Source organism: Boleophthalmus pectinirostris, unplaced genomic scaffold (genome assembly GCF_026225935.1).
Source record: "Boleophthalmus pectinirostris isolate CB_2022bp ecotype Guang Dong unplaced genomic scaffold, ASM2622593v1 HiC_scaffold_3, whole genome shotgun sequence".
Lineage (NCBI taxonomy): Eukaryota > Metazoa > Chordata > Actinopteri > Gobiiformes > Gobiidae > Boleophthalmus > Boleophthalmus pectinirostris.
Window position 1 is genome coordinate 22,754,694 of NW_026571299.1, and position 62,987 is coordinate 22,817,680.

Below are 62,987 nucleotides of genomic sequence, written 5' to 3' on the forward strand. Positions count from 1 at the left end.
AATACAGTTTAGTTTAGTTTAATTTAGTTTAGTTTACTGTATTTATTTAGTGTCATGCACCATTTAACTGGTGCCCAGCTCACATGGGTTTATAAGACACATAAAACAATAAGCAAACCACACATCAAACATAAAGTGTCCTTTTTCGGAGGTCCCAGGCTTTTAACACAAACTGAGGCAACTTAAAAACATTTAAACAGATACTTGAGTCTCTCCTCATCAGACACAGCAAACCAACAATAAGACACATTAAACATAAACTTACAGCGCAGGTCATGACACAAAGGACAATAAAACAGAAAATGCATTTCATTTTCAACGTCCTTTAAGTCGCACAGACACATGTGCTCCTCCTCTGGGACTGAGTGGAAGTGTCCCGTCTCCAAGGCCAGAGGCAGAGTCACACCTCAACTGGACACATACTGACCTCTGACCTCTGCTCAGGTTCAGGGTGACATACGGCTCAGGTCCAAAACAGTTTTTAATTAAGATATATGTTCTTAATTTTGGTTTACATAAGATTTCATTGCGCCACCTTTGTTTATGCTTATCAAAGTAAATGTTCCTCATTTGTCTGACACTACAGATTAATTTATTTCTGTAAATAAATTGGAGATCTGCAATCTCATAAATGTTCTCAATCTCTCTACTCCAGGACGATTTATGTAACAGACTCCCATAAAATACATGTTTGATTAATCTTGTGTGTTGCATATTAACCAACCTCCATAACCGCACCATATCCCAAAAGTGTCTCACTTCCCATGGTTCCCTGCCCATATCTCCATACAGAGCAAGTTTAGGTGCCTTTTTGTGCACGCCCAAAAAGTAGCTCAGATTGAATAATACTCATCTTTAAACAATGAAACCAGTCAAATAAAATAAGAGCTAAACCATAGGAACATGTTTCCCTCTCACACACTCAGACTCTGGCTCAGACGTTTCCTCTGCTGCTCTGAGGCTCACAGTCAGAGTGATTGACATGAAGCCAAATGTGCACTTCCCCTCATGAGGTCACAGGGTGGAGCTGAGCTGTGCACACGTAGAGGAGAGTCTGTCAAACTGCAGTACACCTCTGAATATACTCAAGGTGGATTCTCTGCTGCTGATGTCAACATTAGTCTGAGCTGTATTTTAACACAATTTGTCCACAAACAGCTGACTCATCTGAACTACAACACATGAGCTGATTTGTGCTGTAAAACAAGTCCCTCTCAAATAACATTACACTCACAGTCTGGCATTAACCAACAGTTTTTCAGTTGTCACTCTCACCTTTTGTTGAAAATCAAACTCCGTGAACGCTCATATTGATCACAAGCTTCTGAAAATGTGCTCTTTAAATCCATTCTGTCCTTTTTTCTTTTATTTTCTGAACACTTATCAGGCTGTGTTTGCTGATGTGTGCATTGTGTCACCTTGGGAACTGCTGGACATTCTGACATAGAAACACATGTAGTACTCCCCCCCATGTCACTGCAAAGAACCAATACTGATTTTTGTACAGTTTAATTGTATTCATGTTTTGGAAAGAGGAAATTACAAACATGTCTATTTTGTTCAAATGGATCAAAACACTCAAAACAAGAAAAATGAACAAAACAAAACATAAAACACAGTAACACTTGTGCTGAAAATATTTGGTTTGGTTCAGTTCAGTTCGGTCACAGGTACACACATTTCTCCAAAAACAGTGACAGCACAGACAAAAAAAAAAAAAAATCACAAAGAAATGTTCTGTTTGCTTTGCTGTGATTTGTACATCTATTTTTCACATGTACATCCTGTATATATCGAATATTCTAATAGAAATAAATGTTGTGTCCAAGTGTCCAAGACTAGAAACACCTGCATAACATTCTCCTCGCCTCTCTGCAGATCTGACCTGTAACTTGGCCTGTGTTGGCATGTTTGTTGTTTTGTTTCATTCACATGTTTGAGTAATCCATCCATCCATCTATCCATTTTCTTCCTCTTATCCGGGGGCGGGTTGCAGGGACAGCAGTCTAAGCAGGGACTCCCAGACTTTCTTCACCCTGGACACTTCCTCCAGCTCCTCCGGGGGGGACCCAGGCGAGCCCATCCTCCCGTGTGACTGAGCTCCTCACCCTATCTCTAAGGGAGCGCCCAGACACCTTGCGGAGGAAACTCATTTCGGCCGCTTGTATCTGTGATCTCGTCCTTTCGGTCATTACCCAGAGCTCATGACCAGAGGTGAGGGCAGGAACGGAGATTGACAATAAATCGAGTACTACTTCAAGTACTCCATTGTGTTTTTAAACTCAAAATTTCCTGCCCTGGATTTGCCAATTTCTGTTGAACTAACAGGTAAAAGGAGCTGTTTAAAATTAAAACTACCACTTCATGACATCACAAGGTGGAACAGAGCATTTTGAGTTTTGGAGATGTAGACAGACATGTGTGAATGAAACTGTCAGCTTCTCCTGGAGGCAGTCTGAACAGAGAATCTTAAAAAAGAGTCTTGGAGAGTTAAAACAGTTCTCAGACATCTCTTTATTAGTTCAGGCAGGTACAGGTCTCTCCAGTTCAAGTTGATTTTACATGAGTCAGCCTATGGCGTCTCTTTGCGTTGTCGTCCCTGGACAACGCCTCAGACGACGTCCCCCATTCTCTTACACAGAAAAACCAGTTGCATTTATACTAGCATCACTTGTTGAGTTAGCATCTTCAGCAGAAACATACACAGCAGTTTTGACCCAACATGTGTTTATCATAGATTGGCATACGCTAAAGGTTGGAGACCCACCCCTTTGCTGTCCCATATACACTCATAGTCCATATGACATCATATCCCAACCCCACTGACACTCCAAAGTGCAGAAACATACACATCATGTCAAGGAACTCTGTGACTTCAATCACATAGTGAATTAACATGAATGAAACATTAAAAACACAGGGAATAAGCTCACAAAACAAAAACAATTCCAGGTCTGCTTGTGATGAGGAACGACATCGTGACATGGCTCAGAGAGAACACTGTGTGTGATATTAAACATTTGCCCTTCATTAAACCAAGGAGAATAGACACACAAAATTAAGTAAAACCTAACCCAGAACCTTCTCGTTGTGAGGCAGGAGGACTAAGCACTAAGCTCTACTGTCCTTGAAATGAAATAAATCAAAGAGTGAAGTGTGGGCAGATAAAGAGAGGAGAGGAGAGGAGGACATGCTGCACATCTCCTTGTGCTCTATTTTAAAGGTGATGGAGAGATCTGTGCATCTGTGCTCCGAATCACAATGAGCCTGTGTCCGGGACTGAACCAGGACAGAACCAGGACTGAACCAGGACTGGACTAAGACTGAACAAGGACTGAACAAGGACTGAACCGGGACTGGACCCGGACTGAACCAGGACTGAACCGGGACTGAACCAGGACTGAACCAGGACTGAACAAGGATTGAAACAGGACTGAACCAGGACTGAAACAAGACTGAATCAGGACTGAACCAGGACTGAAACAGGACTGGACCAGGACTGAACCAGGACTGAGGAAGGACTAAACTGGGACTAAACCGGAATTGAACCGGGACTAAACTGGGACTGAACCGGGACTAAACCTGGACTATGAGCCAGGACTGAACCAGTATTGAACTGGGACTACAACAGGACTGCACTGGTCTAATCCAGGATTAAACCAGGTGTAAATCGTAACTAATCCAGGACTAAAGCAGGTCTAAATCAGGACTAAACCAGGATTAGACCCAGACTAAACCAAAGCACCTGACCATTGTAGAATGGAAATACACCACAAGAGCTGCTCAAAACCAGGACTAAACCAGGAGTAAACTTAAACCAGGACTAAACTAGATCCTGTCTTACTGTGCAGCCTTTTCTCTGTTTCTCAGATAAACTAGAGAAAGTGTGACAACTATTGATTTTTGTTTCTGTCTGATGAAAGTTTCATGTTTTCATTGAAAAAAAGAGAGACAGAGGAAAGGAGGGAGAGACAGAGAAAAGGAAAGAAAGAGGGAGAGAAAGACAGATAGAGAAAAAGGTAGAGAGAGGGAGTGAGGGAAACAGAGAGAGGGGGTAGACAGAAACATAGAGAGAGTGAGGGGGAAGCGAGTGAGCAAAAAAGAAAGAGATGAGGGAGGGAAGGAGGGAGAGACACACAGAGAAAGAGAGAAAGATAGAAGAGGAGGAAGGGAGAGAAGGAGAACAAGAGACAGAAAGAGAGGAAGAGAGAGCAGAGCAGGGCCTAATGTGACTGAGTCCAAATGTTTGTTTAAGTCAGATTTATATTTTGGCCTCATTCATGACACCTGCATGTGTCAGTGCAGTGACTCATCGTCATGGTAACAGATGCTTCATTGAGGAGGAGAGATGGAGCTGTGAAAACAACACAGCAGGAACAGGTTTGAGCCTAATTCACAACTAAATGAATCTGTGGCTGTTAGTGCAGTTTTGGAAAAACTAAAGTTCCTTTTTCATTGTAAACAGTTTGCAGTGATCCAAAGTTCTTCCTCACTTTACCTTTGCATCAAGAACATCCTCATTATTCACCAGGATGAGTTTAGAAAAGCTTTTCACAACTTTCAGAGACCAGAGCGGAGTTTAAAGCTAGAGACTAGCACTAGCATGATAACAATGCACTTCCTGGTTCTCTGACAGTAAATATCTATATACAATGAGTGTGTATACATGCACATCAGTATCCCGGTTATGATCGGGCTTTTTGAGTATCTCGGTTTTGTCATGGTGCATGTATACGATTTCAGTATCCCGGTTATGAGAAACCGGGATACTGTAGCTGGTATTTTCCCATAGTAACTGGGATACTGTGGCATGTAAATGCAGTATCCCAGTTACTGCTACATAAATTTGAGTGTGCATGCATCTAGAAGACAAATACTTTTCAGTCTTTTCACCACTACAATAGCAACATAAATAAAGTGGATCAACATAAATAAAGTGATCAACATAAATAAAATGACCAGCATAAATAAAGTGACCATACATGAGTGAAATGACGCTAAAATGTTCTGCGCTAAACCTGCACACGAATCTGCACTCTTACGACCTGCACACGTATGATCGCTGAAAAGTTAAACATGAAACATCTCCTATACAATATACACACAGAACACACTTATGAATGCTGCTGAATGCATCAGCAGCACAAGGAGCAAGTTGTTTTTATCACCGTTAACAGTTTATGCTAATGAACCATGTGGTCTTAAGTTTCAGTAAAATGTAAACAAATGTGACAAAGCTGAATTATATTATCAAACGGGTGGTTGTGTTTATGGTTCATATGTTATAAAGTTGAGTTTATTTATGCAGAATATTTTAATAAAACATCTACATGTTGGGTGTGATCTGTGCAGTGGATTGTGGGATACCTCATAGCTCCGTACCACTGGTTAGAACCCATGGATCTATTAAAATAACCTCCCGAGCTTCCTGTTTGGGATATGGCTAATAACCGGGATACTGATGTGCATGTATACACACTCAATATATGTGTACTGTACTGGACCAGTAAAGTATCAGACATTTAAATGTGCACTATGTAACTTTTGTGGTTGAGGGTCTGTTCACAACAAGAACACAGACTATATACAGTAATGGCCGAAATATTGAGCCACATATAAGCCACATCAACTACATCTGAAAAGAAAAAAAAAAGTGTAAATGATGTAAAGTTGTTATTGTTTAAATCATATTGTACACCGTTGTACACAGCTCACCTCTGGACTAATGATAAAAAAGCCAGTTTGTAAAGACTGCAGGTGCTTACAGTGACGCTTTACAGAGCTTTTGAGGAGGCCACGATGGACAAGTGTGACTGAAATGTTTGTTACTGCACGAGTGAACACTTTGCAAGCTGCACTAAGAATTTTAATGTACAGTTTTATCTGCAGACTGAACAAATCAGACAATGAAATAATAATGTCACTCACAAATATAAGATTCAGTGCAATAAGATCAGTCCAATATGTGGAGACACTGGTGTGGTTGTCTTTTAAAAACATAAATGTTTATTGTTTTGTATTGTCACTGTCCTTGTCTGTTTTTAAAATTGATGATGATGATGATGACGATGATGATGATATATAGGCTGCGTCTGTCTATAAGCCGTAGGTGTCTACATCTTCAAGAACGTTTTCAAGTTGGGGCCGTCTGCTTTTATTAGTCAGGCTGGCACCACCTAGTGCCACCACTCAATTTAATTTCTCTCCAGCGACTAGATCAGGAATCAGAATACACTAGGCGGTTTGCAAGAAGCCTGGAAGTGCGAGTTCAGGCATCAGCCAATCAGCAAAGAGTCATATATTCTGTGTTGGCAACGATTCCAGAGATCGAGGATTTAAAGCCGGAACAAAGAGAATGTTTGGTGAATTTGATTTATTTATTTATTTGGTTTATTTAACAGGGACAGGTACATTAATCAACAGTTCTGTAAATGTACCAGATTTTTTTTTCATCTGTAGTCCCTGGACAGATGTAAACATGGTCACCCTAAAAACACAACAACAAGAATGTAATTGTGCAAAACAGTTCAATTAAAAGACAGTGAGATAACAAGGCAAGGCAAGGCAAGTTTATTTGTATAGCACAATTCGTACACAAAGTAATTCAAAGTGCTTTACAGAATAACAAATACATTAAAATCTAAATAAAAACAAATCAAAACATAAATAATCATGAAGAATAAAATAAAATAAAAAAAATTAAAAAAGAGAAACATAAATTGGAGAGAAGAGTGTGGAATGAAAACCTTTCAGTTATATGCACAGTCAAACAGAAATATTTTGAGCCTGGATTTAAACAGCGTCACAGAAGAGTCTGTCTCACATGTTCAGACTGTTCCAGGTTTTAGCTGCATGAACCTGAAACTCTGACTCCCCTTGTTTAGTCGTGACTCTGGGCACCAGCAGGAGGCCGGTCCCTGAGCTCCTCAGAGTGCGAGATGGTTCATATGACACTAACATGTCACAGATGTACTTTGGTGCTCGGCCATGGAGAGACTTGTACAAGCAGAGCTGCTTTAAAGTCTATTCTCTGAGCCACAGGAGCCAGTGCAGAGACCTGAGCACAGGACTTATGTGCTCGTACTTCCTAGTTCGAGTAAGGACCCGAGCTGCAGCGTTCTGGATGTTCTGCAGCGTCTCACAGCTCGTTTGGAGAGACCAGTGAGCAGACCATTACAGTAGTCTAATCTACTGGAGACAAACGCATGGATAAGTTTCTCCAAGTCTGCTTTAGACAGTAAACCTTTGATTTTTGCTATGTTTTTTAGATGGTAAAAGGCTGCAGATGTTATTGATTTGATGTGGCTGTTAAAGTTCAAGTCTGAGTCCATTATTACCCCTAGATTTCTTGCCTGATTTGAAGGTTTTAGAGAGAGAGACTGGAGGTGACTGCTGACACTGTCCCTTTGTTTCTGTGGACCAAACACTATGACTTCAGTCTTGTCAGAGTTTAGCTGGAGAAAGTTGTTTTGCATCCACACACTGATCTGTTGGATGCAGTGACAAAGTGAGTCCACTGGTCCATAGTCTCCTGCTGCCAGAGAGACGTAGATCTGAGTGTCATCTGCATAATTGTGGTAGGACACGTTATTGCTGCTTATTAACTGGCCTAATGGCAGCATGTAGAGATTGAACAACAGGGGGCCCAGGATTGACCCCGAGGCACCCCACAGGTCAGGGCCATGTGATCTGAGACACAGTTTCCAATTTCAACAAAATACTTCAAACAAACAAACACTAACAACCATAATCACAATGTACACAATGAGAAATAACACACACACACACACACACACACACACACACACTGGAGCACACAGACACACACACACTTGAGTAAATAACACACACACTAGACCACACAGACACACACACACACACACACTCGGGTAAATAACACACACACTAGAGCACACAGACACACACACACACACACTCGAGTAAATAACACACACACTAGAGCACACAGACACACAGGCACACACACACTCGAGTAAATAACACACACACTAGAGCACACAGACACATACACACTCGGGTAAATAACACACACACTAGAGCACACAGACACATACACACTCGGGTAGGGAGCAGGGCAAACAAATGATTGCAGGTTTGATGAGTTATTGTCCAGTTCTTAGTGTGCTTTTTGAATAGAATGTATGAGGTTAGGTCTCTAAAGCTGGCGGGGAGTGAGTTCCTCCTGAGAGGCTGTGATGGAAAAGGCTCTGGCTGAATGCACTTTTCCTCAGGGGAACGACACAGATCCACAGGCCGCCCCTCGAGTCAGTCACTGTGTGGTGGTTCTGATTCTGATGAACTGGGAGAGTGGAGGAGATGATTGTCCATGGATGATTTTGTAATTGAGACAGAGGTTTGATACTTGATGAGGTTTTCCAGTTTAACGGGTTGTGCTTTTGTAAAATATCGCAGTGGTGGTATCTCATGGGCTTTTTGTCCAATATTTTTATTATCTGTTTGTATAGTGAGTCTGTGGGTTTTAGGCTGGTTTTGTTTGTCTGAAACCAATTTGTTAAACAGTAAGTGACCAAGGGGAAAGACGTTATTGTTCTTCTTCCTACGAGATTTGGGAAAAGCTTAATATACCAGTTAGCCCTGAGAGCGGCGCATTACATACGTCAAACAACCAAATAGCAGCGAATGGTTAAATAAGAAAAGTACTCGCCTACTGTCAAGCAAACGAATCCTAATACTGTGAGGTCAGATGGTTTCCACGAAGTAAAACCAGCTGATGAATCAGGCTATTGTTGCAGATCTTCAAGCACAGAAATGATTCAGGTTGTCTTTTCCACAGGAGATATTTATTATGAAGCCAAAAAAAAAAAAAAAAAAAAAAATTAAAATGGCTCCAACAGCCCCCCGCTCTCATCCCGTGCCGAGCTACAGAAGCCGAGAGGGGTCACAACAAACGCAAATGCCGCAACAAATACAAACGTGACAACACAACAAAAAGCCACAACATACTAAAAAAAGCCACAACAGAAATGACCGCGGAACTCTAATTTAATGCAAACGCCACAACAAATACAAATGCCACAACACAAACCCAAATGCCGCAACACATTAAAAAGCCACAACACATTAAAAAGCCACGAAACATTAAAATTCCACGACACATTAAAAAGCCACAACACATTAAAAAGCCACAACACAATTAAAAGACACAACACATAAAAAGCCACAACGAAAGTGACCGCGGGACTTTCTGACGGACCGATCAAGCGGCAAGTGAAGAAGAAGAACTATAACGTGAAAAGTAAAGGAATGGAGAAGTTGGAAACATAAGTAAAAGTAATTTATAGTTTTATTCTTTTTATTATTATGATTTATTATTATTATTATTATTATTATTATTATTATTATTATTATTATTATTATTATTATTATTTATTTATTGTTTTATTCTTTTTATTATTATTTTATTTATTGTTTTATTTGTTTCACGTTGTAGTTCTTTGTCACTTGCCACTTGATCGGTCCGTCGGAAAACAGAGTCCCGCGGTCACTTCCGTTGTGGCTTTTTAATGTGTTGTGACATTTGCGTTTGAGTTGTGGCATTTGTATTTGTTGCAGCGTTTGCATTAAAATAAAGTCCCACGGTCATTTCCGTTGTGGCTTTTTTTGGTGTGTTGTGGCTTTTTGTTGTGTTGTTGCATTTGTATGTTGTTGCGGCGTTTGCGTTTGTTGTGACCCCTCTTGGCTTCTGTACCTAAATGCGGTAAAAACACACTCCAGTCTAGTTCAAGGCACACGTACAAAAAACAGTGCAGGGTGTTCAAATGCACCTCGTAAAAACAACAATGTTCAGAATTTAAAACAATAACATCATAAAAACAATAGGGGGTGTTTACATTAATTCACAATAATCATGTAGAACAGTTTTTTCCTAAAATAATCATGTATAACTCTAAATTAATGAATTACATCTCTCACACTATGCTTTTATTTTCTCTGAAAGCTTTTGTCGTTTTTTTGCTTTGATTCAGTTCGTCACGCTGCCGTCGCCAAAGTCTCACCATCGACTCACTGACGCCGAGCTCACGTGCAGCAGATCTGTTTCCTTCTTCTGCAGCAACATCAACTGTGTTTAATTTAAAATCTGCATCATATGAGGAGGGTGTGTGCATGAAGTGAAAAATAACTGTTCAAAACACAATCAAACAGCATCTTCCTCAGCGCATCACCCTCTCAGCCTCTGTTCTGTCTGTATCATGTCAGTGTCTTGTAGGATTTCAGCAGATTTCAGACTCTCTCGGGGGCGGGGATAGGTGTATGGATCAGGTATGAGTGGATGTCCGACTACTGAAGTTTGAGATGTTTCGCAGGGTTTAAAGTGTGAGAAAAAAGTAGCGGCTTATCGTCCAGAAATGACACTATGCAGGGTTTGTGTGTTAAACATGTGAATGAAACAAAACACAACTCCAGGTCTGTTTGTGAAGAGGAAACGACATTATCACATATAGATCAGAACATATCGTAAAACGGCCCTTTAACAAATACAAAGGAATAAAGTTGCTTGTGTAGTGTGCAGACGTTGGTTTGATACAGCTTTAATTAGTTTACATTGATTTGTTCCTGATGTCGATTTTTGAGTCAAAACTGGTGAGAAGTTGATAAATGACAAATGTCATGTGGGCTTTAATGAGCAGAGGAAATGTCACTACAAATCTGCATCACAAACACTGAAAGTTTAGGTTTGGTCTAAATGAGGACGACGTCACACAAATCTGGAGTTTATGGTGAACTCTCTCCAAAGATCATAACAATGTTCCCAAACTATTTCAGGTTATTGGTAGAGAAAATGGTTTGAATTTTGAGATTCTTTGTACACATGTGCTGTGTTTATTTCACTGACTTTCTCTTATAACAGCACCGTCTGACTTCTTCAGAACTGTGTCCCAGGAGTGAGAGAGCTGGTACTCCCTCTTGTCCCAGTTCACAGTGTGGTAGTGATCTTGATGTCCTTCCTTATTCTGATGGGACATGTGTCCCTCTGTGACCCAAGTCCCAGTCCATGAGATGGTTCTGTCTCTCATGGAGCTCTGATATTACCTGGTGTAGTGCTGCAATGAAGACCGCACTAAATGAGACCAAGACCAGTCCAAGACCACAGGGTCCTGAGACCGAGACAAGACCAAGACTTTTAAAGACTGAGACAAGAGCAAGACCACAGCCCTTTGAGACCAAATCGAGACCATTTTTGTAATTTTCATTATTTATTTGTATTTTACAATTATTTTGGCACAAATATATCTAAATCTATCTCCATTGTATCACTCATCAAGTATCAGACATCTAGACTAAGACAAGACCCAGTCTAAACATGGACGAGTCTGAGACTAAACAGCAGTCTGGAGTATTACGACACTAACCTGGTGCATGTTTTGGTTGTTTCTTTTTCACACGTTGCAGCAGCATCAGTGACATTTGTGAAGAAGCAGAGCGCAGCCCAAACTCCAGCTGGGAAACAAACAGAACTCTGTGCACAAGAATGTAAAATATCAGAACAGAAAACCTGATGAACCAAATCACACTAAACGACTTGAGTGTTTACTGCGGCATGAAGTGAACAGAACTAAACCTGGACTAAACCAGTTCTAAACCAGGACTCATCAAGACCAAAGTAGGTCTAAACCAGGATTAAACCAGGACAAGCATGAGTGTACAAATTTAAATTTAAAGCTCCTCTGTGTAACTTTTGGTACAAACCAAAGTATGCTGTTTTTTGTTTTTTTGTTTTTTGTTGTTGTTCTTTTTTTATGTTTTTATTAGGGCCGGGCACGTTAACGCGTTAACTTTGCGTTAACTTTGCGTTAACTAATTAAGTCATTAACGCCGACAATTATTTTACCATCGTTAACGCAGTCTTTTATTATTTATTTATTTATTTTATTGTAAACTTCTGTTTCTCACTGGCTTTTACTTTGAAAAAGTCCACCGTGAGCGTTTCTTTAAGTTTGACGTCTTTTCTTTACACTTTTTTCACTTTTTTCTGACCACGTGAGATGCAACGTGCCCGAGCCTCCGCGAGCCGCAGACTCAGCCGCGGGCTCCGGACTCTGAGCTGAGCTTATTTCTTTAGTTCAGTGCTGGAGTAACTGATTTGCCCAGATACCATTGGAAGAAAAAATGTGATTGGTCCATTTCCATTCCATTATATTAACCCTTTGTTTCCTAAGAAATATCAGTCCAAGTTTATAACACTGATCTAGAAATGAATACTAGTGCAGTGTTCATTACTCACAGCATAAAAAATATTCAATAAATATATCAGTAGTACAAACGTCCATTCAGTATTTTTTCTTGAGCCTTCACTGAAGACCTTGGAGGCTCTGAGGTTCCCCTGTGAAAGAAATGCTGTTTACACAACAAACGTGTGGCTCTTTCATTTACATTTCCAATAAAAGACCCTAACCCTATACTCTACTTTTTAATTCATTAATTGGTTTTGCGTTTAACATGCGATTAATTGCGATTAATCGCTCGAACTCATGCGATTAATCGCGATAAAATTTTTGCCCAGCCCTAGTTTTTATATGTGTCCTTACTCTGAGTTGGCTTGCATCTCCACAGACCTGACTCTCATTTGTCCTGGAAGAAGTAGAGCTTAAAGCAGTGTTCCCCCAACCCGATGATCAGAGGACTGATTCTCACTCTGACCATGTTCTGTTGTTGTTTCCTTAGGCAAGACACTTCACCCACATTGTTTTGTATGTGAGTGTGTGAGAGGCTGATGGTGCAGATTATCAGCCTCATGTTCATCAGTCTGCCCCAGGGCATCTGTGGCTTCAACAGTCTCCTACATTGCAAAAAGTGCAGTGTTAAAATGGACTTTCACAAAATCAATTTGAACATTTTCTCAGAGTTTATATGAGTCTAATCTGTTTCTAGAGTTAATTTAACAATTTTGTAAATGTTAATGAAGTAACACTGGACCAAAGTTTCTGTTTAACCCTGAAATTAGTTATATTAACATTTAGTAGGGTTATCCTGATTTAGCTAGACAAATTAGCTAAACAGAGGTGTTTTATTTTTACACTTTATTTTAGTTAATTTAAAATGAAATTATGAATAAAACTGGTTCAGGAGTTTCAACCATATCAACTCTGGCAAATAACCCCAACTCCAACCCCTATTTAACTTTTAAATAGTTAAAATAACACTTTTTGTGTTAAAAACAACTCTGAAACATTTTACCCTGAAATGTAAACCTTGCAGTTTTTGCTGTGTAGACCACAGAGTGTGTAGTGAGTGAATAATGACACAGTGTTTCACTATTAGAGGCTTTGACTAGTGTGTAAAATAAATAAAGTCTTTATTTTATTCTCTTTTTATACGAGGTTCCAGTGTGACACTTTAATGTCCGAGCTGCTCGGCTCAGTGTGACTCATCTGTTCTTCTCTGAACCGTTGTGTCTGGACGGAGCTCAACTGTGTAACTCACCTCCACATGAACCTGCTGTAAAACCTCAGACATGCTCACTGTTTAAACACACTCATGCTCCACTCGTCTTCATCACATGGATTTATACCACACTGACATGTCCGCTCACATCTCCTCTCACCTCCATGTTTCTCTCTCCTCTCTAACTCTCTCTTTTCTTCCTCTCTTGCCCTCTCATCCTTTCCCTTCCTCTGTCTTTCTCTCCCTCTCTCTTTGTGACTTTTTTAATCACGTCCTCTCTCTCCTCCTTGTCTTCCCTTGAAATGACTTCTTTGTCATCCTAAACCCCCCCCCCCCCTCCCTTTCTCTGCCTCCTCTCTCCCCTCTCTGTTTCTCCCCCTCCTCTCTCTCTCCTTACTCCTCTCCCTCCCCCACCTCCCTCTCTCTTTTCTCTCCTCTCTCTCCTCCCTCCTCTCTCTCTTTTTCTCCTCTCTCTTCTCACTCCGTTTCCTCCACTTCTCTATATTTCCTCCCTCCTCTCTCTTTCCTCCTCTCACTTTCTCCTCCCTCCTCTCACTCTTTCCTCCCTCATCTCTCTTTCTCTCCTCCTCTCTCCACTCTCCTCCCTCCTCTCACTCTCTCCTCCTCCTCTCTCCTCTCTCTCTCCTCTCCTCTCACTCTTCTCTCCCTCATCTCTCTTTCTCCTCCTCCTCCTCTCACTCTCCTCCTCTCACTCTCTCTCCTCCCTCCTCTCACTCTTTCTCCCTCATCTCTCTTTCTCCCTCCCTCCTCTCACTCCTCCTCTCACTCTCTCCTCCCTCCTCTCACTCTCTCCTCTCCTCTCCTCTCACTCTCTTTCCTCCCTCATCTCTCTTTCTCCTCCCTCCTCTCACTCTCCTCTCCTCCTCCTCTCACTCCTCTCCTCCCTCCTCTCACTCTCTCCTCCCTCCTCTCACTCTTTCCTCCCTCATCTCTCTCTTCTCCTCTTCTCCTCCCTCTCTCACTCTCCTCCTCTCACTCTCTCCTCTCCTCCTTTCTCTTTCTCTCCCTCCTCTCTCTCTCCTCCCTCCTCCTCTCTCTTTCTCTCCCTCCTCTCTCTCTCCTCCTCCCCCTCTCCTCCTTGTTGTCGTTCTGTCAGACCTCCGCTCCGTGTGGATAGAGCAGGACATGGGATTTCTCCTGGAGACCAAATCTTGATCCAAACACGTTCGGAAATGTCACGACTTTTCTGCCACAAAGACTAAAATTGTGAAACACAAAGTGAAGCTGCAGGGAAGAAACTCTGACTGTGTTGAAACATTTTACACTTTTATTTCTCCAGACTTTTCATTTGAAAATCTGTGTTTTTAGGAGATTGGCTGAACATTTTAACAACTCCAAAAAAAACTGCATTAAACAGGATTAACCCAGGACTAAACCAGGACTAAAGCAGGACTAACCCAGGACTAACCCGGGACTAAACCAGGACTAAACCAGGACTAAAGCAGGACTAACCCAGGACTAACCCGGGACTAAACCAGGACTAAACCAGGACTAAAGCAGGACTAACCCAGGACTAACCCGGGACTAAACCAGGACTAAACCAGGACTAAAACCAGGACTAACCCAGAACTAAACCGGGACTAACCCAGGACTAAACCAGGACTAACCCAGGACTAAAACCAGGACTAAACCAGAACTAACCCGGGACTAACCCGGGACTAAACCAGGACTAAAACAGGACTAAACCAGAACTAACCTGGGACTAAACCAGGACTAAACCAGGTCTAACCCAGAACTAAACCAGGACTAAACCAGAACTAACCTGGGACTAAACCAGGTCTAATCCAGGACTAAAACCAGGACTAAACCAGAACTAACCCAGGACTAAACCAGAATTAACCCAGAACTAAACCAGGACTAACGCAGGATTAAACCAGAACTAACCCAGGACTAAACCAGATCTAATCCAGGACTAAAACCAGGACTAAACCAGGTCTAACCCAGAACTAAACCAGGACTAAAACCAGGACTAAACCAGAACTAACCCGGGACTAAACCAGGTCTAATCCAGCATTAAAACCAGGACTAACCCAGAACTAGACCAGGACTAACCCAGGACTAAACCAGATCTAACCCAGGTCTAAACCAGGACTAAACCAGGACTAAAAGCAGGACTAAACCAGGACTAACCCAGGACTAAACCAGGTCTAACCCAGGACTAAACCAGGTCTAACCCAGGTCTAACCCAGGACTAAACCAGGTCTAACCCAGGTCTAAACCAGGACTAACCCACAACTAAACCAGGACTAAAAGCAGGACTAAACCAGGTCTTTTGGAGCTGTCTTTCTATCAGTATATAGGGTGACATCGCCATCTGCTGTCCAACGTCTTCAAGACAGTATCCGTGGTGTGTGAGAGCAAAAAAGCCCCTTATCCTGGTTTAATGTTCCAAATATGGAAACATGCTTTTAAACCAGGTCTAAACTTGTACTAAATCAGGTCTAAAGCAGCTCCAAGTCAGGTCTAACCCATGATTAATCCATTTTAAGCATGCAGGTCTAACCCAGGACTAAATAAGGACTAACCGAGTGTAAGACTGGTCTAAACTAAACCAGGACTAAACCATGCAGGTCTAAACCAGTTCTAAATGAGGTCTAACCCAAACCTGTGGAGAGGCGACTGCACACACAATAAAAATGCTGTCCAGGATTTCAAGCAGTAAAAACAATTATTAAGAATCGGCAGTGTCCCAAAAGTCTGATTAGTTCCGTGTTCAGACTTGTGATTCTTTGGAGGACTGAAACGCTGATGTGTTTGAGCGTGACAGAGACGCCAGGAGACTAGACCCGACTCAGCAGCCATCAGAACGTGTCAAAACAGCTGTCAGAATCTCACAATGGAGCCATCACTAAATAACCCATTAGGACACTAAACTGTGAGTGTAACCAGTTTGAAAACATAAAAGTGAACATAAAATACTATGAATTTAAATGCACTGTCTGGAGGCATTTTTGCTTGAAATAAGTATAAAAATTTATTAGAAAAACACGTCTCTCATTCCAGCCTGTTCCCGTCCTCCCTGCAGAACACTGTGCATTCAGAGCAGGAGTCTGCACAAATAACTATTCTGATCACTGTTGTTGCAGCTTTTCCTCATGACATTTTCTCTAAAGGCCCTTTCACACACGCTACTTCGATTATTTGGTCCAGACCAGGCAATAAAATTGTTATTATGTATCATCTAGACTCCAGTGTGGTTCTGTCACACCTGCAAACCAAAACTGCTCTGACTGATGTGTGTCCCAGACTCCTGCACACAGCAGGTTCCACTGCACATGGCTCGAGGACCCTGAGGCTCTCCTGCACACCAGACCTGTCTGAAGAGAGGCCGAGACACACCGTCTCACCCGATGACCTTCAAACGGAGCCTCTCCACAGGACACCGACAAAAATGAACCCAACTAAGAGCTTCTGGTTTATTTGGAACGTTTGCTGCACCAACTGCTGTCGCTGTGAAAAACCCTGAGAAATAAAGAAAGACTGTACCAGTGATAACAACAGATGCACAAAGAGAGTACTGTACAGAGTACTGTAGTACAGAGTACTGTAGTGCAGAGTACTGTAGTATAGAGTACTGTAGTGCAGAGTACTGTAGTACAGAGTACTGTAGTGCAGAGTACTGTAGTATAGAGTACTGTAGTATAGAGTACTGTAGTACAGAGTACTGTAGTACAGAGTACTGTAGTATAGAGTACTGTAGTATAGAGTACTGTAGTGCAGAGTAGAGTACGTAGTAGTACAGAGTACTAGTAGAGTACTGTAGTATAGAGTACTGTAGTATAGAGTACTGTAGTGCAGAGTACTGTAGTATAGAGTACTGTATAGAGTACTGCAGTACAGAGTACTGTAGTACAGAGTACTGTAGTAGAGTACTGTAGTATAGAGTACTGTAGTAGAGTACTGCAGTAGAGTACTGTAGTAGAGTACTAGTACACAGTACTGTAGTACAGAGTACTGTAGTAGAGTACTAGTAGTACAGAGTACTGTATAGAGTAGTACAGAGTACTGTAGTAGAGTACTGTAGTGCAGAGTACTGTAGTATAGAGTACTGTAGTATAGAGTACTGTAGTACAGAGTACTGTAGTATAGAGTACTGTAGTATAGAGTACTGTAGTGCAGAGTACTGTAGTATAGAGTACTGTAGTATAGAGTACTGTAGTACAGAGTACTGTAGTATAGAGTACTGTAGTACAGAGTACTGTAGTATAGAGTACTGTAGTGCAGAGTACTGTACTGTAGTACAGTTAAGGACAGTAAAATGTCTGGTGTTAAAGTAGTAAAAGTTGAGTGCAGAGTTTTGAAAGAACAGTGGATGATTGTTTTTGTGTTCAGTGTTTGTGCAGTTTGTCTAATGTAAAGAAAGTTTGGCAGTTTTCAAAGAATATAATCAGGGTTTGTCAGCTTTGTCAGGGTCAAACTATTCTGTAATACGACCCCGACCCCCATCACAGTCAGGAGCCATAATGTGGCCCCCAGAGAAAAAAGTGTGGTGACCCCTGTAGTGTCGTGACAACACTGCATCAAACAAAGTAATAATTAGAAAACTATGAAAACCTTTCATGTATTTTAAAGCAACACTGTGTTACTTTCTGGAGGAACATGAGTCCATGTAAATAGAGTTGGAAGTTAAAACCATATTACTGAACATTCTCCACAGAGATAGATACATTTAAAGCCATACTGTGGAATATTATAGCCTATGGAAGAATACTACCATGGAAACAAACAGGAGGAGGCCCTTTCCAGGCCAAATAAGAATCAGGTTTGTGGAGATGCAAGCTCACTTATTAAGGATGCATGATTTTTTTAAAATGTTTTTCAGTGCAAGAAAAATGACAAAATTACAAAAAAAGACTAGGGCCATGTAAAGACTCAACACCGGTACAGAAACATGTAAAATCATTCTTTGCTGTGTCTGATAAAAAGACACAGTGAGACACACTGGAGTGAGAGAAGAGGGAGACAGAGGCAGAGAAAGAGAGAGAGAAAAGTCATGACCACGTGCACTGAACAAGAACAAGACTGAATACAAAATAAACAAATAAACAAAGCAATAAAAGTGTAATGAGCTCTAAGCTGTTCTGTCTGTGGCCTTTAACACACCAGTCCACGGAATCATCTTCTATTCAACCTGACATTTGATCGTTCATCAGCGTGGAGTCAATGCACACTTTTAAAATATGGATTTATCTGTTGAAAAAAACAACTTTGATCTTCAGATTTTTTGATGTGGGTACAATTTTGTGGTTAAATAACATTCTGCTGTGGACCAAACCAGGGCTGTCCAAGTGGATTCAGAGAGGTGCACTTTACACTTTTGACCATGGACTGTATCTCTGAAATGTGTCGGCATGGGTGTGATTGTGGCTCCACTGACTCTTGTAAATCAAGATATAAACTTTAATAACAGATAAATCAGACGCCTTCTTTCCACAAAGTCATTCCCACTAGCATTAGCAACAGTTTTGATTGACAGTGTTACTAAGTGCCACCTCCTGCTAAACCAGTGGTGCAGGCAGGTTGGGTCGGTCAGATCTCCAAATTGGTGGTTGTGTTAGAATGTGATGATGTCATATTTGCAGATGGGAACAAGAGCCAGTTTTTCCTATTAATGATATTGTATTTTGCCATGAAATATCAGAAAAACTGACAACGATGCAAACAGACCAATAAAGTATAATACATAAATAAAAAGAAATAGAATACAAATAAACAAATAAGGAATCTCCTCAGGCAAGTCGTTCCAAAGCCGAGGCGCCCAGATTGAAAAGCCTAGACTTTGGAACAGCCACAGGGACCTGCCTGAGGATCTAAGGCAGGTCCCTGATGATTGTTGACTAGACCCAAGGCCACGCTATATTACAACAAAAATCTGCAGTTGAACAATATTGATTTTAGCTGCCCCCACATGTATTAAATAATATTGGTCTATAGAACAGTGTGATGTCATCTGAAAGCAGCAATAGGGAATTCGGCTCCAAATTTGCCGCTATAACCAAAGGCTGCAGGTCACACTCTCACAGATCACTTCTTTATACAGTCTGTGGTTTTGACAGAGCCACCGCCCCTTTAATAAGACTTGAATCCTTCAGTTTAGATCTACTGTTCTGTTATTCCAGTTGTAGAACAGGTGGTCTGTAAAAATGGGTGGGACGGCCGCACTGATGTCCAAACCCGGGCCATAGTTTGAACATCCTCAAAGACGGATGTGTTTTATAGTTTCTCGAACTTTATAAGTCTGTAAATAGCTAAGACACATGTCAATATACAATTCTCCTCACATTTTAATATCAAAGGAAAAACTATTTGGTGACCGTGTAGATGCACTCCTGCTGCTGCTGCTGCTGCTGCTGCTACTGCTTCTGTTTGTGGTCTTAGTAGAACCTCAGTGTTTCTCATGAACAGAGATTCTGGAGCCCCCCACAGTCTAACTTTTGCCCCCTCAGTCTACAAAGAGGTTAAACAAAATAATGTTAAACTCTGTTTCACTGTTTATCAAAGACTGGGTCGTGACCTTCATGTGGGTCGCAAGAGATTGTTTATGGATGACATTGTCACGATCTGCATGTAGGTCTGCAGCAGTTCTGACACATGAGAGAGCGAGTGAGTCAGCAAATCCAATCTGCCTCCTCTGAACCAGTTCCTGCAGCTACAGTTGAGAAATGTTTCCTTGGTTGTCCAAAAAGAAAGTGATAAATCAGCAAAGGTCAGTGCACTTCAGGAGACTTATGGATCCTTTTACTGCCGCTTCAGTGACTGTTTTTTATTGTTTCAAACTTGAGTAAGAGACACGATCACTCAGTCAACAATAAAATATCCTCATTAATGTTCAATAATGGTCAAATGCACCTTTGTTTTGTGATTTATGAATAATGTCTATAGACTTGGGTCGCAAAGTTTTGTGACTTTTAAAATATGAGTCCCCAGGAAAAAAGTTTGGGAAACACTTATCTATGTAAAATGTTATCAGAGCTTTTGTGGTCAGCGGGGCACAGGTGACATTTATCCTTTAAACACTATATTACATAAAATGATTCAAATACAGGACTGTGCTCCCATAGTCTCAGTGTAATAATGAATAATAATTAATGCGCTGGATTTTCATAGCATTTTTCAAGACGTCCAAACCCTCCACAGATGCCCGGGGGCAGACTGACAGAACCAAGGCTGCCAGTCTGCTCCCTCGGCCCCTCCCACCACCATTTCATTTATTTGTCCAAACTTTCATTGTTTTTACTTCACACAAACTCCTCCTGCCCCTGGTTTGTCAAACTGATCCAATGCTGACCCCTTGTGGCCAAAGTTGCAACGTACAGTTTTTTTTTTCTCCACTAGGGGGCAGCAAAGTGTGTTCTGTTTCTTGTGAATGAGACCACTGCACTCGGCTGCACTGTGGAACTTTTCTCATGGAGGGTCACTCGTTTGTCTCCATGGAGATGCATCGCTTTGCCTCGCATCATTATCAGTCTGGCATTTGATTCAGTAGATCTACTAGAAAATATATATATATATCTCCATGGATACAAGTGCAGTTAGTGGACTGAAAAGCAGAGAAGTAACATAAGGTCAAAATTAATTACCTCCTAACTACTATTGTTATCAGGATACTAACATTTTAAACTTGATTTTAATACTAATGAATAGACTCAATACTGATTCTGAAACCACAGTGATAATAGAAAAAAAAAAAAAAAAAAAAAAACAGAATGTGATTTTCCACATTAAATAGTAGTACTTTCTTGTCTGAGCCTGTGGAGCAAATATGAAACTTAAATAAAACCGTACATGTGTTAGAGATAGACTGCAAAATTAATACTATATGCTGTTTTTGAAAGAAATATCCAAAAAAGAAAACTCATAAGGTACACACAATAAATACTTAACTAATATTGTTAAATCAGAGTGTATAAATCGAACAAGCAAGGTCAAAACATCTGCCTTTTGAAAGTTAATGCTGCACAGTGTAACTTTTAAGCACAAAATAGACAATAATAGAATCTTTTTTTTTTTTTTTTTTTTGGAATTGTGTGTTTTTTATTGCACTGATAGAAAAATATATATATAAAAAAACAAAAAAACATGTGTCCCTACACAGCACTGGAGGGTTAAAATTTCAGGGTCAAATATTTCAGAGTTTATTTTAACTATTTGAAAGTTAAATGGGGGTTGGATTTGGCGTTATTTCAGTTAATTCAACTTCCCTTAGTGTTAATTTGGCACCTCTCACCCACCACTTCAAACTCCTGTGAGAGTAGACCAGTTTGAACCAGTTTAGCTCATAATTTCATCTTAAATTAACTCAAATAAAGAGTAAAAATAAAACACCTCTGTGTGATCATGTTTAGTGAAACCAGGATAACTCTACAAAGTGTTATACGTTTACTCTCAAAATGTTAATATAACTCTTGATTTGGGGGTTAAACAGGAACTTTGGTCCAGTGTTACGTCATTAACATTTCCAAAAATGTTAAATTAACTCTAGAACAGATTGGACTCATATAAACCCTAAGAAAATGTTCAAATTGATTCTGTGAGACTCAATTTCAACACTTCACTTTTTGCTGTGAACTGAGTAAGCTTGCATCTCCACAAACCTGACTCTTATTTGACCTGGAGAGTCCTGCTCCTGCTTGTCTCCATAGAAACATTGCTTTGGTTATCATATTCAGTATGACATGAAATCAATCAGAAAATGGAGAATGATCTGAAGTTTGGTTTTAACTTTCTGTTTCAATGGAATTATACAAGTGATGTACCACCTCCAGAAAGTTACACAGTGTTGCTTTAAAGTGCATATATTTTTTGTTTTGTTTTGTTTTTATGTTTTTCCTCATTATCACTTTGTTTGAAGTAGTTTTGTCATGATACTAACATTTCAAACTTGATTTCGGTACAAAAAATAGACTCAATATTTGCAATATTGATCTTGATTGAAAAAAATAAAAACACTCTTTCTTTAGACAACAGAATGTGATTTTCAGCAATAAATGGTAGAAGTTTCTTTTCTATTCCCATGTGTGTTATAAGTGTGTAATGGTCAGTGGTGCAGTAGGTTCATGTTGGTCCATGTGTGTATACTAGTCTATGTGCTCTTGTTCTGATACAAATCAACATTATTCTAAAAACATTCAGGAAAGGTTCATGTCTGACTTTTTTAGTATCAATACTTGGGAAAATGAGGATCTAGTTTCTCTAATAGTTTTAGCTTTGATTAGTGTGTGAGTTGAATAATTGCAGTTGTGTTCATAGAGTGATGTTAAAGCTCTGTGTGTGCAGAGTTGTTTGGAGAGGTCAGATCTGTGCAGGATTACAGATAAAACCTCCACTCTGTCACTGATCTGCAACGTTCGCAAGCAATTCTATACAAGAGACACACACTGGAATTAAAAACATGCAACGTGAAAAAGAGACACTGAGGAAGAGTCTATGTTCTGATGGAGTTTCCTCATCACAACATCAAATGAAACAGAAAACGCACAACAGAGTACTTGTAGAGGTGCAAATGCAAGGAACAACAATTAAAAGTGAAAAATGCAGAGCACACTCAGATGGCCAATGTCCAAAAGCTCTTTTTTTTATTTTTAAATTACATTTTCAGCAAAAGAATTAAGTTTTATTTTTTGCTGAAATGTAATTATTATATATATATATATATATATATATATATATATATATATATATATATATATATATATATATATATATATATATATATATATATATATATATATATATATATTTAAAGCTTTTGGACATCATTCTCATTCATTTGATCTTAAATTAACTCAAATAAAGTGTAAAAATAAAACACCTCTGTATGTTGTTTAGCTAAATTAGAATAACCCTATATTACTAATTTTGGGGTTAAACAGGAACTTTGGTCCAATGTTACTTAATGAACATTTCCAAAACTGTTAAATTAACTCTAGAACAGACTGGACTCATATAAACTCCAGTTTCCCTCAGCAACCCAAAACATACACCACAAGTACAATCGTCCAGCTCCGGTCAGTCCTGACCAAGACGCTGTGTTGTAATGCAAAGTTCAAGAACAGCAGGAGAATAAGAACATGCAATCAAAATGAAGATAAATAAAGACTCAACAACAGGCATAAATCTAACACAACACTGTGCAGAGTAAAGTTATAGGCTCCACACTTCTGCACAGTGGCTCTGCCTGTGGTCATGTGGTTTCACGAGTGAAGAAACAGCAGGGAAAAGATGTGGAGATGGGCCCACTGCTCGTGACAGGTTTAAAATGATGGCACTGAAGGAATTTCACTATGGGGACAATAAAGTGCCCCTTAACCTTAAAAGTATTCACAGTATGTACAGGGTATCCCCAGGTTTGACTACCCCAAATTTAAGACTTTTTTAAAGACCTTTTTAAGACCACTTAAATGAAAATTATGACCAACATGGTATCAGTTATGCAGGCGAAAAACACCAGATCCAATTTTAATACTGACCAACCAGCTACAGTACTATATCTAGAACTGTGGATTAACTCTACACTTCCTCATGTTCCATCCAACGTCTTCCTCCACTGTACTGGTTGTTTACTCATCGCTGCCGGCACCACAAACCAAAGTATTTTTTGTACATACTCCAAATTAGACATTCATTCACATTACATGATTTCATGTTGTTTTTTTTCCTTAGGTCTTAAATTTCATTTAAGACCTTTGTGGAAAAAAATAAGTCTTGGACAACTTTTTAAGGCCTTAAATTAGGAACATGAAATTTAAGACCTTTTTAAGACTTTTAAGACCCCGCAGCTACTCTGATGTATTCTTGGTACATGTTCAGTTCCTTCCCAACACTGATGATATAATAACAAACACTCCACACAAAACTGCACAAGTGAAAACTCGATATGCAGTCTTACTACAACTCTTATTGTGTGCCATGTGTCATCCCACACATGAATATGCACTTGAGAACACGACAAACGGCTCAGCACTGTCCATTAAGAGAGAGCTGAGGGGAGCAGAGGCAGGACAGCTCCTCTCTGTCTGCAAGAGGAACAGAGAAATATGACTGAATCATGTGGGCATGAACTAGTGTAATTATAGGGAACAGTACAACGGCTCAGACATGTGAACTGTCCACACTGGGTGAAATGATTGAAGGTTAGACATGCACAGAGAAAAGTGGAGTGTTAAAATTGACTCTCACAGAAACAATTTGAACATTTTCTCAGAGTTTATATGAGTCCAGTCTGTTCTAGAGTTAATTTAACATTTTTTAAAATGTTAATTAAGTAACACTGGACCAAACTGTTTAACCCAAAGTCAAGAGTTATATTAATGTTTTGAGAGTAAACAGATAACACTTTGTAGGGTTATCCTGATTTAGCTAAACAACACACAGAGGTGTTTTATATTTACACTTTATATGAGTTAATTTAAGATGAAATGATGAACTAAACTGGTTCAAACTGATCTTCTCTTCGGGAGTTTGAAGTGGTGGGTGAAAGGTGCTAAATTAACACTAAGGGAAGTTGAATGAACATAGGAGAAGTTGAATTAACTTCAACCATATCAACTTATCAATCAGTAACACCTTGTTTAAAACCCTCCTTTTGCTGTGTCGAGGAAAGCTCTAAGATGTTCTTTGTCTTTTTCTTACCTCTCTTGTGGGTAAATGCATCTTTCACTAAAAGGTAAAGACATTTATTGTAGAGTTGGGTTAGCAACAAGAAACTTTGTCCCTTTCTTTACATGATACTGGGTTTATCTGGAAAACTGTAGACTTCAGTCCATCTCCAAATCTAAGTGAAGACATTTGCAAACACCACAGAGTTGAGGAGTTTAAAGATTATATATTACACAAAAGAGTCTCTTGTGAGATTTAACCACTGTAACCAGTTTGATTCACACAAACACACTTCACATGAGAACTACAACTAAACAGAGTGTTGTTTCATTCACACATGTTTAACACAAACCCTGAGCTGCTCACCTGAAAACTACCACCACATGACATCACAAGGTGGAACAGAGCATTTTGAGTTTTGGAGATGTAGACTGACTAATAATCAAGAATTACTCAGACATGTGAATGAAACAAAACACAATTCCAGGTCCATTTTTACATGGAGTCCTGAAAATCACATTATGTTGTCTAACAGAAAAAAATGGAGAGTTAAATTTGTGTGTAGAATCCCTCAGTCGTCCAGATAGAATCCATGGCAAAAGGAGAAATTCAACTTGTCAACTGGACAAAAGTTTACACGATTTATTATAACTTTATAAGCTTATGAATAAACTTTTGTCCAGTTGACAAATTGAATAATCACAGCAAAAACTGGAGGGTTAAAATTTCAGGGTAAAATATTTCAGAGTTGTCGTTAACACAAAAAGTGTAACAACAGCTGACCACACCCACAGGAAGTAACAACAGCTGACCACACCCACAGGAAGTAACAACAGCTGACCACACCCACAGGAAGTAACAACAGCTGATATACGAAACATCAACACCAACACCAGGGACAGTTCTGAAGATGTAGCAGCAGAAACATGTCAACAAGATGAATACACTTTACTGCATTGTCTTTAAAAAGAACCCAAGAAGTTCAAGTATATAAGAAGTAGTGATGTCAAGTGATAAAAAAAAATTAAATTTGAGAGATTAATTAATTATGATCTATAATTAATTAATTCATCTAATTAATCTTTTTTTTTTAATCTCACCTAAAAATTGCAGAGAAAAGCTTCAACTTGAGGTATTTTCATTTGAATTCATTATTACATTATTTTCATACTATCATTAACGTTTTTATATAAGTATCATCATTATTATTACTATTACTAATCTGAATAAATAAACTCAACTTTACAACATATAAACATCACCACTCTAGAGTCACATCAGCTCGTTTGACATTATCATGTGTTTAATGCAGCTTTGTGCAAGTCTCACAGAAACAAAACTTAAAACCACATGACTCATTTGCATAAACTAAGTAGAGAAAAGAAAAAAAACGCTTTTGTGCACTGATGTGGTTCAGCTTCTGTTGGACTAAAGGACACGATTCAGTGAAATATAGATGTTCTCTCTGTGACAGAGGGATGTTGATGCTGAAGGTGAGTCTGTTCTTTGTCTATGTCGTGATGTTTTCAGAGATGTGTGCAGGTTTATCACAGATGCGTCGAGAACGGGGATGAACATTACAATTCTTTGCGGGAGCGACTGTGTCCCAACAACACATAAAAACAGATTTTATAATAAGGCAACTCGCACACAAACAGTAAAGTTAGAGATTAAAAATAAGATTAACGTGATTAAAAACATAACGCGCTAAATATGACTGTAATTAATTAATCGCAATTAAAGCGATAATTTGATAAGAAGACAAAATGAACATCTTTGACCTCTGCGTATTGTTCAGCTAAATCAGGATAACCCTGCAAAGTGTTATCCGTTTACTCTCAAAACATTAATATAACTCTTGATTTGGGGCTAAACAGGAACTTTGGTCCAGTGTTACTTAATTAACATTTCCAAAAATGTTAAATTAACTCTAGAACAGATTGGACTCATATAAACTCTGAGAAAATGTTCAAATTGATTCTGTGAGAGTCAGTTTTAATACAACACTTTTTGCTGTGTGGTACTTTTATAAAACGTGTAGAATGTTGTGTCACGTAAACTTCTCTTTAAACAAGTGGGATTTATTGGCCGTGCTTTACAAACGTGCAGCTCCTGAGTCTGTACACAAATCATTTCAAACGTGACCTTATATTGTGGACCATCTCAGCTTTTATGTCCCTCTCAAACAGATGACCTCTGACCCCTGGACCCGGGAGCACAGTTCATTTGTGTTTTATTGCTCATTTAGAGGGAGGCCATTGTCCGCAGTGGTCAGTGTCGGGCCACCCACCGAGAGGTCAGGGTCAAAGGTCAAAAGGTCAAACCAAATCGGACATTTTTGGAGGGAAAACTATGTACCTCTGACTGACGACGGCTTTTCTGTGCACTTTTATTTCCTGTAGAGGAGTTAAAGTGTTGATGACGTTATTTTCTAATCTATGTTCTAACAAAGACCTGGAGTTGTGTTTTGTTTCATTCACACATTTAAAACATTTAAAACACAAACTCTGCACATTTAGGCTGAATTATGTTTTTGTTTCACTTACAGGAAGTGCTCCGTTGTGTTTTTAAACTCCATACACTTTCACAAGAATCATTTGGATCATTTCAGTTCTGGATGAAGATTTATGACATCACAAGGTGGAACAGAGCATTTTGAGTTTTGTCCCTGTGTACTCACCTTCATTTCATTTCACATTTGTTAATTTCTCCATAATCAATTAAACAACTAAATACAACTATCCCAGGTTTGTTTTATTATTTTTTGTTTAGTTGCTTTAAGTTAATCACAACACACTCAAGTTCCTTTAAATATATTTTATTTGGTTAAATCTATTTTAATTATTTGTACATTATAACCTCTTTTTTTTTTTTTTTTTTTTTTGGGACAGACCGTTTGGAGGGGAGTATTGGTTTCAGTTGTTTTTGTTTTATGGATTTTGTATATTTGATTATTTGATTTGATTTGATTTATTTGATGACATTTGGATCTTTCTGCCATTACAGAAACAGGATCCACAGGCTGCCAGACACTTTCAGACTGATCAGTGACATCATATCTTGGATGTCATGTAACTTTCTGCACAATATCAGGAATAATCTGATGTTATGGTTTTTGGCCCAAGCTGTTCAAATTCTTCTTTTCCTGTGGACGTGAGTTCATAAAATCATTTAGTGAAGTCAGTTGTTTCAAATTTAGGTGTCAAAATGGACCCTGATGTAAAGTTTGATCAGCAAATCAGTGCTGTTGTAAAGCCTAGGGTTTTTTTTTTTTTTTTTACAGCTAAGAAAACTGCCCAAAATTAAGCCCATTTTATCAACAGAATACTTTAAAACTGTCATACATGCATTTGTGACAAACTCGATTGCATTATGGTAATGCCCTTTATGTTGGTGTCATCCAAAATGCACTTTGTTGTTTGCAACGGGTCTTCAAACTCAGAGACTTTTAACTGGAACATGGAAAACACCAGAGGATCTCACCTATTTTATCTTCTCTCGTTTGGCTCCCAGTGTGCTTTAGAGTCAGTTTAAAAAATTATTTTATTTACTTTTAAGTGTTTGCATGGCCTAGCGCCCTCTTGCCTCACTGACCTGACCCACCCTAACTTGCAATCTGAGGTCAGCAGACCAGCTCCAGCTCGCTGTCCCAAAGACTAAACTTGAGCTTTGTGGGGCCTGTGTGTTTTGTGTTTCTGCCCCTCGGCTGTGGAACCAGTCGTCTTTAGAGATTGGACAGGCCGAGTCTGTACCTGGTTTTAAATCACTTCTAAAAACGTAACTTTTTTCACTGACTTTTAACAAGTGACATGTACTTTTCTTGTTGTTGAGTCTCTTAATATTTTCTCTGTTTTTTAGTAGTTGTATTGTGTTTTGTGTATCATGTGTGTTGTGAGATTGTCCTTGTCTGTCCTGTGTTTGTGTACAGCACTTTGACCAGCTGTAAAGTTTTTAAAGTGTTTTATAAATAAAGTTGGTATGATTGAGCTGTTTCATTGTTTATAGTTTATGTTAAGTGCTTTAAAGTAAAGGGGACTTGGTTTAGGCTTTTGCTTGATTTGAACAGTTATTTTTTGTAAATATGTATTATTCCTTTTTGTCACGATACCACAGTGAACTTATGAATACATTTTTTTGGTGAAATGGAACATTTTGTGAGTGTGCCTCCTGCTTGAGCCTGCATTGGTCAGCTTCCCCACAGACAGTAACAGCATTAGAACATGGCTTAAAGCTCACAAGAGTCACTTTAGTGTAATATAGGAGCATTAAGTCTGTCATTATGAACGATGCACTGTCCTTAATCCGAACCCTCATTAACCTGCAGCACACACAATATATGCCACTGTTTTCAGGGGATTATTGTCTGAGCCTGTGGAGCAAAGTTGAAACTTAAAAAAACACCAAACACGGTTGGAAAGATACTGTACAATCTTTACTATTTGGTGTTTTTGAAAGAAATATCTAAACAGAAAACCCACAAATACTGAGATTGAAGGTACACAAAATAAATACTGGCTTTTTCAGTTTCTTTTTTTTTTTTTTTTTTTTTTTTTTTGTCAAATCAGAGTCTGTAAATCTACCAAGTGAGGCCTTTTGAATGTTAATGTCCCACAGTTTAACTAGACTATGGGATATAATAAAATCAGTTTTTAAATTCAGTTTTTTTAAATTGTCGAAAACATGTGTCCTTACTGTGAGTGAGCTTGCATCTCCACAAACCTGACTCTTTTTTGTCCTGGGGGGCTGCTCCTGCTTGTCTCCATAGAAACGTTCCGTCCATAGTATCACACGAAATCAGTCACAGTGGAGAATGACCTGAATTTGGGTTTTAATTTTGTGTTTCCATGGAATCATACACGTGATGTACCACCTCTAGAAAGTTACACAGTGTTACTTTAAAGTGCATAAGATAGGTTTTTATGTTTTTCCTCATTATTACTTTGTTTGATGTAGTGTTGTCACGATACTAACATTTCAAACGCTGGTTAAAAAAAAATAAAAAATAGATTCAGTATTTGAAATAGTGACTCTGATAGCAAAATGATCATTTACAAATAAACTCTTAGAGAATAGGATGTGATTTTCAACATTAAATGGTAGAACTTTTTCTATTCCGTGTGTTATATATGTGTAATGGTCAGTGGTGCAGCTCTACATCATTCAGAAAGGTTTGTTTCTGTCCTGTCAATGGGACTTTATTAGTATCAATACCTGGGAAAAATGAGTATCTAGATTTTCAATAGTTTAGACACCCCTGATCCCTGTGGTTAATGTGAGACTTTTTAGACGTTTGTCTGCAGAGGAGTTTTTTTCTATACATAAACATTGAGCTGACTTCTCACTGAAGTTTAAGATTTACATTTGAAAAAGGCTCTTCAGATCCAAGTCAAACAAAAGACCCGGCAGCACTGACCCCGTTTGACCTTTGACCTCTGCACACAGACTTGGACAAGTGCGGCCGCGTCCCAACTCTGCTGTAAAGACGTGACCTGGAAGTGAACAGAACTCATGCTGTGGGTTAGTGATGGATCGTCAGCTTTGGAGACGGAACAATCTAAACCATGTTCATGAACTTAAAGATCCACCATGTAACTTTTCTGTTAGATACACAGTGCTTACAGAAGCTATACCATACTCATCTCCATGGAGATGTTACTGCTCTGCTGGAAATGTTCCACATTACAATTACATTATAATCAATTAAAATGTTGTATTCCTCTAAAATCCTTTGAAAAGCCTGTGTTCTTAAAGTGTCAGTGCTCTTGATGGTGATCTTCAGAGGTCTTCATGAATGTCATAAACACATTTGTTTATTGTTTTTCGTGAGGTTTTGTTAAGTCACAACATCAGTGATGGAAAGTAATTGATCATTTCAGATGTGGGCAGGGGCTGGTATCTTTGGTCTGGTTTGGTCATTTTTTAGCTTTCAAAATTTGAATTCCTGGTTGGAAATCCTGATGTCACACTAGAGAATTCCAAAACTGTTACCGAGCAACCATGTAGTACACTGGGACAAACATCCCCTAAAGTACAAAGAAATAATTACTGGACAAGTAATTACATTAGTAAATTATACGAAAACATCTTTATTTTGTTGAAATAAAGTATCAGAAAATGTTTTATCTTTTGTCCAAAACTTTTGGATAGAATTCTCCCAGTGTGACATCAGTCACAGTTGGACTCCCTAAAATAGAACTGTGTACTTCCTGTCATTATCAACATATTTTTCAACTTTTCTTCACAAACTGCTTCTTCATTGGTTTTAAACTGTAATTTATTAACAGGTATTATCCCACCAAAGTAAGAGTAAGAATAAGAATAAGAATAAGAATAAGAAGAAAAGTTAGAGAATTGTCAAAAGCGTCCTAGACACCAAATATTAATAAATATATCTTGTTAAAATCCTTCAGCTGGAAACAGTGTAAAATACCAAACACCTTTAAATGCCATGACTGAAATGATAATCAATAATCCAAAATGGCCAAGATGTTTTGTTATTATCTAGCCTGATTTGAATGCCACTCTCTAAACCCCAGCACGTGCACCAGTCCTGAGTCAGTGCTAGTGCAGCCTCTGCAGCTCAGGGAGGGAACTGGAGGTTCTGAGCTTCACATGAGGCCTGAACATTTATTGAGAATGAGACAACAGCAGGATGTGTCTCTATCTGCAGGTGAAGACTCTGGAAACACAGGCTCAGATGTGATTGTTGAATCTGTTTTGAGCACAGGACACAGGGGGGAGGAGACACAAAATATTGTGTGTGCTTAACTTAATTCTGCTTAAAATTAATTGTATTTCTTTATTAAAAAAAAAAAAAAAAAAAAAAAAAAAATCATAAATATCATAGTTTTGATGAGCTGCTCAGACTGGGAAGAATTCATGTTTGACTAAGTAATGAAAAAGTGAGGTTGCCTCATTAAAAAAAAAAAAAAAACACCTCTAAAATAAAAGTAATGCAACTTTAGTCCGTGCATGAGATCAAATCATCCAATATGTTTATTTTGTAATTCCAGATTATCTTAAAGGGGCCGATCAGAGTCGACCAAAGGGTCGTATGTGGCCCTGAAGCTGCACAATGCCCAGGTTTGATTTAAAACATCCATATGACATTATTTTCTGATCTGTTCTAATGTCGTTTCCTTATCACAAACTTGTGTTTTGTTTCACTCACACATGTTTAACACACAAACCCTGCATGTTCTCTCAAGCTGAAAACTCTCTGTTCCACCTTGTCTTCCTCCAGGTCATGTGGTAATACAGGAAGTGTTCCACTGTGTTTATAAACTAAACACACCTTTACTAGAATCATGTGGGTAATTTCAGGCCAGAAACTAATGAATTCTACTGAACTAAAGGTGAAAATAAGTTAACTTGAAAACTATCACTGCATAACATCACGTCACAGAGCATTTTGAGCTTTGGAGATGTAGACAGACTATGTGTGAATGAAACAAAACACAACTCCGGATCTGTTTTTGAGGAGAGAACAACATTCTAACATGGTTTGTAGTTTAAATGTTGTGTAATATGGGACATTTGAGAGCCCTGGTAGTGCTGCACATGCATGTAGATCTCTGTAGAATGGTGAGACTGAGTTTTGTTTATGAGTTAAGCTTTTGCCAGAGTGCATCCAAGGACATGGATTAGAACTCCTTTATCTTCTTTACTCACCGACTCTTTCATTTAATATGTCTGCAGAGATTAGAGAGGCCAGAGAATCCAACACAAGCTACGCAAAGGTTAGGGATCATCCTTTATCAGTTTACAAACCAAAAATACTTTAAATATTCAACAAAATTCAAATTCTAATACCTGAGAATGACATTTGAGCTACATTTCGCTACCATTTCTACTTCTGGACTTAAGTGCAAAACTGTAAAATGAACACAACAAAACAGAACAACAACAAAATGAACTCACAAATCCTAAACAACAAACATAAGAAAGACAAACAGAGCTGCCTGTGTGAACAAAAATAATTTCTGAATTAAATAAGAGAATAAGTTAAATAGGTAAATTACAGTTCAAATATAAGATGCTACAAGTGCTGCTCAGTGGTATTCAACGTGGTCACAGTTTCTCAAGAACTTTGGCTTTTTGGAAATCAGGAAGTGCACGGTTAGTATGCTAGTTGTTGCGTTACCTAGACGTCAAAACTCTCAAAACAAGATTTATGTGATCTGTCTGTGTCCAGTTACAAAGCGTTATGTTGTCCGGGAAGTGCGCGGGTAGCATGCTAGTTCTTGTTAGCATTACGTGGACGTCAAAACTCTATTCATCAAGTGTGCGGTTAGCATACTAGTTGTTGTCAGCGTTACCTGGACGTCAAAACTCTCAAAACAAGATTCATGTGTCCTGCCTGCTTTGAGTTATAAAAATGTTTTGTTGTCCGAGAATCAGGAAGTGCACAGTTCGCATGCGAGCTGCCGTTAGCGTTACATGGATGTCAACTCTATTCATCAAGTGTGTGGTCAGCATGCTAGTTGCTGTCAACATTACCTGGATGACTTTCAAAAACTCTCAAAACAAGATTCATGTGTTCTGCCTGCGTCCAGTTATAAAAGTGTTTTGTTTTTTTGTTGTCTGGGAATCAGGAAGTGTGTGGTTAGCATGATAGTTGTTAGCATTACCATGACCACGCACTATGCTCCGGTCTCTGAAAGTTGTGAGAAGTTGTGTTGAATAATTAGGATGCTCTGAATGCATAAGGTAAGCGAGGGAGAACTGTAGACCCCTGCAAACCAGTTCCGTTTTTCTCATTTTTAAGAGAGAAAAAATCTGGTACAGGACATTTAAATATTTTAAAAGAACTGCTTGTTTAAATATATCAACAGTTGAGCCAAAGTTATAGAGAAAACTGACCAAACCTTGCTCCTTCTTCACTATTTGGTATTCACTTTTACATGTTCAGAGACAGAGAAACACTTGGGCAGTAGGCTGAATTTTGAGCATTGGAGAAGTCGATGTCGTAATTTCAGACGGAGGGAGAAGCCTATACTGGAGATGTCAGTGCACTGCCTGGAATGTTCCACAGTATGACATTAAACAGCTTTACCTTACATTTATTCAATTACAGGTGGCTTTACAGCTCAAAAACAGCTAGAAAAACAAACACTCCTGTAACTTGATTTGGTTTGGTTTCCATGAAGATAGAAATGTTTAGTACTATACTGTGAAACATTCCAGACACAGAAATAACATCTCCATGGAGAAAAGAATTTGACAGAGAAAATCTTCATGCTAGTTTTTGTTTCATGTGGATAGGCCTGGTAATTACAGAGAAATTAAAAGATTAACAAATTTCTGGAGTTTGCTGTAACTTTGCAGATTTGTTGACCTGGTTTACGGTTCATATCTTTGTAATTACTCGGCCTATCCACATGAAACAAAAACTGGCACAAAGTTCGACGTCTTCCCTCTCAGTATAAATCAACAAATGAAATTGCTTTTTCACAGTAGCTTCAGAAAGTGGTGCCATTTTTCAACCACAAAGACGTGATTGTTGTCAGTTGGAAAGACTTTAAGACTTTTTAAAAACACAAACCTCTGTCCTTCATCTGAAATTATGACTTCTAAAATTCTAAAATGTGACCCATTTTGCCCTGCTCAGTTTCAAGCTATTGCCCAATCCTTTTATGGTAAAGTTGTTTTTGCCAGCTTCAGTCCTCTTCAGTCCTTTCCTCTTGCATCGAAAGTGTCAGTCAGTGTGCTTTATGAATGAACCTGTCAGTCCCTGTAGATGGCGCTCACGTGTCGGGGCCCCACGTGATACGACTCGTACTGCCCTTCCATCTGGCCCTCGTACGGAGTCTGGTACAGGCCCTGGTTCGGCTCGGATGGAGAATAGTGGTGCGGGTTCATGTACGACGGAGAGGTGTCTTGCTTCGGTACCATGTTACTGCTGATGCTAAGAGGAGGAGTGGGCGGGGCTTCGTAAGGAGGCGTGCCCACACCTGTCGAATGCCCGTCGTACAGGTTGGCCTTAATGGATCTCAGGTGGAGCAGGTGGGCGGAGTCAAATGTCCCATACGGCGGACTTGGTAACCCGGTAGAAGCGTAACCCATTGACGCGATCTGTCTTTCCTCTTGTTTCGGTCCGAGCTGAAGACACCCGGACACCAGATTCGACGTGGGTTGCGATAGGCCTTTACACAGCGTATCCAGGAACGCTCTACTCTGCATGGACACGCCCCCCTCTAGCGCCTCCGACAGGGCGCAGATGTAATTGCGCGCCAACCGTAGCGTCTCGATCTTGGAGAGTTTTTGGGTTTTGGAGTGGCACGGCATGATGCTGCGCAGGTTCTCCAGCGCGTCGTTCAGCCCGTGCATTCGAGACCTCTCCCTGGCGTTGGCTTTGATCCTGCGCGCCCGGAATCGCTCCTGTCTCGCTTTGGTGACGCGTTTTTTCTTGGGTCCGCGCCGTTTGCAGCCGTCGTCGTGGCCTTCGTCTTCGGCTTCGTCTTCCTCGCTGCAGGCCTCGTGGGGGTGCTCGGACAGGAGGGGAGGGGTGAAGTTGTGGGCGGAGTTGGGGTGGTCGTCGGGGGAGCTGGTGGAGTCGGCTCGGTCCATCCACTGCACAGGGCTGGGCACCTCCTCCTCCTCAGCTCCTGGACGGGCGTACGGCTTTATCATCATGATCTGAAAGTACAAAAAAGTGTTAGTCCATCACCTCTTCTCATGTTGTACCATAACAAACACTTACATTTATATAGAACAGCTGAGTGCCATTAAATGTTAAAAAATTTAAGTAATCGGCCGCTTGCAGTTTACACTTTGGATAGCCCAGGGTGAAAATATGCATAGCACACTCGGTTGGCTGATGTCCAAATGCTTTTTTTATTAACAAAATAAGGTTTCGGCAAAAAAAGCCTTCATCAGATATTTTTCTTGTCTTGGACCACAACACATACACTTTGGATAGCAACATTTTCAAAAGTCAGATGTATTTTACCGCAATCAAACTATCACCACACCATCAAAACCACTCTACTTACCTACATTACTTTCATGATAATATGTCGAAATATCTGTTTGTGAAATTTAACTCTTCATTTCTCAGGCCTCCTCAACCACAATGAAACCTCTCTGTTCATTTTACAAACTGACCCTTAAGATTCTTGACAAAAAGCTCAGACACTGGCACCACTGTGAAATATAACCAATTTAACTTTAGGACCATTTTACAAATTTTAATAATCTTAAATTAGTTTTTAAGTGTCTAAACTTTGATTTATCACTGATTCAGAATTTGCCAGGACCATAACAGAGTGATACAAGAGCTGCTACTAGTGGTAATTGTGTTGTCCCAGTGCACAGGACTCTGCGTCAGTCTCTAGATCTGCAACCAGCTGATTTCAAATTGGACACCAATAGCAACAAATTTAAATTAAAATGATTGTATGTTTCCAATCAAAAATGCCCTCACTGAAAATGTACTGTGTATATCTTATCTGTGCATAACATATGTGTCTTGTCGGTGTTTATGCATTTAGTTTATATATTTTTATATGGATATGTGTTGAAAACTTGAAAACTCTCAAAGCAATGCATTTGTCTTGTCTAATGCAATTGTGATGTCCTTAATAAACATAAATAAACACGTTTGGAGTGACCCCAAGCAGTTGCTTCCAAATGGTTTTCATCCAACAATGTGCCTAATTGGATTTAAAAAAAAATGTTGCTATGTCATTGTTTTAATCAAATAAAATCCCTGTTATTATGCAGTGCCACTACAGTATATCTAACTTCTATAAAGCTGACAACATCTCTTACTATTTTATTTGACATTTAACAAAAGCATCGAATCAAAATTGCAACAAAAACTGGGTTCAAACTTGGAACCAAAATTGGACTAGATCAGGGCTCAATCAGGACTAAAACAGGACCAAACCGAGTCTACGTGAGGATTAAACCAGGACTAAACCACAGGGATAAAACACCACAAAACGTCTCCCCTGGGGAATCAAACCAGGGACCTACTTGTTATGAAGAAGGAGCGCTAACAACAATTCCACTGTGTTATCAAATTTCTATGTAGATTTGCATGTTATCCCTGTGTCTGTACTCAGTAGGGTCTTGTTTAGAAGGAGGAGTCAATGTCAACATCCTCTCATCATCTGAACTTTAAAGAATAAATTCAAAATTTTCAACCTTCATTTTATTTTTGGACTCGCTTGACTGAGAAAACATCTGTACTTATTTTGGAATAATCATTTGTTTGTGATTGTAACTTGAATTGTTTGGAAAAAGAGCTCGAACTCGTTCAGTAGGTCATTGAACTAATCCAATTACAAAGAGTCACCTTTTCAGCACTGGACAGTTCCAGGTGATCCACAAGTCTCCCTCTGTCAAAACTCAGACAAAACTCCGGAACTCAGAATAACCTGGGATGTAAGCCTGTATATCTGTCATGATTCCGTGTTGTTTTATTTCGTCTTTACGATAATCCAGTACCAGTAATGCCCCAGTGAGCTAAAGCGCTGTCCGCCTCTCAATCTGGGACAACGCGGGATTTGTGGATGAAGCGCCGGCCTCGGGATTAAACCAAAGATCGCTTCCCCAGATCAGCGCGCGGTGGTCGGTTACGTGGATTAAATTGGAAAAAAAAAAAAAAAAAGTAGAAGAAGAAGCTAGAAGAAGAAAAAAAAACGTTCATTGGTTGCCTCTAGACGCTATTACGCACAAGAATCGTTCGGTAAAAGCCGCTGTACGTTTCAGAATTCGAAAAGTTAGGCTCGTTGTTTTAGCAAATAATAATTCAAAACTAAATCTCCTGAATGGTCCTCAAAATGGCGCCATGTAACGAACAACTGAAATCCACAAATAAAAGTGTAGACTGTGTTTATTAAAAAGGACGACAAAGGTTTGATTCGCAAAAGTAGCCGAGTACTCAACGTTACGTAGGATATATTAGATTATATTTTCAACTAAACTAAAACAAGTATAATGTTACAAAACTGAACAACTCTGACGTTATTATTTAGCTGTTTAGGCGTTGGAATCAGTAGGAGCAGGTGTAAAAGTCAGCTGCGTAAAAGTAGGTCAAAGCCACAACTTTGGCTCAAATGGCGCACCGTACAATTGAGACAAATGCACGTGTTTTCTACAGTTTTAAGTAGAACTGATTATTTAAAATGGATATCTAATGTTGAATTGTTGTGCCGTTTTTCTCTCAAAAAATTCAAAATAGTTAAGCTGTTCTAGTTTCTAGGAATGAAAAAGATTAGCGCTAAAAAAAAAAAAAAAAAAAAAAGGACGTAATAAAAATTGGGCGTACCGTTGTGAATACGTTGAAGTCTTAAAGTTGACAGGAATCTTTAGTTGACGTCCATGAAGCGTGCGGTGCGTCGGGGTGTCCCTCTCGGAGCTGCGTCAGCGCGTTTGACTCGGTTGGGCTTTTTAACCCCGGCGCCGTAAGCTCCTCCCCCCTCGCGGCGACACACACACACGACGCCCGCGCGGGACGACGGCGGTGCGGGGGGCTCGCGCGTGGCCGGCCCGTGGCTCGTGGTGCATCGCGTGTGGGAGGGGGGGTGCACGGGGGGGACGCGGGGGTGAGGGAGGGAGAGGGGGTCACGGGGGGGGGGGCTCTGAGCCTAACCCGAAGTGACAGGCCAGAGCCGGGCACGAGCAGGTGTTTGCGCCCGGCCCCGCAGACACATGAGCTCATTCACAGTTTGGTTTTGGTTTGGACTTCACTCTTTTATTGTGGAGTTTTGAACTTCAGAAACAAGAACGATCTGCTGAAGTGAACACAAACTCACTGAAGAAATATGATGACCAATAACACCGCAAAAAGTGTTAAAACTGACTCTCGGAATCAGTTTGAACATTTTGATATATATATGAGTCCAATCTGTTCTAGAGTTAATTTAATATTTTTGGAAATGTTAATACTGGAAATTTCCTGTTAATACCTATAAATCAAGAGTTATATTAATGTTTTGAGAGTAAATGGATAACACTTTGTAGGGTTATCCTGATTTGCCTAAACAACACACAGAGGGGTTTTATGTTTACACTTTATTTGAGTTAATTTAAGCTGAAATGATGTACAAAACTGGTTCAAACTGATCTTCTTTCACGGGAGTTTGAAGTGGTGGTGGGAGGAGCCAAATTAACACTAAAGGAAGTTGAATTAACACTAGGGGAAGATGAATTAATACTAGGGGAAGATGAATTTACTTTAACCATAACAACTCTGGCAAATAATCCCAACTCCATCCCCTATTTAAATTTCAAATAGATAAACAGCTCTGAAATAGTTTACCCTGAAATTTTAACCCTTTAGTTGTTGCTATTGAATGACATCCAATAAATGCTCCAAAAAAGAATAAGTTCAATACAACATTTTGGAGATGTTATGCTAGGAACGAAAAGTTTTAGAATCCTTCTAAGCACAGACCTTTAAAAGAGAGAAACTGGACAAGTTGAGGCAAAAGTGAAGTAGAGGAACTGTGATTAATACCACAGAATACCACAAAATAATGAAACAAACAAACAAACAAAAAGGGTTTTACCAAAATGAAAACGTATCAGAGATACTTCTTTTTGTGAATCTCAAATATAATTTTGTTATAAAGGCTTCAAATCATTAAGACGAACCACATTTCCTGTTTGGTATGAATAAAGTTCTAATTGTGAATCTGAAAGTATAGACAAAGCTCAGAGTATAGTGTGTGTAGTTTGTTGTGAGCCTGTTTGACTCCACACTTGTGTCTGGAGGTCTGGGGCATCTCTTTGCTTCTCCCTGAGCGTCTGTGTGTCTGTCCACACACCTGCACCCTTCACTGGGACAGAGCGCTCACTCTGACCTGGGTCCAAACACTGGGGACTCTACTGTAAATCTGAGGCTCTGCACTGTTCAAATAACTTCAGAATGTCTCATGTTTGGACTAGTTTTCATTATTAGAGCAGTTTTCCTGTTGTTTCCACATTGTTCTGAGGAGAGCTGATACTATCCTAGACTCAAATTTGACTGTTAAAACTCTTCAAAAGTAAAAAATTGTCAAATTGCATTGTGATTGAATAAATGCAATATGTTTGATGATGTATTGTGGAAAATTCCAAGCAAAGCAAGAGAGACAAAGAGGAAACAGAGCTTCCACCTTTACCATACAATATTTGAATGTAAATGTGTGTACAGATGGTGTTAACGTCTCTGCTCCTGTGCACCTCAGATGGTTCATTTTGAGTCTGTTCTCCTCTGAATCACATGTTCTGGACTCTCCCGTGTTCTCCCAGTGATCACACGCACAAACACACTGAGTATGCAGAAGGTCTGGAGGGTCAGGGAGACTGGACACAGACCTGGTCCAGTCCCTGAGCTCTGCTCAGACTGAGGAAACTTTCTCCATCTGTCACAGTCCAGTTCTCATGAGACCAGCCTGACCTCGAACTGTGTCAGAAAAATTATCCACTCTCCACATATCCACTTTCAATACAACTTTATACTGTCTATGGAACTTTTCTGATGGGCAGTTTTTATTGTTCAAAAATACCTTGAAAAACATGCATTGTTAGTGTGGGTGCACTCACTGCTCCGCAGATCTGATGTGTCACCTGGCCTGATGGTGTCACCTGGCCTGATGGTGTCACCTGCCTGTACATGTGCTGTTTAATGGCACACTGCCATACTACAGCTACATTTGCTCCATGGATTCACAAATGGAGACGTGTGCAGAGATACACAGTATCTGTGACCACAAACACACAACAATCCAGCAGTATTCAAACAGGCATGAATTAGTCTAAACACAACTGTTGGTAAAGTAAAGATGAAACACCATTATAACAGGTTTTTACATTTATTTAGACTTATGAAGATTGTATACTGTATTGAACTTTAAGAAGAAAAATAAACACACATTTGAGCAGGTGAGTGTTAAGTCCAGTGTTGGTGTTGTTCAGAGTTTTGAGCTGCTATCATCTCCTTTAGACACAGTGTGTGTGATAAGTCCATACGTCACAAACACACATGTGCATAAAGCCCATTGATCCTGAGGCCTCCTGGTTAACTCTTGTGTTGTGCTGTCATAGTTGTCAGATAGAAGCGTGTGCTGGTACCTCACATCTGGTCTGTGGTGTGTGTGTGTGTGTGTGTGTGTGCGTGTGTGCATGTGTATGTGTGTTTGTGTGTGTGTGCAGGGGCAGAATGACTGTTCCTCTCAGTTTCATGGTCACACATCAGCTTTAGGCTCCTCCAAAGCCGTGGTCACCCTGCAGGTCCTGGGTGTGGGGCTGCACAGAGGGGTGAGACCTCTGGACCCAAACACTAACCCAACCCCCCTCCTCACCCGTACACCCATACACCAATCCCCACTCTGTGAGTCAGAGGGCCCATATTACACTGTTTTCTCAAAATGGTCTGTTCCACTTTGTGATGTCATCAAGTGGTAGCTTTCAAGTCCTGTCTTTTACCTCAGTTCAGTTCAGATTGTCATTTCCAAGGCTGAAATGATAAATGATCCAAATGATTTTAGTGAAGGTGTGTGGAGTTTAAAAACATAGTGGAGCACTTCCTGTATATCGCCTGTATATGTATATATATGTCATGTGTATGTTGTGTATATGTTGTGTATATGTCATGTGTATGTTGTGTGTATGTCGTGTATATGTCGTGTGTATGTCGTGTATATGTCGTGTGTATGTCGTGTGTATGTCGTGTGTATGTCGTGTGTATGTGTGTGTATGTGTGTATGTTGTGTGTATGTCGTGTGGTGTGTATGTGTGTGTATGTTGTGTATATGTTGTGTGTATGTCGTGTGTATGTCGTGTGTATGTCGTGTGTATGTCGTGTATATGTTGTGTGTATGTCGTGTGTGTCGTGTGTATGTGTTGTGTGTATGTCGTGTGTATGTCGTGTGTATGTCGTGTGTATGTCGTGTGTATGTTGTGTATATGTTGTGTATATGTCGTGTGTATGTTGTGTGTATGTCGTGTATATGTTGTGTGTATGTTGTGTGTATGTCGTGTGTATGTCGTGTGTATGTCGTGTATATGTCGTGTGTATGTTGTGTGTATATGTTGTGTGTATGTCGTGTGTATGTCGTGTGTATGTTGTGTATATGTTGTGTATTGTGTATATGTGTTATGTCGTGTGTATGTTGTGTATATGTCGTGTGTATGTGTGTATGTCGTGTGTATGTCGTGTGTATGTCGTGTATGTGTGTGTATGTTGTGTATGTGTGTGTATGTCGTGTGTATGTGTATGTCGTGTGTATGTCGTGTGTATGTGTATTGTGTGTATGTCGTGTGTATGTCGTGTGTATATGTTGTGTGTATGTCGTGTGTATGTCGTGTGTATGTCGTGTGTATGTCGTGTGTATGTCGTGTGTATGTTGTGTGTATGTCGTGTGTGTATGTCGTGTGTATGTCGTGTGTATGTCGTGTGTATGTCGTGTGTATGTCGTGTATATGTGTGTATGTATGTTGTGTGTATGTCGTGTGTATGTCGTGTGTGTATGTCGTGTGTATGTCGTGTGTATGTCGTGTGTATGTCGTGTGTATGTCGTGTATATGTCGTGTGTATGTCGTGTGTATGTTGTGTGTATGTCGTGTGTATGTCGTGTGTATATGTCGTGTGTATGTCGTGTGTATGTCGTGTATGTGTGTATGTTGTGTATATGTTGTGTGTATGTCGTGTGTGTATGTGTGTATGTTGTGTATGTCGTGTGTATGTGTGTGTATGTGTTGTGTGTATGTTGTGTGTATGTTGTGTATGTCGTGTGTATGTCGTGTGTATGTTGTGTATATGTTGTGTGTATGTTGTGTGTATGTCGTGTGTATGTTGTGTATATGTTGTGTGTATGTCGTGTGTATGTCGTGTGTATGTCGTGTGTATGTTGTGTGTATGTTGTGTATATGTTGTGTGTATGTCGTGTGTATGTCGTGTGTATGTCGTGTGTATGTTGTGTGTATGTTGTGTGTATGTCGTGTGTATGTCGTGTGTATGTCGTGTGTATGTCGTGTGTATGTTGTGTATATGTTGTGTGTATGTTGTGTGTATGTCGTGTGTATGTGTGTATGTCGTGTGTATGTTGTGTATATGTTGTGTGTATGTCGTGTGTGTATGTGTGTATGTTGTGTATATGTTGTGTATATGTTGTGTGTATGTCGTGTGTATGTCGTGTATATGTCATGTGTATGTCATGTGTATGTTGTGTGTATGTTGTGTATATGTTGTGTGTATGTTGTGTGTAAGTTGTGTGTATGTTGTGGCTGCCCCTGAGCCCTGCCCCAGAGTGGTGCTGAGAGCAGCGGCGCCCCCCGGTGTGCGTCTTTATGGGGCCATTGTGTGTCCATAAGCAGCTCCATAAGCAGCTTTGTTTCTGCATGTGCAGCTGGACTAGCTTCCATTAGCATAGCACGCTAAAGGGAGAGCCTAATATAATTAGAAAACAAAAGTCAGGTGGTGCTCGGAGTGTGTGTGTTGTGTGTGTGTGTGTGTGTGTGTGTGTGTGCATGTGTGCGGCGCTGGACCCAGGCCCGCCATAATTTCATTATGAAGTTGTGTCACACAAAAGACACAAATGGTCCTTTTTCTTTTATTTGAGCTTTAATTTGATTCAGTTTGGGGTTTAAAAAGAGCAGCGCTGAAGGCACAAGATTTACTCTTCTCATTTTCACCACAAAAGTGCAGCAGAAAACGTGTGTGTGTTTGTAATAAGAGCACGTTTTGTACAAAAGTACAAAGGAGTTATTACATTTGTGAGGGAAACACAGGTTAGACTTTTACTCACACACTCACCAATCTCACTACACACACGAGTGTGATACACAACACACACACACACACACACACACACACAGAGACACACACAAAATACTACACAACACACACAACACTACACACAGACACACAAAAAACACTACACACAAGTGTGATACACCATACACACACAACACTACATAAACACAACACTACACACACATACAACACTACACACACACACACACCAACACACAACACTACACACACACACAACACTACACACACACAGTACTTCACACACATACACAACACTACACACACACACAGACACACACACACCTTCACACACAACACACACACACACACACAACACTACACACACACACACACACACACATACACAACACTACACACACACACAGACACACACACACCTTCACACACAACAATATACACACACACAACACTACACACACACACACACACACACACTCTTCTGTCTTTATAAATATTGTTATGAATAAAGTTTGTTCTTCATTTCTGTTCACAGAGCCCTGCCCCTGTCTGCTCCTGTCTGCTCCTGTCAGAGCAGTTACATTTACTTGAGTAACTTTTTAAAGAAATTGAACATATCAGAGTATTTTTCTTACAGCATACTTTTACTCAAACTTGAATAATAAGTTTAGTGAAGTAACAGTACTCTTACTTGAGTAAATGTTGTGGTTACTCTTCTCACTGTCAGTAAGTGTACAAATACATATTTCTGTCTATTCCTTGAAAATACCACATTTTGTGTTTTACTCCATGTTTTATCCTTCTATCACACTTCAAATTAGAAATAATATGTTACGTCCTGCCACTCTTATTTGTGGAGTACTTTTCCCAAATACTTTTTTTTTACTTGAGTCATTTCTTGCAACTACTTTTTCCTTCTACTTGTAATATTATTTTGAAATAACGTGACTCTTACTTGAGTAAAATTTTTGGCTACTTTACCCCTGTCTGCTCCTGTGGCTGTGCTCCTGTCTGCTCCTGCCTGCTCGTATCTGCCCCTGCCTGCCCCTGCCTGCCCCTGCCTGCTCGTATGTGCTCCTGTCCTCTCCCGTGCTGCTCTGCTTGAATACACCGCACACACAAAAGGATCAGTGACAGGCGTCTTTAAGCTGCCCCTGTCCTGTCGGCAGACCGGGGCTTATCCTGTTAGTCACGATAGATGAGCGCCCCCCTCCCCCTGCACCCCCCCTCTCCTCCCCCCTCTCCCAGCTGCCCCGTCCCAAACGCCCGCGATAATAAAACCAGATTTGGCTGGTGGCTTCTGTTTGGAGCAGGTCAAGCAGAAAAAGATGTGTTTACGGCGTTTTGTTTTCGCCGATTATCCACCAAAAAGTGCTCCAGTTTTGGTTGGTTTTGGGGGTTTTGGGGTTAGACTCGCGAGACAATGGGCTCTTGTGTTAAATCCACTCTCCGGGTCGGTGTTAAATGTGGTGTTTCTGCTGCTTGGTTTCACGTGAGAGTTTGATGGGGTCCCACGAGATGGAACACACAGTGGACATTTGAAAGTCCAGACTCTTTAAAGTGGAGATGGAGAGACTGGTGTCCTCCTGTTCTCCTCATGCTCGGTCTGGGAATGTGTCACACTCAAGACTTCACACTATCCATTTGAGTTGGGTTTTGGGAAAATCAAGCAGACCTAAACCAGGACTAAACCAGGAGTAAACTGAGACTAAACCAGTACTAAACTAGGACTTAACCAGGACTAAACCAGAGCTAAACCAGGACTAAACCTCAAGACTAAACTAGGAATAAACTAGGAGCAAACAAGGACTAAACTGGGATTAAACCAGCACAAAACAATGACTAAAGCAGAGCTAAACCAGGACTAAACCCCAAGACTTAACCAGAACTAAACTAGGACTAAACAAGGACTAAACCAGAATTAAACCAGCACAAAATAATAACTAAACCAGGCCTAAACCAGGACTAAATTCCAAGACTAAACCATGACTAAACCAAGACTAAACAAGGACTAAACCAAGTCTTAAAACAGGACTAAACCAGCACTAAACTAGGACTAAACAAGGATTAAAACAGTATTAAACATGGACTAAACCAGACCTAAACCAGGAATAAACAAGGAATAAACAAGGACTAAACCAGGATTAAACCAGGCCTAAACCAGGTCTTAAAACAGGACTAAACCAGAACTAAACAATGACTAAACAAGGACTAAACCAGGACTAAATCTGAAGACTAAACAAGAACTAAACTAGGAATAAACCAGTATTAAACATGGACTAAACCAGACTTAAACCAAGACTAAACCAGGAATGAACTAGGAGTAAACAACAATTAAAACAGGGCTAAACCAAAATTAAAACAGGATTAAACCAGCATTAAATAGAACTAAACCAGGACTAATTAAGTAAATGCATCTTATATAATTTTCATATCATATTATGGAACATTACAGGCAAAGCAATAGCATCTCCATGGTAACAAACTCCCAACCTGAAATGATACGCAGTGCAACTTTAAATATCTCAAAATGGAAAAAACAAACAAACAAACAAAAAAAGGAAGCAGTGTGCGTTAGATCATGTTTATTGTTGTATGTATTCCTTCTGTGTTTAGTATGGCTGCTCGTGATTGGCTGCTCATGGCGAGGCGGGTACGCAGACCCGATATACTTCTTTCCGTTTCCATAGGAGGAGTTGTCCCACGTGTACGTCTGGATCCGGAGTTCCTTTCCTCCCACACTCAGATAACACCTACACGACACAGGAACACAAGGAATGAGCCGCTAAACAAGACATCAAAATATTTTTTATACAATTTATAATATTCTTTTTGGGATCCTCATCTTAAAAATGTATCAAGCAACATTTTAAATATATTCAAAAGAGAGACAAGGAGATTATGGACGAAGAGATCAGTTCAAGTTTAAAAAAAGTAAAAGTAAGAACAACAGTTGGACAAATGATTATGGCTATAAGTGGAGTACATTTATGGAATGGATTTGGAGATTTAGCGAAAATTGAGGCTCCAACCATGAATGTTACTTCAGTTCGCACACGCTCAGTAAGACCTCCATGGCAGAGTCCTGCACGGGTCCATTTTTGGAGACCCACACCCGCCCGCACCCACACAGTACAGAACCACACCCGCCCATTAAACCCGTGATTTTATCAAAGTTAAACCCACACCTGCCCGGACTCCTTAACATTCCACCTGTTACCCACCTGTGCCCGAGATAAATCACACACAAATTAAAATCATTCTAACTGTAGCATCCATCAGAATATGAATTGAAAAGTTCCGACTTCAGTTACAATCACAAAATGAAATGAAACTGTTTTGCTTTCTTTAGTACAAGTACAAGTTCACAGACACGACTCTACATCATCACTTCACAGGCTTTATTTACTGAGCAGAAGAAACACGCCACAGACTGAACCAGGACTAAACCAGAACTGAACCAGGACTCGCTGTCAGGACAGGTCCACGTCTGTGTAGTCCGTCAGGTGACCACAGGTGAAAGGACCGGAGCAGAGCTTCGCGCCGCACACCTTAGCCCGATCGCGCTTTGCGAACACTCTGCTCCACGGGCTTGGGGTTCGCTCTCTCTCTCTTAAGTCCATGATTAGTCCTGGTGTAGTTCCTGGTTTCGTCCTGATTTAGTCCTGACCCAACTGTGTGTAATTACTACTATAAAATTCCAGAACATTAAAACCCGCTCGTTTTCAGCGACTATTTCTCGGGGGTACCTGACCCGGTGCAGGACTCTGCTCCATGGTGAGAAATCAGAATACTGTGGAAACTATCAGAAAAACTGAGTATTGTAAGAGTATCCTGGTTTCTCCGGGCTACTGGCATATCCAGGAGACTAAAATCAGGTTACTGTGTCTACATGGACATTCACATCACCAGGATACTCAAAATGGGATACAGTTTTCCATATTGATTACATGGTACTCTCTTGAGAAATACTATATTTATATTATTAAAATAAAATCCACACATACTGAAGCTTATTGATCACTTTTTATCAGTACTAGACCCTCAAACTCACCAGATTATGACAAAAATCAGCTTTATAAGACCTATCAAATGTTGTGCTGTTATTTATTTACCATATTTTTCAGACTATAAGTCACACTTTTTTTCATGGTTTGGGTGTTTCCTGTGACTTATACTCTGGTGCAACTTATATATTAAAATTTTCACAATGACAGCCACAAGAGGGCACTCTAGGCTTGTGTATCAGTTTTCTGCACACGTCTCCTGTAGGAAAAAAAAAAAAAATGCTGTCCTGCTGCAAATAGTGAAATATACAGCAGAAAACAATAATTGAGCAGCAGAAAGAAAGTTTGGAGTGAGCGAGAAACTGGGGAAAAGTGGGGATGGAGAACACAGCTTCATGGCAACCAGGAGGATGCACCATGAAACTTTCCTGGAAGTCAGTGAATGGGTCGACAAAGTCTGGACTTCAGTGACAACTGAAGTTGCTCTAAGTTGCTCAGAAGTGACACAGAGGATGAAGAATTCAGTGGATTTAGTGATTTTGGAGTGAGATGGAGAGTTTGGTGAACTTATGCTCTGTTGTTTATGCTCTAGTTATCTGAAGAACTGTTCATGCTGCTTTAACATACCAGACACCTATTAAGCTGTTGTTCTCTGTTCTATTGTTATTACTAGAACTTGACTTTCAACATGAAATGTCAGTGCCTGGTCACTGATTTTATAAAATAATTTTCTCCAAAAAAACTTATACGACTTATAGTCCAAAAAATGTGGTAAATCTAGATAAGTGTGTATGGTGCACTCACATTTTCCCAGGACGTGTGATGTAGCAGAGACTGTAGAGGGCGAAGTCAAACTCAGGACTGCAGCCGATGATAGCAGAGCCCACCTGTTTATAGTAGCCATTCCAGTTAAACTGCATGCCCAGCACGTCCGGGTACGAAAGCCACTGTGAGCAGAGAGACGGGATATGTGTTGAAATTAGAAAAAAAATAGGACTTAAAATGAGAATAATTTTATGATTCTTTCATTTTGACTTAAATTGGTGAGATAATACCTGCGATTTTAAATATAAACTTTAGTTTTACACCAATCAAGAAGCAATTTGTGAAGAAAAACTGAAAAAATATATATGTTACAAATGATAGGAAGTAGAGAGTTCTATTCCATATTAGTTCTGTTCAAATGTTTGGCACAATTTACACAAAAGAATTACTTTTTTCTGATAATTTAAACTTTATTACAACAAAATAAAAGTGTTTTCTTATATTTTTATTTGTTAAATCATAGCCTCTGTGCAGATTAAAGGAGTTTTGGCCTGTACTGTTCAGTATGGTGGTTAGTAAATGGGATCTGTAATTCGTTCCATCATATTTTGAATTTTAAATGTTGTTGAATTTCTCATTTTGATTTTTTTTTTAGCTCTGAAAAAATAACATGTTTGAATTATTTTTATTTTTAAATTCAGATGCTGAAATGTTAAGTGTAAATTTTCAAATTGTTAAAAATTCTGTATAAAAAAATCACCTTTTAAATGTAAAAAAAAAAGGAAGACCTGTATCACCTGTTTTCTTTCTGTCCTTATGTTGCCAAGTTTTGGCTTTCTGTTTGATCTTGAGTTCAGTCAATGGGAATTTATTTTGAAGTTTCCCCCAGAAACATCATGTTGTGTGTTTTTCAGGGGAAATTCACACCTTTTCTGAATACAGTTATCTTGCTAGGAAAGATTTGTATTTTTAAATCTTCAACAAGTATGTCTAGAATATTTTAAAAACAGAATTCACAATCAGTACAATCTAACTATGGAGAATAAGAAATTATTGGTGCATAAAAGGAAATGGAATATTTGCTCACTGGTGTTAGAGCTATAATAATAAAAATCATCATTATTGTTACTGTTTACTTTTTGTGTTCTGTATTTTAAGATGGTATGAGCCCTTTTGTTTGAGTTGCTTATACTTAGTTTTATTTTTTATTTGTTTTTTATGTTCTTTTTTGTAGTTTTTTCTTGTTGTTTTTCTATTATTATTATTATTATTACTATTATTATTTCATTATGGATGTGTATTAAGTATGAGTGGGTGTGGGTGTGTAGGTGATGTTTGGTTGAATGTGAAGTCTGACCTCCTTGGGTTTGTGAATAATAAATAAAGTAAAGAAAGAAAATAGTGCAATACATAACCCTTTAAATTTACCTGTTTCCATGGAGACAATAAACTATATTAAAGACAAACACTACCAACTCAGATAAATCAGCTCGATGTCCTGTGTACATGTCAGATCTGTGGAGACACGTAGCCCTACATATAAAACAATAACACATGGAGCACTGACCGGCCCGTCGAAGCTGTGACTGTAATAGTTGAGCTGTCCTCTTTTCTCCAGGAGGTAAAACTGGATCCAAGTTATGAAAACCAGACACTTTTCCTCCTTTCACTTCACCTGAAACACACACACGCATCACTGTAAGAACTTGTACAAATAGATCACACTAATACAAAGCATTTCCACAGCGCGGAAATCCAAAGAGCTTCACAGCATTTTTCATTCAGTACAGTGTTATAACATATTATGATCTGCACTGAGGTGGACTGAGGGTTACAAAGCTGCACTGTTCTTCAAAAATTAACCATCACAGTCTGGAATTTTGGACATAGAACCTAATTTCCTAGACCCTGTTTACACTAATACGAATCGGCGTATCACCGTATCAGAAACGATCTGCGTCCAGACACGTCGCTTCTGTCCGCAATCAAAGCGTTCTGACGTCACGTGAGCAGTAAAAACAAGGAAGTCTGAAGTTGCAGCAGCTGATTTTGAGCCGAGGGAGATGGCGAGTGTAAAAACTGTCTTTTCGTGGACTGACAACAAGGTTCAGTTGTTACTTAGCATAACACTGGATTTTAAGATGAGCGTGGAGGCTCTCAGAGAGTGAGGACTGACTCGTTTCTGTGTCCGTCAGTCTTCCCTATCCACACATCTTTGAACATATTTGTTTACGTTTTACAGAAATGAAACTTAAAACCACATGGCTCATTTGCATAAACTAAGAGTTTAAAAAAAAAAAACAGCTCACTATTGTACTGCTGATGCGGTTCAGCTACTGTTGGACTAAAGGACACGACTCAGTGGAATATGAGTGTTCTTTCTGTGACAGAGGGGTGTTCTGCTGATGGTGAGTCTGTTCTGTTCTTCTATTGCGTGTGAGATGGTTCATGTTAAACTTTTCAGAGACCCACATCAGAGTATCAGTGTTTTCAGGCGTCCACACAGTGCCAGATCAGATCCGTACTCAGATGAATTCGTTGGAGCTGGCGACACCAGATCGTTCCGTCTCTGGAGCCGTTTTCATTCTTATTATTGTGGACGAACACTGCATCCACAACGAAAACGACTCAAATACATACTAGTGTGGACGGGGCCCTAGTGATCCAGAGTGTTGGAGACGTGTGGAGACACTTTTTTAAATATTCCATTCAGTCCTTGTATTTGCAGAGGTCGCTGGTGCTAGACTAGTGCATGTCAATGGCCATAGTTATCCTGCCACTAAAAACAGTCTTACCCACTCCACAAAACACCCAAAACAAATCTATTGTTACACCAGACTGTCCATGTGAATGTCTGTGTTGATAGAATAATTGTAGAAGTAAAACCAACCTTGCATTTGAAGGATTTATGTCTGAGCAGCAGCAGTGAGTTGTACTTCCTGATAGAAAGTTTGGAGAGGCAGACTGATATCACCGAGCACCTATCTTACTGGTAAAGTAAAATTCTGCTGCTGCTGAGAAAAGAGTCCCTCAACATGTGACGATTCACATGTTACAAGTGATACAAGGATTAGTTTGATTTCAAACATTATTCTATCAAAAGTGTCTCCACACGTCTCCAACACTCTGGATCACTAGGAAATGAGGCCATATGTCCAAAATTCCGAACTGTCCCTTTAAATTGCCACAGTGGTATGTATGTGTATATGTATGTGTGTATGTGTGATTGTGTGTGTGTGTATGTGTGTGTATGTGTGCATTTATGTGTATATGTGTGTATGTTTGAGTGTTGTGTCCAAACCCGCAAAGATGTGCTCGAAGCCGCTGGAGTCCATGGCTCCGCTGCTGCGAGAGTAAAGTCCAAACCACATTTTCTTCAGGTCCTCAATGAACTCCTCCTCTGAAGAGTAGATGCCTGAAAAACACAAGGACAGAGATTTTAACATCACACCTCCCAGAAAAATATCATGACATTGAAATGTTTCATAACATCATCTCTATCTTTAACCCACCAAAATGAACAGAAATTATATGGGCAAGGTTAAGAGTTGAACTTTTTTTTAAAGCTAATAAATAGTCTATTGTTGATGCACTTGGTCTAATCTGGTTCAGTAGTAATAATCCTGGTTCACACATGTGTACTGTATAGTTCTTTTAGTCAACACCTATGACAGGTTAGACGACTTTTTCACAACAACTGCAACATGATGATATTTTACAAAAAATGTTAGTAAATGCTTTATTTTTGTTTTACTTTGCAAATGTTTGGCACAATTTACACAAGTACACAAGTGTTTTCTTATATTTCTTATATTATATTTGTCAAATCATAACCTCTGTACATATTAAAGGCATTTTGGCCTGAATTGTACAATATGGTTGTTAGATAACAGTTATGGAATTCACAGAAGGATGTCATGATTCCAACCAGGGAGTACAGTTTTCAGTATTAGTAATCATGGTTCACATTATATGTAGTCCTTTTTGTCAGCAGCTACAGCAGAGTACTTTTTCACAAAAACTTACATGATTATATTTCAGATTTTACTAAAAACATTAATAAATATTAGTTTTTGTTTTTTACTTATTATCCCTCTCCAGGCAGGCGTTGCAGATTTGCAACAGCTAAATGCTAATTACCTACGTACTCCAAATCCATATTTTATTAGCTTTTTTTATTCAGGAGCCTTTTTTCCCATCCATGCTGATAAACGTGAACGATGCAGACTGTGCAAGAATGGCTACACACGAACGGCCTGCCAGAAGTGCAAAGTACTTAGGATAAAAATTGTTTCTTGGAGCACCACACGAAAAAGTGATGTTGTTCTGCCACTGTAAAGCTGTTACACTGTGCTTTATGTTTTCATTGTTATGAAAAGTGGTGAACACATAAAGTTAGTGTTCATATCATTTTCAGTCTTCAGTGTTAATTTACCACATGGGACCAATGCTGCAAATCTGCAATATCTCAGAACACATTGGATGTGAAGGTCTCTCTCAAAAAAAGTCAGGATTGTATATTACTACCCCATATGATCATTTTCCCCAAATATCAGATTTTTTCCTGTTACTAAAATTTAATTTGGGCCTGAGAGGGTTAAATGACATACATGCAGGTGTTACCAGTTCTGTTACCTATAATAATCACACTGCCAAACCATAAAGCCACAACAGACTAATAAAAATAAATGGCAAAATCTTTACAAAAAAGTGTCTAAACTGTGATAAAAATGCTCTGTTTGTGCACACCTCCACCACAGACTGGCTCATCTGAAAGCACAGACCTGCTCTACAGAAAGAGACAGAGCAGGCTGTACTTTCTCAGGAGGCTGAAGTCCTTTAACATCTGCCAGAAGCTCCTGCTGATCTTCTACTAGACACTCATCTGCAGTGTCCTCTTCAACACTCTGATCTGCTGGGGAGGAAGCCTGAGGGACAAGGACGACGTGCAGTTGGATAAGCTGCTGAGGAAGGCAGGATCTGTAGTGGAGCAGAGCTTGACGAAGGAGAAGAGAGGCCTAAACAAGCTCCAGTCCATCTAAGAGAACCCACAGCACCATCACCGGACAGGAGAGCACCTTTGGGGACAGGCTGTTGTTCCCATCCTGCTCACACTCTGGAAGTCGTTTGTTCCACACACCATACGACTAGTCAATGCTTTACTATAATTTGTCTGTCTAAACTGTCAGTACATTCTGGATGAAGTTTTCAGGGTTGATGACTTCGGCAGAGGAATTCAGATTTACTGCTTCTGCACTTTAATTCCCAAGTTTTTCCACAAACTGTCACTCAAAACTATGATAAATACTGACCACAAACCAAGTCTGAATTAGAATAAATTGAAATGTATTTTAAAATTTGTTACCTTTACTGCGGAGGAAACTGAAGAGCTCCCTGCCCACTGCGGTGTTGGACATGGTCTCTCTCACAAAGCGATCCTGCTCCTGAAGCTGCTGCTGGGTGAAGCTCTCCGTCTGCCCCGTCATCCTCCTGTAGTTATCCAACACGGCCAGCAGGGCGGCGTAAGTGGGTCTGGAGAAGAGAGCGCCCTCGTCCAGGTAACGGAACAGACTAGAAGATAAACACATTTATGAAACTATAAACATTATTAGACTCATTTTGGGTCATTGTGTAATTGACAAGTAAATATTTCTCTGAATAAATGTCAAAAATCCAAGTAAAGCAGAACACGATGTGGGTTAAACATAACATACGTTTAGATTCAAATGGGCAATGGATGAGTGTTTGAAAAAAGGCCAATCCAGTGTTACCAAAAAGAGGACAATAAATAAAGACAACAGATTACAATGTTTTTCTTCAAACAGGACACACTTAAAATGTTATTCTGACCTCCTGTCCTCCAGCCCCATGTTGTAAAAATTGTGCAGGATTTAGATTTTAAATTCAATAAACAGATCTGTGTCAACTGTGCCCCTAAAATACAAGGAAACATGTTCACATTAAATACAATTTTGACTTATAACACATGTAACACTGATTTATCCTTCATTACAAAAACACTGGATGGACAAGATGGTTCAAGACGGTTATTCAATCAAAAAGCAGAATGACATGACTCTCTCAGTTTCAAAGCTGAAATCCAGTGTGTTTAAACCTAAAATGCTTCTCTCTGATCTGAATGGTCTCTCCCTAAACCCCAGCACCTGCACCAGTGATGAGTCAGTGCTAGTGCAGCTTCTGCAGCTCAAGGAGGGAATTCTGGAGGTTCTGAGCTTCACATGAAGCCTGGTCTGTCTTTACACTGAGAATGAGACACACTTGGATGTGTCTCTATCTGCAGGTGAAGGATCTGGACACACAGTCTCAGTTGTGATTGTAAAATCTTTTAAAAAGTAAGAGCACAGCTCCTTTAAACCACAGTGTGTTTGTGTCTCACGGTTTGGAGGAGTAGTCGGTCTGAGCGCCCGTCTGGGAGTTGGAGATCAGGGTTTGAGGGTCGATGATGAGCTGAGATCCTGACGCTTTGTTTGAGTCCAGAGCATAAAGAGCCTCAGACACAGACTTAATTTCAGCGTCAGTGACAGAACTGCCCGATGCTCCACCTGTGAGAGACACACACTTTAAACTATTAAACCACCTGTGAGAGACACACACTTTAAACTATTAAACCACCTGTGAGAGACACACACTTTAAACTATTACACCACCTGTACAAGAAACACATATTAAACTATTGTTCCACCTCAAAGCTCAAAATACTCTGTTCCACCTTGTGATGTCATGTAGTGGTAGTTTTCAAGTTCAGCTCCTTTTACCTTTAGTTCGCTGATTGGCAATTCCAGGGCTGAAATGATCCAGATGATTCTAGTGCAGGTGTATGGAGTTTAAAAACAGAGTGGAGCACTTCTTGTAATACCACATGACATCACAAGGTGGAATGTGGTGATTTTGGAGTGTTTTTGTTTGAGAGAACAACTCAAATGACAGAAGAAGTGTTTAGAGCAGCCAAAATGAACTCAAGGATGAGTTTCAATAAACCAAATCTATTATTCATTCCTACATTTCCTACATTTTCCTTAGACTCAGTGTGGACTCTTGAGGGGCTGCAGTTTCCTCTTATTCCTGCTTTGAGGACTTTTTCCCATTCAGAAAATATGACATTTTGTTTTAAACTGATGCTATGGCAAAGGTCTTAATTTCTCCTCATTGTGAAATCCTGTATATTTCTCGGTGCACCTGTGTCTATTGGTTTTACACAGAATAATAAAAATAGCTTCACGTGTCTCCTTTCTGTTCCTCTTTGTGAATTTGTGCAGGTGCGATAAGAACACTGCCGCGCATGAGAATCTGACAGGTGTGATACTGTTAATGTGTGTTAATGTTGTTAAAAGTATCAAAAATCTGTTACTGATACATACTAAAAATAATACTGAAACTAGACAGGTACTGATACTAAATAAGTCCCATTGACAGAACAGAACAGAACAGCACCTTTTCTGAATATCTTCAGAAGGATCTTGAGCTGGATCAGAACAAGTGTCAGAGCACATAGACTAGTACACACATGGACCAACATGAACCTACTGCACCACTGACCATTACACACATATAAAACACATGGAATAGAAAAAAAATTACTATCATTTAATACTGAAAATCACATTCTATTGTCTAAAGAAAGAGTGTGTTTTAATATCATTGTGGTATTGGAATCAGTATCAAAGTACTGAATCTATTTCTTGGTACTGAAATCAAGTTTGAAATGATGGTATAGTACAGTACTATGTGTGTGTGCAGGCGTGAGTTGTACTTTTCTAGCTGCATACTTTTATTCCTAGTTAAGTAATATTTTTAGAAGTGTAAAGTTAAAGCTTTATGGTGGCAATGTTAGGATAAATAACTAGGCTTAGCTGTTTTGTATAATCACCTCTATAGTTCATGATTGTATCGAGCTGTAAGACTCGTAGATTTATGTCAAGACAAATGCAGGATATTCCAATCTATCTAATAGCAAACTAACTAATTAGGACAAGAACTACTGATAGGGATGATGTCATGACTTGTTAGCCAGATAATACCCTGGCTAGAGTGTGATTGGACTGTGCAAAGTGCCAAGAGACCTAACTAAAGAAGAGGCGCTGAGTCTAAACTACGGAAGCCTCGCACGACAGTTTGTGTATAAAATCATTGTATCGGCGTGAAACACTGAGTCTGTGCATGGGAATGTCAGCACAGACTCATTGTACAAGTACGACTTTCTAATACTGGAATAAGTAAATTATCTGAACTTTATTTCTGTTTCAAGTGTTTGTTTGTTTTTAATCTAAGCAGAAACTAACCAACATGAGAGAAAAAGGTTGTTTTCCTCAACAGCAATTTGAAATGATTTGAATATTTGTGTTTCTTCTCCTTCAGGTATGACTTAGTTTTGTGTCTGTCCTTTGAAAATACCAGATTTTGTGACTTATTTCATGTTTTGTCTTCCCTTTACATTCACTTCAAATTATAAATCAGATGTTAATTCCTTACAGTTATTCTTTATGTTACTCTTACATGAGTAATAGTTTTCCCTGATACTTTTTCATTTCTAGTTAAGTAATTTTTTGGATCACTACTGAGTAAAATGTTCTGCTACTCTACCTTTATGTGTGTATGTGTGTGTGTGTGTGTGTGTGTGTGTGTGTGTGTGTGTGTGTGTGTGTGTGTGTGTGTGTGTGTGTGTGTGTGTGTGTGTGTGTGTGTGCGTGTGCGTGTATGTGTGCGTGTGTGTGTGTAGTGACTTACACACATCATTGTTGTTGGTGCAGCAGGTTTGTGTGTGTGTGCGCATAGTAACTTACATACATCTTTGTAGTTGGAGCAGCAGTTGTGTGTATGTGTGTATGTGTGTATGTGTGTGTGTTTAGTGACTTACACACATCATTGTAGTCGGAGCAGCAGTTGTCGTACTGGCTGCACTTGGAGTTACAGTGACATTCATTCTGAGAGTTGTAGGCTTCACCACAGCGACTCTTACAGGAGAACGAGGCTGCAGAGAAACACACTCATGTCAGGTCCACACAGTCACATACAGCTCTGTGGCTGTCAAATATTTAGAGTGATTAACACTTACTACTAACACTATACTACTACTAACTGTCACTGTACTGTGCTGCTGTTAAATGCTGCTCTAAAATGATCACTGCTGGTACTACAACCAGTACTAAGAATAGAATTTGAATAGAATCTTCAAACAGTGCACCAGCAGCACTCTGAAATATAACAAGGATGTCACAGCAGTAAAACAGAACAACATTCAAGCTTTCAGGACATTCAAAGTGGTTCACATTGCAGTTTTTCCTTTATTCGACACTTGGTAATGCAAAGTGACTACTGTAGCCATAGCTGCCCTGGGGCAGACTGACAGAGGCAATGCATCACCATCTGCAATTACAACCAGTCCTCACTCACACACACACACACACACACACACTTTAATACACGGCAATGTGTGTGAACACACAACAGCAGCACAAGTGTTGCCCCCTGTTTCTTATAGATCGTTTCATTTTGAATTCAGTTCAACAAATCTTTGTCGAGGTCAGGGGCGGGCAAATATTTTTTTCCATGGGACCACATGAGAAACAAAATATTGTGGAGGCCAAAATGCTTCACTTAATTCTGCATCATATGAACTGTATTTTTATTTATTTATTTTATAAAAAGCAGTAAATTGCATTGTTCTTATGAGCTGATCACACTGGGAAGAGCTTATGTCATGACTAAGCAATGAAAAAGTGAGGTTGTCTTACAAAAAAATGTCACCTCTAAAATAAAAACAATGCAGCTTTAGTCCATGCATGAGGGAAAATGATAAAATATTATTATTTATCATTTATTTTATAATTCCAAATGAGCTTAAACAGACCGGTCAGAGTCAAACAAAGGTCCATATGTGACCTGAGAGCTGGACAATAGCCAGGTCTGCTCTAGCCCAAAATCACAGGACTTAACAAAATTGACTTAAACAAAAAGTTAGAAGATCAAATAGAAAGTTGGAAAAAGCCACCTGTCCTCTTGTGCACTCAGTGCTGGGTCTGTATAATGTGCTGATGAACCCAGTTTTACACATTCAAACATGAACTCTGAACGAGAGTCTTACATTTACAGATTTGACTGTAGTCGAAGCAGCAGTCTCTCCAAACCTCTCACATGCCGTGTTACACTGACAGGTGAAGTCACTGTCTGTGCCATAGTCACAGCGCCCCACGCAGGAGTCCAGGGAATCTGCGACAACAACAGCACAGTCACACAGCTGCCTCAAGGCAATCTGAGGGAGAGGAGGCTGCTGATCTACACCAACGGCCTCTCTGCTCCACCAAACACTCTCTGTCAGCAGCAACTCCTGGTGAAATGTATAAAATAAATAAAGTTACTCTCTCTGTCTCATATTCCAGCCTCCTGTGGACAGAGACGGGCTCGTCAGGTGGAGTTTGCTGTGTAACTGTAGATGCAGATTTGTTGATCTGGTTTATGGCTCATATCTCTGTCATACAGGACCTATCCACATTAAACAAACACTGGCACAAGTCCAATGCCTTCTCTGTCTGTACAAATAACAGGGTTCCTAAGGTCATGGAAATCCTGGAAAAGTCATGAAAATTTAAAATGTAATTTTCCAGACCTGGAAAAGTCATGAAATTTTGTAAATTCAATGAAAGTTTTGGAAAAAATCATGTAATTTTATTATCTCTTTCACACAACTCCAGTTTTCTGTTAAGTTCTCATGAGGCTCTTCTGATTATTTGTGAACGTCTGCACCTTTTTTTAAAAAAAGAGGCGACAATAAATGCACTGACAGGATTTTGAATGTTCAAAAAACTATAATCCAAAACCATAAGTTAACATTTCATATTTAGCCCTAAAAGTCTGATCAGTTCTACACATGTAGATGGAAAATTCACTTTAGCTCATGAAAAAGTTATGGAAAAGTGTTGAAATTTTGTCAGTGAAAGAGTGAGAACTCTGAAATAATCTAAAGTGATTTTTATTTTATTTTTTTGTAATTATTAGTGTGATGTTATTGTTAATCACATGTCCATAGTTTTATATGCGTCCTATTAACTATTATTAATAAACCGGTCATTACTGTGTAAACATTCAATATTAGTTATTAGGTTAGTTCTTGAATTTATTTTAACAGCATCAACAAGTTACCTATTGAGTCTAAATAGTGATCATGTAAACACCAGTGTCTTGGCCAAGGACACAACAAAATCATTCATCTGTGGGAAGCTGGAATGTCTGATTAGTGAACAAACGCTCTTACCAACTGAACTTCCGTCACCAGGTTTTCTCACATGTTACATCATCAAGAAAAACATTTTTATAACAAATCAAGTGACAATACAATAACAGCAAATGGATATAAATACATGTCTGAAAACGCATGTTTTGCTTTACAGGTCGGGTCATGCCTCGGTCCTGCCCTGGATAGAGAAATTATTAGAATAAGGAGTGTCTAACTGACGTTTTCCATTTATTTCAATCACACTACATCAAACAGAAATAACTACACAAGAAATGGACAAATCATTCATTGTAACCTCTTTTTTAATTACATGAAATTATATTTAAAAATCAAAATCTCCATTCTGCATTTTATAATATTAGCCTATAATGTTGTGAATGGCATCTTAAAGCAGCAATTAAAACTACTTATATCTATATATATATTTCAGAATTATGAAAAATTATGACTGTAGCTGTAGCAATCAACAATTTAAAAAAGAAATATTAGATTTTTTTAAATACGAAAAGTCATAAAAATCATATAAGAAAAAGAGAAGGAGAAGAAGAAAACCCATGAACTGACTTTTCAATGGAATATGTGAAGTCAGAGCATTTCTATTTAAACTATAATATTAAAAAAACATGATTCTTTTTGCATTAAATCAATATAATAAGAGACTTACTGGTGTAGCCCTGACTGAAGAGAGCCACCCAAAATACCAGAGCAAGGATGAACTTCATGATTGTGTCCCAGTGGAGTAAAAGTGAGACAGAGTATTTTAATTCTACTGCATTTTATAGTAGTGTGGGTGGACCTGTGTCTACTGAGCATGCTCACAACTTCCACTACTTACAGGCTTAAGAATCAAAACACTGCCCAAAAATGAAATAAACCAAAGAGATACAAGTAAATTTAGCATTTTAGAATAAACTGGCATTTTTTATTTTTTTCTGAGAATGTAAAGATTGTGTTGATTTTTTATGATAGACTGAGGTCTCATGTGACAAACAGGACTGTCCACACTGCTTATGTCAGTGGGAACGTGGACACCTGTTACCTGCACTCTGTCCCCTGGGAGTTTAAACACAAAATAATCACATTTGGATAGAAGCCATTTTCATCACAGATAAGACAAATACATCTTTAAAGAGCTGTTGTGTGTGTGTCATGATTTGCACATGATTTCAGGCTGATACAAAACTGAAACACTGAAAAAATCCAGTGTGAATTATTGTTACAGAAATAGAATCTATTGTAGCTTTATACAGAAATGTTTCCTCCAGGAGTTTAACAAGACTGAAATGAAGACGACATTCCACTTCTGTAACAGTTCAGAGGCAAGGTGTTGGTGAGAAACCACACAAACCTAGAACCTGTTCCACACAATGTACTTCACAACTGACTTTTTATGACAGTAACTACAAAGTAAGGGATTACTGTAATCAAGCTGCTTTAGTAACTAGTTACAATAGAAAAGTGAGTAATTAGATTACACTTACTCTCCCAAGTTACTTTGACTTTTTTCCCTGTCAAAACATGTGTAATCTATACTGCCCCCAAAGGAAAAAGGCAGTAACTGCAGAGATATGTCCCATGGTGCAGGGGAGACGCACAGTAACCGGAGAGATGTTAGAAACCGAACATAGAACAAAAACAGCAGAAATACAAAAAGATACTGAAAAGTGTTGTACAATTCAAATAACTGGTTAATACAACAATAAATAATAATAATTACAATAAATAAATAAACTGGTCAAGGTCAACTAAGGTTCCAAACACTTTTGGCCAAGGTGCATTTACACAGCACATGCATGACAAACACCACAGCTCTCTGAGGCTCTCCTGTCTGTCACAGAACTCTCTTGATGTGTACAATTCAAATCAGTGGTTAATACAAAAATAAACCAAGGTGAGTTAAGGTCAGTGCAGTGGAGGAGCCGCTGGGCGCTGGTCTGGAGGCTCCAGGCTTTTATCTCCAGCTGATCACAGGCTGATCAGGGGCAGCTCATCCTCTGGTGGGTGGATCTGGATGCACAGGACAGCAGGACATAGTCCATAACATTTATATTTTGTCCAAATAGTTAAGAACACACAAAAAAACATCTGTTTTATTTGGTGACAAGGTTTTATGGCTCAACTGTCTTGTTTTTGAGAAGTCTGCGTGTGACATTTGCACTAACCGTTTCTTCAGTGATTCAAAGGAAAAGTGCGTCTGCAGCAACAGATGTTGTAACATCTGACATATTCAAACTTTTATTTGACATATGATTTATTGACATATTGTACAACGTCAGCATCACTGCTTCCTGTCCAAGTGGGATCTAGAGGTTTTTGCTGAGTGCTAAAATGAATCAATATTTAAAGATGAGGCAGTGAACTGGAGCTGTGGGAAGTCGTTTTAAATAAAGGGATGACCACAGTAGACTCCAGTCCTGTGGGAAAACTCCAGTCTGTAGACAGAGACTGAATAAACTACAGATGAGGGCTGCTAGGATTCTGTGCTACTGTTTTTAGAAAACACTTGAGCCTCTGGGTACGTACAGTCAGTGAGAGTGAAGCGCCTCCTCTCAAAATCTCTACCTCTCCTTAAAGGTTTGCCCCAGGATCTATTCTTGCTCCATCCTGTTGAATATCTATGTTAACAATATCACACAAGTCACAGAACAATGTCATGTACATTTATACACAGTGACACTATATCCTTTATGCGCACAGTACTTGTCTTAATACTAGATTCTCTCTGCTCCAAAACACTTTCACAATGCTCCAGCATGACTTTACTCACCTCCACTTAACATCGAACACAAAAAAGACAAAACGTATGACATGTATGACATAATATGTCATATATATATAGTATATATTATATGTTACAGCTTTTGAAGGTTTCCTTTCCCTCCCGTCCTACAGATGGCGCGCGCGTATATCCCAATGGAGAAAGCGCATGTATTTTGTCCCTCGCGGTGTGCCGTACGCAGCGTGGCTCAATCATGGATCTATTAAAATACCTTGCCGTTGGAAATGGAACAGGTCTAGACCATGGATCTATTAGGTCTAGACCTCGGAGCCGCTCCCCTGTCGCCTAGCAACTGAGGGACGCTGCTAGCGCTAATGCTAATGCTAACACGCTCCGCGCAGATTACGCACAGGGATCAGTAAAAAGAATACGCACAGGTCATCAAACTGTCGGATTTTGTGACCAAATTATTTT

General features: G+C 39.4%; 2 protein-coding genes across 2 annotated transcripts; both read right to left on the minus strand.

Annotated features, from left to right (window-relative positions):
* Window positions 1-32,860: 32,860 nt before the first annotated feature.
* LOC110159109 (neurogenic differentiation factor 4-like) lies at window positions 32,861-38,407 on the minus strand. The gene is made up of 2 exons (XM_020923669.2): window positions 38,321-38,407; window positions 32,861-35,682 (listed from the first exon to the last, which is right to left on the minus strand). Exon 2 carries the CDS (start codon window positions 35,677-35,679, stop codon window positions 34,771-34,773), a length of 909 nt encoding a protein of 302 aa, XP_020779328.1. The 5' UTR covers window positions 35,680-35,682; window positions 38,321-38,407; the 3' UTR covers window positions 32,861-34,770.
* LOC110159118 (uridylate-specific endoribonuclease-like) lies at window positions 38,361-60,516 on the minus strand. Its single transcript, XM_055160314.1, is given in 12 exon segments — window positions 38,361-38,639; window positions 46,338-46,524; window positions 48,583-48,725; window positions 50,111-50,179; window positions 50,181-50,218; window positions 51,845-51,958; window positions 53,909-54,114; window positions 54,941-55,106; window positions 57,419-57,532; window positions 58,646-58,682; window positions 58,685-58,770; window positions 60,459-60,516. Coding segments are annotated over 12 exon segments (1,497 nt in total).
* Between the last annotated feature and the right edge of the window lie 2,471 nt (window positions 60,517-62,987).

Coding starts and splice junctions, on each gene's coding strand:
- LOC110159109 (XM_020923669.2), bottom strand. CDS start 35,679: ATGATGATAAAGCCGTACGCCCGTCCAGGAGCTGAGGAGGAGGAGGTG.